Source organism: Triticum aestivum, chromosome 1B, assembly GCF_018294505.1.
Source record: "Triticum aestivum cultivar Chinese Spring chromosome 1B, IWGSC CS RefSeq v2.1, whole genome shotgun sequence".
Lineage (NCBI taxonomy): Eukaryota > Viridiplantae > Streptophyta > Magnoliopsida > Poales > Poaceae > Triticum > Triticum aestivum.
Window position 1 is genome coordinate 660,068,451 of NC_057795.1, and position 72,089 is coordinate 660,140,539.

The 72,089-nt window shown below is 44.9% G+C and overlaps 1 protein-coding gene across 1 annotated transcript; it reads left to right on the top strand.

Moving 5' to 3' along the window:
• Positions 1-43,804: 43,804 nt before the first annotated feature.
• On the top strand, positions 43,805-48,338 carry LOC123099066 (WUSCHEL-related homeobox 12). The gene is made up of 4 exons (XM_044521193.1): positions 43,805-44,171; positions 44,334-45,416; positions 47,694-47,944; positions 48,090-48,338. The coding sequence occupies exons 1-4, from the start codon at positions 44,054-44,056 to the stop codon at positions 48,093-48,095; spliced, it is 1,458 nt and encodes a 485-aa protein (XP_044377128.1). The 5' UTR covers positions 43,805-44,053; the 3' UTR covers positions 48,096-48,338.
• Positions 48,339-72,089: the final 23,751 nt, after the last annotated feature.

Sequence of the window (72,089 nt, forward strand, 5' to 3'; positions counted from 1 at the left end):
GGAATCCGGACATAACTAGTCTTTAACATAGAAGAAGAGTCGCCGTGTTGTTCCTCTACCACAACAACGTGGTGGGTAGCCTGGGGAGAGTTAATTTCTCTCATATTGGTTTTAAGCCCAATCTGATCGTAGTCTGTAGTGACTCCCAGGGCGGCGATGCAATCCAAGAGCTCATTTACGGAGGAGAGCTCCATCGGATCTAGCTGCTCGGCGAATTCCGAGTTGACGTGAAGATCGCTTTTGATGACCTGAGAGGTCATTGTCGGAGCGGTGGCCGAACAGGTGGTCATAAGAAAACCACCTAGCCGGATAGCTTGGCCGGTGGCCAAAGCTCCCTTGGAGACGGCGCCGTCTTTAAAGACGGGAAAAGGCATCCCTCCTGATTGCGACGGCATAGAGGAACTCTCAATGAAAGCACCAATGTCGGTGTCAAAACCGGCGGATCTCGGGTAGGGGGTCCCGAACTGTGCATCTAGGCGGATGGTAACAGGAGACAAGGGACACGATGTTTTACCCAGGTTCGGGCCCTCTTGATGGAGGTAAAACCCTACGTCCTGCTTGATTGATATTGATGATGTGGGTATTACAAGAGTAGATCTACCACGAGATCAAGGAGTCTAAACCCTAGAAGCTAGCCTATGGTATGATTGTTGTTCGTCCTACGGACTAAAACCATCCGGTTTATATAGACACCGGAGACGGCTAGGGTTATACAGAGTCGGTTACAATGGTAGGAGATCTACATATCCGTATCGCAAAGGAAAGTCCCATCCGGACACGGGACGAAGTGTTCAATCTTGTATCTTCATAGTCTTGGAGTCCGGCCGATGATGATAGTTCGGCTATCCGGACACCCCCTAGTCTAGGACTCCCTCAACGCGGTACATGAAGGCTGATCCAAACCACATGGCTGAGGTCGGACCTGTGGGGCCCGATGGGAAGGAGATCCCTGTGAGCCTGATGTACGGCCAAGTAGAGTTGGCCGCGAAATATTCCCAACGGGACTGTAAACTAGATAGCCTGTTAGATGGGATTGAAGAGGAGTACAATCAGTCAGTTTGACGATGTAATTTAAAATGACATGTAAAATGCCTTCTAGCCGGATTGTAGATTGTTTGTCTTTGCGGACCTTTTTGCTTCAACCTCGGGACCCAACAGTCCGGAGTGTGTCCGAATACCCTCACGGTTATACAAAAACCGGGGCATGCATGGAGACCAGGCGTAGGGGTCATACGTGCTTTATCAGACAAGTGCCCAACTAGCTATGTTATATTACATGGTTAGTAAGAAACATCTTCCAGGGAGAATAGTTCCGTTAGGGGTTCCTTTCCCTCGGAGGCATGCCCTAAAGTGCATGTCCGGAGTGCGAAAAGAGCAGAAAAAGCATCTGGGGGCAGATAAATAAATAAGTAATAAATCACCTTTCAAGTCACCGACCGAATATTCCCTTAAGAACGCTAGCCTTCGGCTTCACCCAGTCTGAGGTACACATCCGGCTGACCCGGCAGTAACAATCGCAGAGGAGCTCCCTTTACCTCCTAGCCGAACAATCGGGAACGTAGGGGTAAGCACAGGAGCCAGGCAACCCAGCTTGGCCAAAACTTAAGTTATATCGATGCATATAATGGTGAGTAAAAGGTACATGCGGAAGTATGACACATGTGTTGGGCATGAAGCCCGTATAAATAAGCTTCTGTTAAAGAAGCCCCCAGGTATAACGAGTGCGAGTAGCACATCAAGTGTGTGCGAACAATGCGCAAATCAGCCCTCAAAGGCTTTTACTGAAAGAGGGAGAAAAAAGGAGGGAAACAAAAGACAGCGAAAAAATATGAAAGGTGGACGGAGGAAGGAGACGAACTCTGAGTCCGGCGCTAGGCGTAGAATCTTCGGAGACGGGCTGCGTTCCATGGGTTCGGCTCGAGTCGGTTGTCAGTTGCGTTGCGTAGACGGTATGCACCGCCGGTAAGGACTTGGTCGATGATGAAGGGACCTTCCCATTTGGGCTTAAGTGTGTCCTTTTTCTTGTCCGGCAGGCGTAGAACTAGCTCGCCAACATTGTAAGTTTTGGCCCGTACTTCTCTGCTTTGATATCTTCGAGCCTGCTGCTGATAGAATGCGGAACGGGATTTTGCCACGTCGCGCTCCTCCTCTAAGGCGTCGAAACTGTCCTGCCGATCCAACTCGGCTTCTCTTTCTTCGTACATGCGCACGCGAGGTGAGTCATGAATTATATCGCACGGCAAAACTGCCTCTGCGCCGTATACCATAAAAAATGGTGTGAATCCGGTAGTGCGGTTTGGCGTGGTCCGCAGCCCCAAGAGTACGGAGTCAAGCTCCTCTACCCAATGCGTGTTAGATTCCATAAGGGACCGCACTAATCTGGGTTTAATGCCGCTCATGATTATACCATTTGCTCGTTCGACTTGACCGTTAGTTTGAGGGTGATAGACTGAAGCGTAGTCGAGCTTGATGCCCATGTTTTTGCACCAGAGTTTAACCTCGTCAGCCATGAAATTCTTGCTGTTATTAGTGATGATGCTGTGGGGGACGCCAAAATGGTGTACTACCCCGGATATGAAGTCTATCACAGGTCCGGATTCGGCCATTTTGACCGGCTTGGCCTCTATCCATTTGGTGAATTTGTCCACCATGACCAATAAGTATTTTTGCTTGTGGGTTCCCCCTTTAAGGGGTCCAACCATGTCAAGCCCCTAGACCGCGAACGGCCAAGTGATGGGTATAGTTTTGAGGGTGGTGGGTGGCATGTCCCTTTGATTAGCAAAGAGCTGGCAACCGACGCATCGTTGGACTAAGTCCTGAGCATCTGCCCGGGCTGTCGGCCAATAAAATCCTGTACAGAAGGCCTTGCCTACAAGGGCCCGGGCTGCAGCGTGGTGCCCGTCGAGTCCGGCGTGAATTTCAGCCAGGATATTTCGCCCTTCCTCTTCGGAGATACACCTTCGAAGGACTCCGGTTGTGCTTTTCTTATAAAGTTCTCCCTCATGGACCTTCTAGGCATTAGATCGCCGAACTATGCAGTGGTCCTCATTTTGGTCTTCGGGAAGTTCCTGCCTAATTAAGTAGGCCAGGAATGGTTCCGTCCACGAGGCAATTACTGCCATTATTTCATGGGCTGAGGGTGTTATTTCATTGGCTGAGCCACCGATTGTGTCAGAATGTTCCGTGTTGGGTGGTGCAGTTGGTTCCGGGTTGTTATGTCCGGACTCCTCTTCCCATAATACGGATGGCTTAAAGAGCCGTTCCAGGAAGATGTTTGGAGGGACGGCGTCACGTTATGCACCGATGCGTGCCAACACGTCTGTTGCCTGGTTATTATCCCGGGCTACATGGTGGAATTCGAGTCTTTCGAACCGAGCTGACATTTTTAGGACGGCGTTACGGTAGGCTGCCATTTTCGGATCCTTGGCGTCAAAGTCTCCATTTACTTGGGATATTGTGAGGTTTGAATCCCCGCGCACCTCTAGGCATTGAATACCCATGGAGATTGCCATTCGAAGACCATGTAGAAGGGCCTCGTATTCGGCTGCGTAGTTGGAGTCCGTGTACATTATTTGAAGTACGTATTGGACTATGTCTCCGGTTGGGGACGTCAAGACGACGCGAGCCCCCAAGCCAGCCAACATTTTAGAGCCGTCGAAATGCATGATCCAATTGGAGTATGCGCCGTACTCTTTTGGGAGTTCGGCTTCGGTCCATTCGGCGATGAAGTCAGCCAAAACTTGCGACTTTATAGCTCGCCGTGGTTTGTAGGTTATGTCAAATGGTAAGAGCTCAATGGCCCATTTTGCAATCCTGCCCGTCACGTCGCGGTTGTTTATAATGTCATTGAGAGGTACTTTGGAGGCTACTGTTATGGAACACTCTTGAAAGTAATGTCGCAGCTTCCGGGATGCCATGAACACCATGTACGCTATCTTTTGATAATGTGGGTACCGGGACTTGCATGGAGTTAAGACAGTGGATACGTAGTACACTGGCTTTTGAAGAGGGAATTTGTGCCCTTCTGTTTCTCGTTCAACGACGAGTACCGCGCTGATAACTTGATGTGTTGCTGCGATATATAATAACATCGGTTCGCCCAGGTTGGGCACGGCCAGGACCAGATTTGTTGCCAATATGGCCTTAATTTTTTCGAGTCCGGCTGTGGCAGCATCCGTACATTCGAAGTGTTCGGTGCACCGGAGGAGGCGATAGAGGGGCAGTGCCTTTTCTCCCAAACGGGAGATGAAGTGGCTTAGAGCCGCCACGCATCCAGTTAGTTTTTGTATTTGTTTGAGGTCTTTTGGGATATCCAATTGTGACAGAGCCCGGATCTTGGCTGGGTTTGCTTCAATTACTCTACCGGATACAATCAAGCCCAAGAGCTTTCCGGCTGGTACGCTGAAAACACATTTTTCCGGGTTGAGCTTAATGTCATATGCTCGGAGGTTGTCGAATGTAAGCCTCAAATCGTCTACTAGAGTTTCGACGTGTTTGGTCTTAACGACCACATCGTCTACGTATGCCTCCACTGTTTTGCCTATCTGGGAAGCTAGACATGTCTGAATCATGCGCTGATATGTTGCGCCGGCGTTTTTGAGTCCGAAGGGCATTGTGTTGAAGCAGAATGGTCCGTATCGAGTAATGAATGCCGTTGTGGCATGGTCTGTTTCTGCCATCTTGATTTGATGGTATCCGGAGTATGCGTCGAGGAAGCACAATGAATCGTGCCCTGCGGTAGCATCGATGATTTGGTCGATGCGGGGGAGGGGGAAAGGATCCTTTGGACAGGCCTTGTTAAGGTCTTTGAAATCGACACAAAGGCGCCAGGATTTGTCCTTTTTTGGTACCATTACCAGGTTTGCTAGCCAGTTCGGATGTTTTATATCTCTGATGAATCCGGCTTCTAAGAGTTTGGCTAGCTCCTCTCCCATTGCCTGTCTTTTGGGTTCGGAAAATTGCCGAAGAGCCTGTTTGACTGGCTTGAATCCTTTTAGGATATTTAGGCTGTGCTTTGCCAGCCTGCGTGGGATTCCTGGCATATCTGAAGGGTGCCAGGCAAAAATGTCCCAATTTTCCCGAAGGAATTCTCGTAGTGCGGCTTCTACATCAGGGTTTAATTGTGCCCCCGATGGAGGCCGTCTTTGTGGGGTCCGTTGGATGGACCTGGAATTGACTATTTCGTCTGCTGGTTTAAAAGAGGTGAACTTAGATCTCTTATCGAGTATCACATCGTCCCTATTCACCATGGAGCACAGCGTGGTGAGTTCCTCTGCCGCTAGGGCTTCGGATAGTGCCTCTAGGGCTAGTGTGGCTGTCTTATTTTCAGCGCAGAGTGCTATATCTGGATCACTGACAAGAGTGATGATTCCATTGGGCCCGGGCATTTTAAGCTTCATGTACCCGTAATGGGGTATAGCTTGGAAAATTGTGAATGGCTCTCGCCCTAACAAGGCGTGATATCCGCTGCCAAACGGGGCCACTTGGAACGTGACCTCCTCGGACCTGTAATTGTCCGGTGAGCCGAACACTACATCTAGTGTGATTTTTCCTGTGCAGCGTACTTCCCGACTAGGGATTATTCCTCTAAAGGTTGTGCTGCTTCGCTCAATGCGGCTCCAGTCTATTTCCATTTTTTGGAGGGTTTCCTCTTAGATGAGGTTTAATCCGCTGCCGCCATCCATGAGTGCCTTGGTAAGACGAAAGCCGTCCACTATCGGACTAAGGACCAATGCGGCTGGTGCTCGGGCTATTCGGAATTTAGTTTCATCGCTGGAATTGAAGGTGATAGCCATGTTGCTCCATGGATTTGTTGTTGCTACTTGGTAGACTTCGGCGAGGCTGCGGATTGTTCGTTTCCGCATATTATTTGATGCGAAAGTCTCGAAGACTGTTAATACCGTACTGGTACTGTTGGGCTGGTTACCCGGGGCTAGAAAACCTTCGCCACTTTTGTCCACCTGCTGTAGTATCCAACATGCTCGAAGGCTATGTGTTGGAGTGGCGCCCTCTGTAATATGGATTTTCAGGGTTCGTTGAGCCATCCCTCCAGTACGGTTCCGTGCCCTTTAGGGGGTTTTTGCTTTTTGGTTTTTGACCCAGGTGCTTGAGTATGACACACCCTTTTATTTCGAACTAGGGTTATGTTCAGGGCCGGATTGTCCCAAAACCTGGTTTCGGTTTTCCAGGCACTCTCCATCGCACAGTATTTTTGTACTATGGTCGCCAGGTCGGCGAAGCGTGTAACTTCATGACGACTTATGGCGTTCATAATTCCCTTGTCCGTGCAATTGTTGCAGAAAATTGAGATTGCGCTTTCCTCACGACAGTCCTTTATCCTGTCCATAACCAGGAGGAATCTGGCCCAATAATGATGTACTGTTTCATCGGGCTCTTGCCGTATTTGAGATAGATCGCTTATGTTTGGGTGGGCGGGCGGAATTAAATTCGGAACCCCACCCAATCTGAGGCTCAAAGGCCGAGAAGTTTCTGGATTTGGAAGCTTGGATTGCTGGATGTTATCCAACAAATCTGGTCCGATGCCTGACTTTAGGTTCAGTACTTGATTGACATCCGTCCCTCCGTGGGAAACCGGCATGGAGGGATCGGGAATCCGGACATAACTGTTCTTTAACATAGAAGAAGAGTCGCTGCGTTGTTCCTTTACCACAACAATGTGGTGGGTAGCCTGGGGAGAGTTAATTTCTCTCAGATCGGTTTTAAGCCCAATCTGATCGTAGTCTGTAGCGACTCCCAGGGCGGCGATGCGATCCAAGAGCTCATTTACGGAGGAGAGCTCCATCAGATCTAGCTGCTCAGCGAATTCCGAGTTGATGTGAAGATCGCTTTCGATGACCTGAGAGGTCATTGTCGGAGCGGTGGCCGAACAGGCGGTCATAAGAAAACCACCTAGCCGGATAGTTTGGCCGGTGACCAAAGCTCCCTTGGCGACAGCGCCGTCTTTAAAGACGGGAAAAGGCATCCCTCCTGATTGCGACGACACAGAGGAATTCTCAATGAAAGCACCAATGTCAGTGTCAAAACCGGCGGATCTCGGGTAGGGGGTCCCGAACTGTGCGTCTAGGCGGATGGTAATAGGAGACAAGGGACACGATGTTTTACCCAGGTTTGGGCCCTCTTGATGGAGGTAAAACCATATGTCCTGCTTGATTGATATTGATGATGTGGGTATTACAAGAGTAGATCTACCATGAGATCAAGGAGGCTAAACCCTAGAAGCTTGGCTATGGTATGATTGTTGTTCGTCCTACGGACTAAAACCATCCGATTTATATAGACACCGGAGAGGGCTAGGGTTACACAGAGTCGGTTACAATGGTAGGAGATCTACATATCCGTATCGCCGAGCTTGCCTTCCACGCCAAGGAAAGTCCCATCCGGACACGGGACGAAGTCTTCAATCTTGTATCTTCATAGTCTTGGAGTCCGGCCGATGATGATAGTTCGGCTATCCGGACACCCCCTAGTCCAGGACTCCCTCAGGGGTCCTGGTGGAAACTAAGGGATATTAAGGCCTCCTTTTAATAGAGAACCGGACCAAAGTATTAACACATAGTGAATACATGAACTCCTCAAACTACGGTCATCACCAAGAAGTATCCCGATTATTGTCACTTCGGGGTTGTCGGATCATAACACATAATAGGTGACTGTAGACTTGCAAGATAGGATCAAGAACACACATATATTCATGAAAACATAATAGGTTCAGATCTGAAATCATGGCACTCGGGCCCTAGTGACAAGCATTAAGCATAGCAAAGTCATAGCAACATCAATCTTAGAAGATAGTGGATACTAGGGATCAAACCCTAACAAAACTAACTTGATTACATGGTAAATCTCATCCAACCCATCACCGTCCAGCAAGCCTACAATGGAATTACTCACGCACGGCGGTGTGCATCATGAAATTGGTGATGGAGGATGGTTGATGATGACGACATCGACGAATCCCCCTCTCCGGAGCCCCGAACGGACTCCAGATCAGCCCTCCCGATAGAGATTAGGGTTTGGCGGCAGCTCCGTGTCGTGAAACGCGATGAAACTTTCTCCTTGATTTTCCCCCCCGAGATGGTATATATGGAGTTGGAGTTGAGGTCGGAGGAGGTCCAGGGGGCCCACGAGATAGGAGGGAGCGCCCTGGGGGGCGCCCCCCTGTCTCGTGGACAGCCCGTGGGCCCCCTGGCCTTGATTCTTTCACCAAATATTCTTATTAATTCTGAAAAGTGCCTCCGTGGATTTCCAGGACATTCCGAGAACTTTTCTTTTCTACACATAAAACAACATCATGGCAGTTCTGCTGAAAACAGCGTCAGTCCGGGTTAGTTTCATTCAAATCATGCAAGTTAGAGTCCAAAACAAGGGCAAAAATGTTTGGAAAAGTTGATACGTTCGAGACGTATCAACTCCCCCAAGATTAAACCTTTGCTTGTCCTCAAGCAATTCAGTTGATAAACTGAAAGTGATAAAGAAAAACTTTTACAAACTCTATTTGCTCTTGTTGTTGTAACATGAAAAGCCAGCATTCAAGTTTCAGCAAATATTATGAACTAACCATACTCACAATAATACATAGGTCTCACAATTACTCATATCAATATCATAATCATCTAGCGAGTCATAATAATAAAACTCGGATGACAACACTTTCTCAAAATAATCATAACATGATATAACAAAATGGTATCTCGCTAGCCCTTTCTGAGACCGCAAAACATAAATGCAGAGCATCTTTAAAGATCAAGGACTGACTAAACATTGTAATTCATGGTAAAAGAGATCCAGTCAAGTCATACCCAATATAAACCAGTAATAATGAATGCAAATGACAGTGTGCTCTCCAGCGGGTGCTTTTAATAAGAAGGGTGATGACTTAACATAAAAAGTAAATAGATAGGCCCTTCGCAGAGGGAAGCAGGGTTTTTTAGAGGTGCCAGAGCTCGAATTTAAAATAGAGATTGAATAACATTTTGAGCGGCATACTTTCACTGTCAATGCAACAACTATGAGATGGCTGTATCTTCCATACTACATGCATTATAGGCAGTTCCCAAACAGAATGGTAAAGGTTTATACTCCCCCAACCACCAACAAGCATCAATCCATGGCTTGCTCGAAACAATGAGTGCCTCCAACATACAACAGCCCTGGGGTGGGTTTTGTTTAATTATTTTGATTTGCTTTGATCTTTTTGGATCATGGGACTGGGCATCCCGGCTACCGGCCCTTTCCCGTGACTGAGGATCGGAGTCCACTCCTCGTGAGAATAACCCACCTAGCATGGAAGATATAGGCAGCCCTAGTTTTAACATGAGCTGCTCGAGCATACAAAACAGAATTTCATTTGAAGGTTTGGAGTTTGGCACATACAAATTTACTTGGAACGGCAGGTAGATACCGCATATAGGAAGGTATAGTGAACTCATATGGAACAACTTTGGGGTTTAAGGAGTTTGGATGCACAAGCAGTATTCCCGCTTAGTACAGGTGAAAGCTAGCAAAAGACTGGCAAGCGACCAGCTGAGAGAGCGACAACAGTCGTAAGCATGCATTAAAATTAATTCACACCGGATACAAGCATGAGTAGGATATAATCCACCATGAACATAAATATCATGAAGGCTATGTTGATTTGATTCAACTACATGCGTGAACATGTGCCAAGTTAAGTCACTTAATACATTCAAAGGAGGATACCATCCCATCATACCGCATCATAATCATTCTAATAGCATGTTGGCACACAAGGTAAACCATTATAACTCATAGCTAATCAGGAATGGCACAAGCAACTATAATCTCTAAATGTCATTGCAAATATGTTTACTTCATAATAGCTGACTCAGGAACAATGAATCATCATATTTACAAAAACAAGAGAGGTCGAGTTCATACCAGCTTTTCTCATCCCAATAAGTCCATCATATATCGTCATTATTGCCTTTCACTTGCACGACCGAACAAAGTGTATAATAATAAGAGTGCACGTGCATTGGACTAAGCTGGAATCTGCAAGCATTCAACTCAAGAGAGAAGACAAGTAATATGGGCTCTAAATATAAATAATCAATCATGCATATAAGAGCCACTAAGCATTTTCAATATGGTCTTCTCGACCCCCAAAAGAAAGAAAAGAAAATAAAACTATTTACACGGGAAAGCTCCCAACAAGGAAAAGCAGACCAAGAAATCTTTTTGGGTTTTCATTTTAATTTCTACTACAAGCAAGGAAATTAAACTAACTATTTTTTTGGTTTTTCTTAAGGTTTAACAAACACACAAGAAGAAAGCTAGAAAAAGAAATTTATAACATGGATAATACAATGAAAGAGTATGAGCACCGACGACTAGTGTGTGAACATGAATGCAAAGTCGGTGAGAAATACGTACTCCCCCAAGCTTAGGCTTTTGGCCTAAGTTGGTCTAATACCAAGGACCGCCGCTACTCTCTCCGGTGTAAGGAGAGGTGTAATCAGGATAATACTGGCTGGTCATCTCCGGATCCCACTGGACAGATGATGCACGATAAGGGTCCAGCTCAGGTTCAGGTTCTGGAGTAAAAACTTAGGCTAGACGGTTGTTCACCGCTTCTGGTGTGACGAGAAATTTTTTTGCAAGTAAATCAAACAACAGAGGCGCAGGCAAAATAATAATCTCAACGTGTTTCTTGTTAAATCTAAGTTTATACAAAAGCATCTTTTCTTCGTTGTCAACGATAAACTTGTGTGCTACCATGCTCTTGTAATCTAAAATGTGAGGAGGTAATTTTGTCTCCTCCTCCTCAAGGTGCCTAATGGGTATCTGAAAATGTTCAGCAAGACATGCAACATAGATACCTCCAAATATGGGGCCTTTTGTACGATTCAGGGCTAGCTGTTTAGCAATGACGGCACCCATACTAAAAGTATTGTCTCCCAGCAAAGCATGTTGAAGAATAATAATATCAGGAATGCTCAAATTTCCACTATTCCCATGACCAATCAAGCATCTACTAGCAAATATGGCAAAGTAGCGTAAAACAGGAAAGTGTATGCTAGAGACTTTTGCCTCAGAGCCCTTCTTTGGCTCTTCTACAACAATAGTTTTAACAAAGCCATCCACATCTTCACAATGGGGTTCCTCTAATTCTCCCTCATAAGGTATCCTACATACCGCGCAAAAATGATGTAAAGACATTTCTTTGAATTCATCATATAAATGAAATGATACTGCAGGCGGTGACTTCTTAGGATAATAATAAAAATTTTGCACGAAAGTATTGGTAAGTAAGAGATACTGATCGATTCGGTCGTTCATGAAACCGGTGAGGCCTGCAGTCTCGATTAAAGCATAAAAGACTTCATGAATTCTGGCTCCGTCAAGAAATCCTGACGTGGCCATTCACTTGACTGTACTTCCGCTAAGCGAGGAAGATTATACTTGGGGTTTTCCTTCTCTTTGTCTTGTTTTTCCTTAGAGCTTTGGCTAGAAGAGCCATTAAAGAACCTCCTTAACTTTCCTGAAAAATTCTGAAATTTTTAGTAACTTTAAATAAAAGTGGATAAAACTAAACAAGATTGATAGCAACTACTCCTACAAGTGCCTAGAGCCTATATCATGCATTGGAATTGCTTGGGACCTCAAAAATTTAACATGCAAGCTCAAGAACATGGTCACCTATACAGCAAAAGTTTGCAATGAATAAAGCACTAGAACAAAAACTAATTGGACCAACAGAGGAGTCACATACCAAGCAAAAATCTCCCAAAGCAGTTTTGCAAATGGAGCTTTGAGCTAAGAGATCAAAAATCGCAGCAAAACGAGCTAGAACTCGGGCTTGAGCTGGATGGGGATTTTTTTGGGTAGAAGATGAAGTTTGTGGGTGCTGGCATAAGTGGAGGGGAGCCACCAGGGGCCCACGAGACAGGGGGGCGCCCTACAGGGGGGGCACACCCTCCTCTCTCGTGGCCTGGTGCTTGGCCCTCCTGTAGTGTTTTCAGTGCCTAAAATCCTCTAATAATCCAGAAAAAATCATACTAAATTTGCAGGGCATTTGGAGCACTTTTATTTTCGGACTATTTTTAAATGCACGGATAATTCAGAAAACAGACGGATAATACTATTTTTTTATTTATTTATAAATAACAGAAAGTAAACAGAGCGTACAGAAGGTTGTGCCTTCTAGTTTCATCCATCTCGTGATCATCAAAAATGAATCCACTAACAAGGTTGATCAAGTCTTGTTAACAAGCTCATTCCGAATAACACGGAACCGCAGAAATTTCGAATAACACTAAGTTACCTCAACGGGCATATGAAAATCCCCAACAATAAGAATATCATACTTTTTCTTGACAGTAGGGAGAGGAAATTCAAAACCTCCAAAAATGATAGTTGGAACTTTTTCAATAGAATTGATGCTATGAAGTTGAAAATTGTTTCCTCGGAAAGTGTACCGTATGCTCATTACCATTAACATGAAAAGTGAGATTGCCTTTGTTGCAATCAATAACAGCCCCTGCAGTATTAAGAAAAGGTCTACCAAGGATGATAGACATACTATCATCCACGGGAATATCAAGAATAACAAAGTCCGTTAAGATAGTGACATTTGCAACCACAACAGGCACATCCTCACAAATACCGACAGGTATAGCAGTTGATTTATCAGCCATTTGCAAAGATATTTCAGTAGGTGTCAACTTATTCAATTCAAGTCTACGATATAAAGAGAGAGGCATAACACTAACACCGGCTCCAAGATCACATAAAGCAGTTCTAACATAATTTCTTTTAATGGAGCATGGTATAGTTGGAACACCCGGATCTCCAAGTTTCTTTGGTATTCCACCCTTAAAAGTATAATTAGCAAGCATGGTGGAAATTTCAGCTTCCGGTATCTTTCTTTTATTTGTGATGATATCCTTCATATACTTAGCATAAGGATTTACTTTAAGCATATCAGTTAAGCGCATACGTAAGAAAATATGTCTAATCATTTCAGCAAAGCGCTCAAAATCCTCATCATCCTTTGACTTGGATGGTTTAGGAGGAAAGGGCATGGGTTTCTGAACCCATGGTTCTCTTTCTTTACCGTGCTTCCTAGCAAAAAAATCTCTCTTATCATAATGTTGATTCTTTGATTGTGAGTTATCAAGATCAACAGCAGGTTCAATCTCTACATCATTATCTTTGCTAGGTTGAGCATCAACATGAACATTATCATTAACATTATCACTAGGTTCATGTTCATCACCTGATTGTGTTTCAGCATCAGAAATAGAAATATCATTTGGATTCTCAGGTGTGTCTACAGTAGGTTCACTAGAAGCATGCAAAGTTCTATCGTTTTTCTTTCTCTTCTTCTTAGAAGAACTAGGTGCCTCTAAATTATTTCTCTCAGAATCTTGCTTGATTCTCTTAGGGTGGCCTTCAGGATACAAAGGTTCCTGAGTCATTCTACCAGTTCTAGTAGCCACTCTAACCGCAAAGTCATTTTTGTTATTCAATTCATCAAGCAAATCATGTTGAGCTTTGAGTACTTGCTCAGCTTGAGTAGCAACCATAGAAGCATATTTGCTAACACGGTGAAGTTCATCTTTAACTCTAGCCAGATTATCACCTACGTGTCCTATCTCGGAAGCATTATTCTTTAACTCTCTACCAACATAAGCATTAAAACTTTCTTGTCTAGCCATAAAGTCATCAAATTCATCTAAGCATGGGCTATGAAATTTAGTAGAGGGTATTTCAACTTTATCGTATCTATAGAGAGAATTTACCTTTACTACATGTGTCGGGTTATCAAGACAATGTGGTTCTTCAGGCGGTATATTAAAACCATGTATTTCTTTAATAGGTGGTAAATTCTTAACATCTTCAGCTTTAATACCTTTTTCTTTCATTGATTTCTTTGCCTCTTGCATATCTTCAGGACTGAGAAATAAAACACCTCTCTTCTTCGGAGTGGGTTTAGGAATAGGCTCAGAAATTGGCTCAATTGGTTCAGGAATTACTTCAGGAACTGGCTCAGGAAGAGTCCAATTATTTTCATTAGTCAACATATTATTCAATAATATTTCAGCTTCGTCGACTATTCTTTCCCTGAAAACACAACCAGCACAACTATCCAAGTGGTCCTTGGAAGCATCGGTTAGTCCATTATAAAAGATATCAAGTATTTCATTTTTCTTAAGAGGATGATCAGGCAAAGCATTAAGTAACCGGAGAAGCCTCCTCCAAGCTTGTGGGAGACTCTCTTCTTTGATTTGCACAAAATTATATATTTCCTGCAAGGCAGCTTGTTTCTTATGAGCAGGGAAATATTTAGCAGAGAAGTAATAAATCATATCCTGGGGACTACGCGCACAACCAGGAGCAAGAGAATTATACCAAGTCTTAGCATCACCCTTTAATGAGAACAGAAATATCTTAAGGATATATAAATAGCAAGACTTCTCATCATGAGTAAATAGGGTGGCTATATCATTCAACTTGGTAAGATGTGCCACAACAGTTTCAGATTCAAGGCCATAAAAAGGATCAGATTCAACTAAAGTAATAATATCAGGATCAACAGAGAATTCATAATCCTTATCAGTAACACAGATAGGTGAAGTAGCAAAAGCAGGATCGGGTTTCATTCTAGCATTAAGAGACTGCTGCTTCCATTTAGCTAATAATTTCTTAAGATCATTTCTATCATTGCAAGCAAGAATTTCCATAGCAGCTTTTTCATTCATAACATAACCCTTAGGAACAACAGGTAAAACATAATCATTGGGGGAACCTTCATCATCACTATCATCAGTAATAGGTTCTTCAATATTTTCATTCCCCCTAACTCTAGCAAGTTGTTCATCAAGAAATTCACCTAATGGCAAAGTAGTATCACGCACAGAAGTAGTTTCATCATGCATAGCAGAAGTGGCATCATCAATAACATGCGACATATCAGAATTCATAGCAGTAGTACGTTTAGGTGTTGCAAGCTTATTAATAACGGAAGGAGAATCTAGTGCAGAGCTAGATGGCAATTCCTTACCTCCCCTCGTAGTTGAGGGATAGATCTTGGTCTTAGCGTCTTTCAAGTTCTTCATAGTGATCAACAGATATAAATCCCAAGTGACTCAGAGAATAGAGCTATGCTCCCCGGCAACGGCGCCAGAAATTAGTCTTGATAACCCACAAGTGTAGGGGATCGCAACAGCTTTCGAGGGTGAAGTACAACCCAAATTTATTGATTCGACACAAGGGGAGCCAAAGAATATTCTTGAGTATTAGCAGTTGAGTTGTCAATTCAACCACACCTGGATAACTTAGTATCTGCAGCAAAGTATTTAGTAGCAAAAGTGGTATGATAGTAATGGTAACAGTAGCAACAGAAAAGGTAAATATTTTTGGGTTTTTGTAGTAGTTGTAACAGTAGCAATGGAAAAGTAAATAAGCGAAGAACAATATGTGAAAAGCTCGTAGGCAATGGATCAGTGATGGATAATTACGCCGGATGCGATTCCTCATGCAATAGTTATAACATAGGGTGATATAGAAGTAGCTCCAATTCATCAATGTAATGTAGGCATGTATTGCGTAAATAGTCATACGTGCTTATGGAAAAGAACTTGCATGACATCTTTTGTCCTACCCTCCTGTGGCAGCGGGGTCCTGGTGGAAACTAAGGGATATTAAGGCCTCCTTTTAATAGAGAACCGGACCAAAGCATTAACACATATGAATACATGAACTCCTCAAACTACGGTTATCAATGAGAAGTATCCCGATTATTGTCACTTCGGGGTTGTCGGATCATAACACATAATAGGTGACTATAGACTTGCAAGATAGGATCAAGTACACACATATATTCATGAAAACATAATAGGTTCAGATCTGAAATCATGGCACTCGGGCCCTAGTGACAAGCATTAAGCATAGCAAAGTCATAGCAACATGAATCTCAGAACATAGTGGATACTAGGGATCAAACCCTAATTAAACTAACTTGATTACATGGTAAATCTCATCCAACCCATCACCGTCCAGCAAGCCTACGATGGAATTACTCACCCACGGCGGTGAGCATCATGAAATTGGTGATGGAGGATGGTTGATGATGACGACGGTGATGAATCCCCCTCTCCGGAGCCCCGAACAGACTCCAGATCAGCCCTCCCGAGAGAGATTAGGGTTTGGCGGCAGCTCCATGTCGTGAAACGCGATGAACCTTTCTCCTTGATTTTTTTCTCCCCGAGACGGTATGTATGGAGTTGGAGTTGAGGTCGGAGGAGGTCTAGGGGCCCACGAGATAGGAGGGCGCGCCCTAGGGGGGGGGGGCGGCCCCCTGTCTCGTGGACAGCCCATGGGCCCCCTGGCCTTGATTCTTTCGCCAAAAATTCTTATTAATTCTGAAAAGTGCCTCCGTGGATTTCCAGGACATTCCGAGAACTTCTCTTTTCTACACATAAAACAACATCATGACAGTTCTGCTGAAAACAGCGTCAGTCCGGGTTAGTTTCATTCAAATCATGCAAGTTAGAGTCCAAAACAAGGGCAAAAGTGTTTGGAAAAGTAGATACGTTGGAGACGTATCACCGGATACCCCCTAATCCAGGACTCCCTCACCCACTTAGTTTCTTTTGTTGAGCTTTCATACATTTATAGCTCTAGTGCATCCGTTGCATGGCAATCCCTACTCCTCATGTTGACAACAATTGATGGGCATCTCCATAGCCCGTTGATTAGCCTCGTCAACATGAGACTTTCTCCTTTTTTGTCTTCTCCACACAACCTCCATCATCATATTCTATTCCACCCATAGTGCTATATCCATGGCTCACGCTCATGTATTGCGTGAAAGTTGAAAAAGTTTGAAAAGGCTAAAACATGAAACAATTGCTTCGCTGAAACCGGGTTTGTGCATGATTTGGATATTTTGTGTGACGAAGATGGAGCATAGCCAAACTATATGATTTTGTAGGGATGAACTTTCTTTGGCCATGTTATTTTGAGAAGACATGATTACTTGTTAGTATGCTTGAAGTATTACTATTCTTATATCAATATGAACTTTTATCTTGAATCATTTGGATCTGAACATTCATGCCACAATAAATAAAATTACATTGAGAAATATGCTAGGTAGCATTCCACATCAAAAATTCTGTTTTTATCATTTACCTACTCGAGGATGAGCAGGAATTAAGCTTGGGGATGCTTGATATGTCTCCAACGTATCTATAATTTTTTATTATTCCATGCTATTATATTACCTGTTTTGGATGTTTATGGGCTTTATTATACACTTTTTTATTATTATTGGGACTAACCTATATATTAACCGGAGGCCCAGTCCAAATTTCTATTTTTTGCTTATTTCAGTGTTTCACAGAAAAGGAATATCAAACAGAGTCCAAACGGAATGAAACCTTTGGGAGAGTTATTTTTGGAACGGAAGCAATCCAGGAGACTTGGAGTAGACGAAGATGGAGCATAGCCAAACTATATGATTTGGTAGGGATGAACTTTCTTTGGCCATGTTATTTTGAGAAGACATGATTACTTGTTAGTATGCTTGAAGTATTACTATTCTTATATCAGTATGAACTTTTATCTTGAATCATTTGGATCTGAACATTCATGCCACAATAAAGAAAATTACATTGAGAAATATGCTAGGTAGCATTCCACATCAAAAATTCTGTTTTTATCATTTACCTACTCGAGGATGAGCAGGAATTAAGCTTGGGGATGCTTGATACTTCTCCAACGTATCTATAATTTTTTATTATTCCATGCTATTATATTACCTGTTTTGGATGTTTATGGGCTTTATTATACACTTTTATATTATTTTTGGGACTAACCTATATATTAACCGGAGGCCCAGTCCAAATTGCTATTTTTTGCTTATTTCAGTGTTTCGCAGAAAAGGAATATCAAACGGAGTCCAAACGGAATGAAACCTTTGCGAGAGTTATTTTTGGAACGGAAGCAATCCAGGAGACTTGGAGTAGACGTCAGGGAAGCAATGAGGAAGCCACAAGGCAGGGAGGCGCGCCCTACCCCCTGGGCGCGCCCCCCACCCTCGTGGGCCCCTCGTGGCTCCCTTGACCGACTTCTTTCGCCTATATATATCCATATACCCTGAAAACTTCCAGGAGCTCCATAGATCAGGAGTTCCACCGCCGCAAGCCTCTTTAGCCACCAAAAACCAATCGGGACCCTGTTTCGGCACCCTGTCGGAGGGGGTATCCCTCACCGGTGGCCATCTTCATCATCACGGCGCTCTCCATGATGAGGAGGGAGTAGTTCACCATCGGGGCTGAGGGTATGTACCAGTAGCTATGTGTTTGATCTCTCTCTCTCTCGTGTTCTTGAGGTGATACAATATTGATGTATCGCGAGCTTTGCTATTATAGTTGGATCTTATGATGCTTCTCCCTGTCTACTCTCTTGTGATGAATTGAGTTTTCCCCCTTGAAGTTATCTTGTCGGATTGAGTCTTTAAGGATTTGAGAACACTTGATGTATGTCTTGTCGTGGTTATCTGTGGTGACAATGGGATATTCACGTGATCTACTTGATGTTTGTTTTGGTGAACAACTTGCGGGTTCAATGAACTTATGCATAGGGGTTGGCACACGTTTTCGTCTTGACTCTCTGGTAGAAACTTTGGGGCACTCTTTAAAGTTCTTTGTGTTGGTTGAATAGATGAATCTGAGATTATGTGATGCATATCGTATAATCATACCCACGGATACTTGAGGTGACATTGGAGTATCTAGGTGACATCAGGATTTTGGTTGATTTGTGTCTTAAGGTGTTATTCTAGTATAGACTCTATGATAGATCGAACGGAAAGAATAGCTTCGTGTTATTTTACTACGGACTTTTGAATAGATCGATCAGAAAGGATAACTTTTAGGTGGTTTCGTACCCTACCATAATCTCTTCATTTGTTCTCCGCTATTAGTGACTTTGGAGTGACTCTTTGTTGCATGTTGAGGGATAGTTATATGATCCAGTTATGTTATTATTGTTGAGAGAACTTGCACTAGTGAAAGTATGAACCCTAGGCCTTGTTTCGAAGCATTGCAATACCGTTTGTGCTCAATTTTATCATTAGTTACCTTGCTGTTTTTATATTTTCAGATTACAAAAACCTGTATCTACCATCCATATTGCACTTGTATCACCATCTCTTCATCGAACTAGTGCACCTATACAATTTACCATTGTATTAGGTGTGTTGGGGACACAAGAAACTCTTTGTTATTTGGTTGCAGGGTTGTTTGAGAGAGACCATCTTCATCCTACGCCTCCCATGGATTGATAAACCTTAGGTCATCCACTTGAGGGAAATTTGCTACTGTCCTACAAACCTCTGCACTTGGAGGCCTAACAACGTCTACAAGAAGAAGGTTGCGTAGTAGAAATAAACTCACCTTGGGTGCACATGTACGAAGAGAGAGAGGCCGATCTTGATCGGCGGGACAATTTAGATGCCCTAGAATAGGAGCGCGACGTCGCAAAATACTGTTCCGCATTCTAATAACAGGCCTAACAACAGGCTCGCAGGTATCAAAGCAGAGAAGTACGGGCCATGACTTATAATATTGGCGAACTCGTTCTATGACTACCAGAGAAGAAAAAGGACAAACTCAAGCCCAGGTGGGAGGGTCCCTACATCATTGACAAAGTTCTCACCAGAGGAGCGTACCGATTGCGTGATGCATCCGACAATCGCCTCGAGCCAAACCCATGGAATGTGGCCAGACTCCGAAGATTCTACGCCTAGCACCGAACTCCCTGTTCGTCTCCTTCCTTCCCTTGCTTTTTATTTACTTTTCAGCTCTCTTCTTGCCTTTTCTTTTGAACAGCTCTAAAGCTTTCGTGTGGCTAGACTACACACCTGTGACGCACTAATCTTCAAGTATGTGCGCTTATTATACCTGGGAGCTTCTTATACAGAAGCTTAATATAATTATCTTCCGGGCATCAGGCCCACTGCTTATCCGTCCTTTTTCCATATGCACCTTTTCTTCGCCATTATATGAATCGATATGACTTAAATTTTGGCCAAGCTGGGTTGCCTGGCTCCTACGCTTATGCCCTACGTTCCCATTAGTTCGGCTAGGGCATAAAGGGAGCACCTCTGCGATTGTTACTGCCGGGTACTCTGGACGTGTACCTCAGACTGGGTGAAGCCGAAAGCTAGCGTTCTTAAGGGAATATTCGGTCGGTGGACTAAAGATTATTTTTACCTATCACAATACAAACCCCCTGATGTTACATATCCTACACGTTAATGCATGCTTACCCAGGGAAAGGAACCCTTAACGGAATTATTCTCTCTGGAAGATGTTTCTTACTAACCATGTAATATAACATAGCTAGTTGGGTACTTGTCTGTTCAAGCAATTATGACCCCTACGCCTGGTTTCCATGCGTACCCCAGTTTATATTTCGGAGCGGGTACTCGGAAACACTCCGGACTGTCGGGTCCAGAGGCTGAAGCGAAAAGGTCCGCCATGACAAATGTTTTACAATCCGGCTAGGGACAAATATGTCAATTGAAATACATAGTCATTTAGACTCAAATGCTTCTTCTTCTATGCCATCCAACATGTTGTCTAGCCTACAATCCTGTTGGGAATATTTTGTGGCTAATCCTACCTGGTCATATACCAGACTAACGGGAATTTATTTCCCATCTGACCCTACAGGTCCGACCCGGGCCATATGATTCGGATCAAGCTTGGTATACCGTGTTTTCACCATGGCCCAAGCCTCTCTCGCCCCTTCTCGACAGGCAGATATCTTCCATAGTCGAAAATGTCGCCGCACTCCCTTGAAAAGCTGAGCAAGCCCCCCCCCCATACTTCCTGGTAGGGAGGCGGATGGCCATAAGGCCTTGGCGACACTCCGCATGACCTGCCGAACTTGTTCGTGCAGTTGCGAAAGCTCTTGTAGCAGATCGCCTGAGGATCCGGGCATCTCCTTTTCGGGACGGCCAATCAGTATACCTACAGACATAACTCTGTTAGTTCCTATCTTTGCCGAACTATATAAATGTTCGTTTGAGAACATACTAAAAATGCCGCGCTGAAGCCTCTTATTTTCCTTCACGGAGTCAGCCAGCTAGGCCTGAACATCTTTTAATTCTTCACCAGCTGGGTATTAGCATCTTGGAGCTTGTTTTTCTTCTGTATGACCTGTGTAAGTACACGCTCGCTAGCAGCTACTTGCCTTTGTGCTTCTTGTTCACCCTCTGGTGGGATTCCCGGACTCTATTCCGGATTATCTGAGGATTTCGGTCATCAGATATTGTTAGCGTTACTGGTTTATACACACAATATTGTTTTACCTCAATTCGGGAATACATACCAGTCAATGCCTCTTTGGATCTTGACAGCTTGGCCATAGCAGCCGTTAGCTAGGTTGTTCTTCTCCGAGAGAACATATTAGTACAATGATCCTTAAATCAGTTGTACCAACTGCTTCAAGTCTCAGGGTCTACTGATATACATAATTATCAGATTTTTATACTTACCCGGATATCTTTCAAATACTGGTCCGTGGCTCTAGCAATCCCATCCTGAGCGGCTCGGATGTGCGCATCACCCGAGTTGAAGGCATTAAAAGCCTCTTCTGAAAAACTAGTGTAGCGGAGTGCGGCCCGCCGGCGCCGATGATTCATAGCGCTCTCCACTTCAGAACTTGTAACAGACATTCTATCTGAATCCTCTTTATGAGGATAGTCCGGTGTCACTTCCGTGTTGGCCTCCATCCTCGAGACCGGGTCTGGAATCTGGCTAGTAGAGGTACGGTTGGCAGGATCCCCAGACATAGTCCGGCGGATGTTCTTTCTGCTAAAACACAACGGATAGTGTCATACTTTAAGATGACAACTACGGGGCGTGTTTAAAGCCATACCTCCTTGACGACGGCTCTGCCATGTTTTTGTTCGCCTTTCTCTTTGAAGGTCTACCCGGCACGGGCGCCCCTTGTTGGCGAGTCGCCTCGGGTTCGGCTTGGCGCGCCGATCGTCTTCTCTTTAGAGCATAAGAATTGTGCGGTGGGTAAGACGGAAGGAGTGAATCTTTCCTGGAAGATAAGTGTAGGACATTGAAGTATGTCTAGAGGGGGGGTGATTAGACTACTTGACCAATTAAAAACTTAACATTTTCCCAATTTTAGAGTTTGGCAGATTTTAGCAATCTATGGACAAGTCAAGCAATCATCACACAAATCAAGCAAGCATGCAAAGAGTATATAGGCAGCAGAAATTAAAGAATGCAACTTGCAAGAAAGTAAAGGGAAGGGTTTGGAGGATTCAAACGCAGTTGGAGACACGGATGTTTTTGGCGTGGTTCCGATAGGTGGTGCTATCGTACATCCACGTTGATGGAGACTTCAACCCACGAAGGGTAATGGTTGCGCGAGTCCACGGAGGGCTCCACCCAAGAAGGGTCCATGAAGAAGCAACCTTGTCTATCCCACCATGGCCGTCGCCCACGAAGGACTTGCCTCACTAGCGGTAGATCTTCACGAAGTAGGCGATCTCCTTGCCCTTACAAACTCCTTGGTTCAACTCCACAATCTTGTCGGAGGCTCCCAAGTGACACCTAGCCAATCTAGGAGACACCACTCTCCAAGAAATAACAAATGGTGCGTTGATGATGAACTCCTTGCTCTTGTGCTTCAAATGATAGTCTCCCCAACACTCAACTCTCTCTCATAGGATTTGGATCTGGTGGAAAGAAGATTTGAGTGGAAAGCAACTTGGGGAAGGCTAGAGATCAAGATTCATATGGTAGGAATGGAATATCTTGGCCTCAACACATGAGTAGGTGGTTCTCTCTCAGAACTGGTAAGTTGGAAGTGTAGGTTTGTTCTGATGGCTCTCTCCACGAATGAAGAGGAGGTGGAGGGGTATATATAGCGTCCACACAAAATCTAACTGTTACACACAATTTACCAATCTCAGTGGGACCGAATCAACAAACTCGGTCAGACCGATTTAGTAAACCTAGTGACCGTTAGGATTTTCGGTGGGACCGACATGCAACTCGGTAGGACCGATATGGTTAGGGTTAGGGCATAACGTAATTTCGGTGAGACCGATTACACAAACTCGGTGAGACCGGTTTTGGTAATTAGCTAACCAGAGAGTTGGTCAGGTAAACTCGGTGGGACCGATTTGCTCTTTCGGTGAGACCGAAATGTTACAAAAGGGAAACATAGAGTTTACATTGCAATCTCGGTGGGACCAATCGCTCACTCCGGTTAGACCGAAACGTTACGAAGGGAAACAGAGATATTACAATCCCATCTCGGTGAGACCGAGATCCCTATCGGTGAGACCGATTTGCCTAGGGTTTGTGGCAGTGTCTATGACATTTGAACTCGGTGGCGCCGGATAGAAAGAATCAGTGTGACCGATTTTGGCTTTAGGTTTAGGTCAAATGAGGATGTGAGAAAGTAGTTGAGGGTATTTGGAGCATATCACGAAGCACATGAAGCAAGAGGCTCATTAAGCAACACCTCATCCCTCCTTGATAGTATTGGCTTTTCCTATAGACTCAATGTGATCTTGGATCACTGAAATATAAAATGTAGAGTCTTGAGCTTTTGAGCTTGAGCCAATCCTTTGTCCTTGATATTTTTAGGGATCCACTTTCATCATCCATGCCATGCCATTCATTGAGCTTCCTGAAATAATAGTCTTGGAATTGCATTAGCTCAATGAGCTATATGTTGTTATGAATTATCAAAACCACCTAGGGATAGTTGCACTTTCAATCTCCCCCTTTTTGGTAATTGATGACAACATATAGATCAAAGCTTCGACAAATGATAATAATATTAAAAAAACATCGTCGCTTTGAGAAGTATTTGATAAGCAAGAGCTCTCCCTAAATTTGTGCATAGTTTAAGATTTGCTTTGGACTGAAAATGCACAAGAAATTAGGCTCATGGGTTACTCTTCCATGTCACATACATCTTGGTGGAGCACTCAAAATAATAAATATTGAATACATGCACTCATCACAAAGAAAAGTGAATGATCATATAAGGATGGGTAAGATAATATCATCAAACATGCATAAGTGTAGCTTATGATCAAACACATGATCATCAATGTCTCACAGGTAATTGCATAGTATCTCAAGCAATCAAAAAGCAAACAAATTTAACCAAGAAGACAAGAGAGAACAAAAAACAGCAAATCTCTCTCTCGAAGCCTATGATCTATACATTTTCTCCCCCTTTGGCAACAAGTTACCAAAAAGTTCATAGAAAATGCATAGTGCTAGATCGTCTCTCAGGCTTGGTCTTCAGGTGGTGGTGGTGTACGGATAACTCCAAGAATGAAGGCTTCTGTCAATGTAGATGGAGCTAGAGGAGTTGGTGCTGGAGCTGGTTGCACTAGAGCTGTAGGAGCTGTAGCTGGTGCAGATGATGTGGCTCTTGTGTCTGTCACAGGCACTGCAACTGACCTCTGAGCTATAGGCACTCTAGCAAATGCATCAGTGGTTGTCTTGCCCTTCCTCTCCTGCATGTCATCCTGAAGCTGTTCCACAACAGACTGAATCTCAGTTAATTTGACGTCAAGATCATAGAATTTGTGTTCCATGATCCTTTCCAGGCTCTCCTGGTTTGAGTTAGGGTGGCCAACTGAAGGAAATATGCCCTAGAGGCAATAATAAAGTTATTATTTATTTCCTTATTTCATGATAAATGTTTATTATTCATGCTAGAATTGTATTAACCGGAAACATAATACATGTGTGAATACATAGACAAACACAGTGTCACTTGTATGGCTCTACTTGACTAGCTCGTGAATCAAAGATGGTTAAGTTTCCTAGCCATGGACAAAAGAGTTGTCATTTGATTAATGGGATCACATCATTAGGAGAATGATGTGATTGACTTGACCCATTCTGTTAGCTTAGCACACGATCGTTTAGTATGTTGCTACTGCTTTCTTCATGACTTATACATGTTCCTGTGACTATGAGATTATGCAACTCCCGTTTACCAGAGGAACACTTTGTGTGCTACCAAAGGTCACAACGTAACTGGGTGATTATAAAGGTGCTCTACAGGTGTCTCCGAAGGTACATGTTGGGTTGGCATATTTCGAGATTAGGTTTTGTCACTCTGATTGTCGGAGAGGTATCTCTGGGCCCTCTCGGTAATACACATCACTTAAGCCTTGCAAGCATTGCAACTAATGAGTTAGTTGTGGGATGATTTATTATGGAATGAGTAAAGAGACTTGCCGGTAACGAGATTTAACTAGGTATTGGATACCGACGATCGAATCTCGGGCAAGTAACATACCGATGACAAAGGGAACAACGTATGTTGTTGTGCGGTTTGACCGATAAAGATCTTCGTAGAATATGTAGGAGCCAATATGAACATCCAGGTTCCACTATTGGTTATTGACTGGAAACAGTTCTAGGTCATGTCTACATAGTTCTCGAACCCGTAGGGTCCGCACGCTTAAGGTTTCGATGACAGTTATATTATGAGTTTATGAGTTTTGATGTACCAAAGGAGTTCGGAGTCCCGGATGAGATCGGGAACATGACGAGGAGTCTCGAAATGGTCGAGACATAAAGATCGATATATTGGACGACTATATTCGGAGTTCGGAAAGGTTCCGAGTGATTCGGGTATTTTTCGGAGTACCGGAGAGTTACGGGAATTCGCCGGGGAGTATATGGGCCTTATTGGGCCATACGGGAATAGAGGAGAGAGGCCGAAAGGAAGGAGGCGCGCAGCCCCCCTCTGGTCTGAATTGGACAAGGGGTGCGGCCCCTTTTTCCTTCCTCCTCTCCCCCTCTTTCCCCCTTCTCCTACTCCAACAAGGAAGGAGGGAGTCCTACTCCCGGTGGGAGTAGGACTCCCCTTGGCGCACCCCTCCTAGGCCGGCCGCCCCCTCCCCCTTGCTCCTTTATATACGGGGGCAGGGGGCACCTCTAGACACAACAACAATTGATCCCTTGGATCTCTTAGCCGTGTGCGGTGCCCCCCTCCACCATAATCCACCTCGATAATATCGTAGCGGTGCTTAGGCGAAGCCCTGCGTCGGTAGTACATCAAGATCGTCACCACGCCGTCGTGCTGACGGAACTCTCCCTCGACACTCGGCTGGATCGAAGTTCGAGGGACGTCATCAAGCTGAACGTGTGCTAGAACTCGTAGGTGCCGTAGTTTCGGTGCTTGATCGGTCGGGTCGTGAAGACGTACGACTACATCAACCGCGTTGTTCTAACGCTTCCGCTTTCGGTCTACGAGGGTACGTGGACACCACTCTCCCCTCTCGTTGCTATGCATCACCATGATCCTGCGTGTGCGTAGGAAATTTTTGAAATTACTACGTTCCCCAACAGTGGCATCCGAGCCTAGGTTTTATGCGTTGATGTTATATGCATGAGTAGAACACAAGTGAGTTGTGGGAGATACAAGTCATACTGCTTACCAGCATGTCATACTTTGGTTCGGCGGTATTGTTGGATGAAGCGGCCCGGACCGACATTACGCGTACGCTTACGCGAGACTGGTTTTACCGCCGTGCTTTGCACACAGGTGACTAGCGGGTGTCAGTTTCTCCAACTTTAGTTGAACCGAGTGTGGCTACGCCCGGTCCTTGAGAAGGTTAAAACAGCACCAACTTGACGAACTATCGTTGTGGTTTTGATGCGTAGGTAAGAACGGTTCTTGCTCAGCCCATAGCAGCCACGTAAAACTTGCAACAACAAAGTAGAGGACGTCTAACTTGTTTTTGCAGGGCATGTTGTGATGTGATATGGTCAAGACGTGATGAGATATAAGTTGTTGTATGAGATGATCATGTTTTGTTGAAGTTATCGACAACTGGCAAAAGCTCTATGGTTGTCTCTTTGTTGCATAAGATGCAAGTGCCAAATAATTGCTTTACTTTATCGCTATGCGATAGCAATAGTTGCAAGAGCAATAGTTGGCGAGACGACCATGTGACGACACATTGATATAGATCAAGATGATGAAGATCATGGTGTCGTGCCGGTGACGATAGAGATCATGATAGTACTTTGGAGATGGAGATCAAAGGCGCAAGATGATCATGGCCATATCATGTCACATATTTTGATTGCATATGATGTTTATCTGTTATACATCTTATTCTGTTTTGTTTGACGGTAGCATTATAAGATGATCTCTCACTAATTATCAAGAAGTGTTCTCCCTGAGTATGCACCGTTGCCAAAGTTCGTCGTGCCCAGACACCACGTGATGATCGGGTGTGATAAGCTCTACGTCCATCTACAACGGGTGCAGGCCAGTTTTGCACATGCGGAATACTCAGGTTAAACTTGACGAGCCTAGCATATGCAGATATGGCCTCGGAACCCGGAGACCGAAAGGTCGAGCGTGAATCATATAGTAGATATGATCAACATAGTGATGTTCACCATCGAAAACTACTCCATCTCACGTGATGATCGGTTATGGTTTAGTTGATTTGGATCACGCGATCACTTAGAAGATTAGAAGGATGTCTTTCTAAGTGGGAGGTCTTAAGTAATATGATTAATTGAACTTTAATTTATCATGAACTTAGTCCTGGTGGTATTTTGCAAATTATGTTGTAGATCAATAGCTCGCGTTGTTGCTTTCATATGTTTATTTTTATATGTGTTCCTAGAGAAAACTATGTTGAAAGATGTTAGTAGCAATGATGCGGATTGGATCTGTGATCAGAGGTTTATCCTCATTGCTGCAGAGAAGAATTATGTTCTTGATGCACCGCTAGGTGACAGACCTATTGCAGGAGCAGATGCAGACGTTATGAACGTTTGGCTAGCTCAATATGATGACTACTTGATAGTTTAGTGCACCATGCTTAATGGCTTAGAATCGGGACTTCAAAGACGTTTTGAATGTCATGGACCATATGAGATGTTCCAGGAGTTGAAGTTAATATTTCAAGCAAATACCCGAGTTGAGAGATATGAAGTCTCCAACAAGTTCTATAGCTAAAAGATGGAGGAGAATCGCTCAACTAGTGAGCATGTGCTCAGATTGTCTGGGTACTACAATCGCTTGAATCAAGTGGGAGTTAATCTTCCAGATAAAATAGTGATTGACAGAATTCTCTAGTCACCATCACCAAGTTAGTAGAACTTCATGATGAACTATAATATGCAAGGGATGACGAAAGTGATTCCCAAGCTCTTCGTGATGTTGAAATCGACGAAGGTAGAAATCAAGAAAGAGCATCAAGTGTTGATGATTGACAAGATCACTAGTTTCAAGAAAAGGGCAAAGGGAAAGAAAGGGAAACTTCAAGTAGAATGGAAAACAAGTTGTCACTCCCGTGAAGAAGCCCAAAGCTGGACCTAAGCCTGAAACTCAGTGCTTCTACTGCAAAGGAAATGGTCACTGGAAGTGGAACTACTCCAAATATTGGGTGGATAAGAAGGATGGCAAAGTGAACAAGGATATATTTGATATACAGGTTATTGATGTGTGCCTTACTAGTGTTTATAGTAGCCCCTGAGTATTTGATACTTGTTCGGTTGCTAAGATTAGTAACTCGAAATAGGAGTTACAGAATAAACAGAGACTAGTTGAGGGTGAAGTGATGATGTGTGTTAGAAGTGGTTCCAAGATTGATATTATCATCATCGCACACTCCCTATACTTTCGGCATTAGTGTTAAACCTAAATAAATGTTATTTGGCGTTTGCGTTGAGCATGAATATGATTTGATCATGTTTATTGCAATACGGTTATTCATTTAAAGTCAGAGAATAATTGTTGTTCTGTTTACATGAATAAAACCTTGAATGGTCATACACCCAATGAAAATAGTTTGTTGGATCTCGATCGTAGTGATACACATATTCATAATGTTGAAGCCAAAAGATGCAAAGTTAATAATGATAGTGCAGCTTATTTGTGGCACTGTCGTTTGGGTCATATCGGTGTAAAGAGCATGAAGAAACTCCATAAAGATGGATTTTCGGAATCACTTGGTTATGAATCATTTGATGCTTGTGAACCATGCCTTTTGGGCAAGATGACTAAAACTCCGTTCTCTGGAACAATGGAACGAGCTACTGACTTATTGGAAACAATACATACCGATGTATGTGGTCCAATGAGTGTTGATGCTCATGGCGGGTATCGTTATTTTCTGACCTTCACAAGATGAATTGAGCAGATATGAGTATATCTACTTGATGAAACATAAGTCTAAAATAATTGAAAGGTTCAAAGAATTTCAGAGTGAAGTGGAAAAATCATCGTAACAAGAAAATAAAGTTTCTACGATCTGATCGCGGAGACGAATATTTGAGTTACGAGTTTGGTCTTCAATTAAAACAATGTGGAATAGTTTCACAGCTCACGCCACCTGGAACACCACAACGTTATGGTGTGTCCGAACGTTGTAACTGCACTTTATAGGATATGGTGCGATCTATGATGTCTCTTATCGGTTTTACCACTATCGTTTTGGGGTTGTGCATTAGAGACAACTGCATTCACGCTTAAAAGGGCACCATCTAAATCCGTTGAGACGACACCGTATGAACTATGGTTTAGCAGTAAACCTAAGCTGTCGTTTCTTAAAGTTTGGAGTTGCGATGCTTATATGAAAAAGGTTTTCAACCTGATAAGCTCGAACCCAAATCGGAGAAGTGCGTCTTCATAGAAAACCCAAAGGAAACTGTTGGGTACTCCTTCTATCACAGATCCAAAGGCAAAACATTTGTTGCTAAGAATGGATCCTTTCAAGATAAGGAGTTTCTCTCGAAAGAAGTGAGTGGGAGGAAAGTAGAACTTGATGTGGTAACTATATCTACTCCCTTGTTGGAAAGTAGTTTATCACAGAAATCAGTTCCAGTGATTCCTACACCAATTAGTGAGGAAGTTAATGATGATGATCATGAAACTTCAGATCAAGTTACTACCAAACCTCGTAGGTCTTCCAGAGTAAGATCCGCACCAGAGTGGTACGGTAATCCTGTTCTGGAAGTTATGTTACTAGACCATGATGAACCTACGAACTATGACGAAGCGATGGTGAGCCCAGATTCTGCAAAATGGCTTGAGGCCATGAGATCTGAGATAAGATCCATGTATGAAAACAAAGTATGGACTTTGATTGACTTGCCCAATGATCGGCGAGACATTGAGATTAAATGGATCTTCAAGAGGAAGACGGACGCTGATAGTGTTACTATCTACAAAGCTAGAATTGTTGCAAAAGGTTTTCGACAAGTTCAAGGTGTTGACTACGATGAGAGTTTTTCACTCGTATCTATGCTTGAGTCTGTCTGAATCATGTCAGCAATTGCCACATTTTATGAAATCTGGCAAATGGATGTCAAAACTGCATTCCTTAATGGATTTTTTAAAGAAGAGTTGTATATGATGCAACCAGAAGGTTTTGTCGATCCGAAAGGTGCTAACAAAATGTGCAAGCTCCAGCGATCCATCAATGGACTGGTGCAAGCATCTCGGAGTTGGAATATACGCTTTCATAAGTTGATCAAAGCATATAGTTTTAATACAGACTTGCGATGAAGCCTGTATTTACAAGAAAGTGAGTGGGAGCACTACAGCATTTCTGATAAGTATATGTGAATGACATATTGTTGATCGGAAATAATGTAGATTTTTTCTGGAAAGCATAAAGGAGTGTTTGAAAGGAGTTTTTCAAAGAAAGACCTTGGTGAAGCTGCTTACACATTGAGCATCAAGATCTATAGAGATAGATCAAGACGCTTGATAAGATTTTTCAATGAGTACATACCTTGACAATATTTTGAAGTAGTTCAAAATGGAACAGTCAAAGAAAGAGTTCTTGCCTGTGTTGCCAGGTGTGAAGTTGAGTAAGACTCAAAACCCGACCATGGCAGAAAATAGAAAAGAATGAACAGTCATTCCCTATGCCTCAGTCATAGGTTCTATAAAAGTATGCTATGCTGTATACTAGACCTATTGTATACCTTGCTCTGAGTTTGGCAAAGGAATACAATTTTGATCTAAAAGTAGATCACTAGAACAGCGGTCAAGAATATCCTTAGTGAGGACTAAGGAGATGTTTCTCGATTATGGAGGTGATAAAAGAGCCAGTCGTAAAAAGTTACAACGATGCAAGCTTTTACACCAATCCAGATGACTCTAAGTCTCAATCTGGATACATATTGAAAGTGGGAGCAATTAGCTAGAGTAGCTCTGTGCAGAGCATTGTGGACATAGAATATTTGCAAAATACATACGGCTCTGAATGTGACAGACCCGTTGACTAAACTTCTCTCATGAGCAAAACATGATCATACCTTAGTACTCTTTGGGTGTTAATCACATAGCCATGTGAACTAGATTATTGACTCTAGTAAACCCTTTGGGCGTTGATCACATGACGATGTGAACTATGGGTATTAATCACATACAAATGTGAATATTGGTGTTAAATCACATGGTGATGTGAACTAGATTATTGACTCTAGTGCAAGTGGGAGACTAAAGGAAATATGCCCTAGAGGCAATAATAAAGTTATTATTTATTTCCTTATTTCATGATAAATGTTTATTATTCATGCTAGAATTGTATTAACCAGAAACATAATACATAGACAAACATAGTGTCACTAGTATGCCTCTACTTGACTAGCTCGTGAATCAAAGATGGTTAAGTTTCCTAGCCATGGACAAAAGAGTTGTCATTTGATTAACGGGATCACATCATTAGGAGAATGATGTGATTGACTTGACCCATTCTGTTAGCTTAGCACACGATCGTTTAGTATGTTGCTACTACTTTCTTCATGACTTATACATGTTCCTGTGACTATGAGATTATGCAACTCCCGTTTACCAGAGGAACACTTTGTATGATACCAAACGTCACAACATAACTGGGTGATTATAAAGGTGCTCTACAGGTGTCTCCGAAGGTACATGTTGGGTTGGCGTATTTCGAGATTAGGTTTTGTCACTCCGATTGTCGGAGAGGTATCTCTGGGCCCTCTCGGTAATACACATCACTTAAGCCTTGCAAGCATTGCAACTAATGAGTTAGTTGTTGGATGATGTATTACGGAACGAGTAAAGAGACTTGCCGGTAATGAGATTGAACTAGGTATTGGATACCGACGATCGAATCTTGGGCAAGTAACATACCGATGACAAAGGGAACAACATATGTTGTTGTGCGGTTTGACCGATAAAGATCTTCGTAGAATATGTAGGAGCCAATATGAACATCCAGGTTCCACTATTGGTTATTGACCGGAAACAGTTCTAGGTCATGTCTACATAGTTCTCGAACTCGTAGGGTCCGCACGCTTAAGGTTTCGATGACAGTTATATTATGAGTTTATGAGTTTTGATGTACCGAAGGAGTTTGGAGTCCTGGATGATATCGGGAACATGACGAGGAGTCTCGAAATGGTCGAGACGTAAAGATGGATATATTGGACGACTATATTCGGAGTTCGGAAAGGTTCCGAGTGATTCGGGTATTTTTCGGAGTACCGGAGAGTTACGGAAATTCGCCGGGGAGTATATGGGTCTTATTGGGCCATAAGGGAATAGAGGAGAGAGGCCAAAAGGAAGGAGGCGCGCAGCCCCCCTCTGGTCCGAATTGGACAAGGGGTGCGGCCCCTTTTTCCTTCCTCCTCTCCCCCTCTTTCCCCCTTCTCCTACTCCAACAAGGAAGGAGGGAGTCCTACTCCCAGTGGGAGTAGGACTCCCCTTGGCGCGCCCCTCCTAGGCCGGCCGCCCCCTCCCCCCTTGCTCCTTTATATATGGGGGCAGGGGCACCTCTAGACACAACAACAATTGATCCCTTGGATCTCTTAGCCGTGTGCGGTGCCCCCCTCCACCATAATCCACCTCGATAATATCGTAGCGGTGCTTAGGCGAAGCCCTGCGTCGGTAGTACATCAAGATCGTCACCATGCCGCCTGACGGAACTCTCCCTCGACACTCGGCTGGATCGGAGTTCGAGGGACGTCATCGAGCTGAACGTGTGCTAGAACTCGGAGGTGCCATAGTTTCAGTGCTTGATCGGTCGGGTTGTGAAGACGTACGACTACATCAACCGCGTTGTTCTAACGCTTCCGCTTTCGGTCTACGAGGGTACGTGTACAACACTCTCCCCTCTTGTTGGTATGCATCACCATGATCTTGCGTGTGCGTAGGAAATTTTTGAAATTACTACATTCCCCAACACCAACCCCTTCTCAATCCTCAGTATTGATGCTATCAAGTAACCAAGCTGCTCCTGCTTGTTCTTCAAGAAATACTCAGATGCCTCCTCTTGAGTTGGCATCTTGGCAACCTTCTCTTTCCTTGCTTTCTCCTTCTTCGCTTGAGCTTGCACTGATGATGGTTCATCCTCATTCATGACAACTTGATTGTCCTCAAAGTCTAGATAGAGAGCAAAATGTTCTTTATCCAACTGATATTTTCCTATGCCCATCTTTGAGTTAATCAACTCCTGAATCTGTGGGGCATATCCACAACTTCTCTTCTGGTGTGCTGCAGTCCTCTTGATAGTTTCAACCATAAGGCTCATGACCTTGAATTTCTGGGGCACATCAAATACATGTAGCGGGTTTATTGCATGCCCTCGAATCATGTTGTGATCACCTGATTTGGGCAAAAGAGTGTGCCTTAGGATCTGGTTAATCGTAGGCAGCCCTGACAGAAGAAAATGAACTGATCCAAACTTGAAAATCTCAAGTGCTTCATCAGGGATCTCCTTGTACATATGTGACATTGAGTTATGATCCATTTTCTTCTTGGCATAAATATCCAAGTCATCTTCACTCTCCTTTGGGGCATTGATTAGACTTTCCCATTCCTCAGTGGTTGACTGGTATCTCGTTCCTTTAGACATCCAAACTATCCTGCCATCTGGATAGAAGTGTGCTGTGGAGTAGAATTGCATCATGAGTTCATCATTCCAGTTGGTGAGCTTCTGCCCAACAAAATCTGCAACTCCACAAGCAATGAAACTGTCTTGCACTCCAGGATAATGTTCCTCATTTTCCTTCATGTAGGTCCAATCGACCCACCTCATATCACACACTATGGGCTTCTTGTCCAACAAGATTGTCTCATAGAAGTCCTGTTGCTCCTTGGTGTGGAACCTGTAATCTACAGCAGTCCTTCTCCTGGTGGCATATGGATCTGACTCTCTCCATAGCCTCAATCCTAAGTCTCTCCTGATCTTCATGTTCTCAGCCAAAGGATGAGCATCATTGTGGTCTGGGATCTTGGGTTTGAGCTTCCTTAAGATCTTCCCTTCTTCATCTTCCTCAGAAGCAACCTCAGGCATTGGGGCCTTGTTCTTCTCAGCTGCTGGTATACTCCTGGTATTTCTCTTTGGTGCAATCTTGGGCTTGGAGGCAGCTTTGGGTGCTTCTTTGGGCTTTGATGTTGCAGCACCTGACTTTATAGCATCACCCATCAGCTTTTGTGCCTTGGGTGCTGGTTCAGCAACCTCTTCTTCCTCTTCCATCATGGAAGGTTGCCCAACAACTCTGGCCATGGTCTTCTTGACCCTTTCCTTCCTTTTCTTTCCTTCTGTAGCTGGCTCTTTGGGATCAGGATTTTCAGGTACTTGAGTTGATCCTCTGGCTTTGGACATTGCCTGTCTTCCTGCTGGCCTTTTGATCTTCATGTCTGGCTTTACTTCAGTTGAACTGAGCGCCTTCTTCAGCACTACCTTCTTGGAAGTAGCCTCATCTTCAACAACAACATAATCCTCATCCTCAGAGTCTGAGGTTCTCTTCCTTCTAGCTCTTGTGGCTGCTTTGGGCAAATTGCTTGGAGTGCTTCTGCTCCCTTCATCTGAGCTGCTAGAGGGACTAGTGCCCTCACTCATGTGAATCTGCTTTGCTGACTTGTTCTGACTATCACTTTGGTCTGACATGTTGTAAATCACTGACTGCTGACCCTGTGAATAGTTATAGATGAGATAGAGTGGATGAGCATCACAAAATGCAGAGATTTTTGCAAAAGAATGATTCAAAAAACTTAGTTTTAGTTTCCACAGGAAGCATTTCAGATCTACCGATTTTCAAACTTGGTGATACCGAAGCAGTTTTGGAACCTAAACTAGTGAACTCGGTCAGACCGAGTCACAGTTCGGTGGCACCGAGACTGCTAGGGTTTCACAAAGTTCTAAAATCGGTCACACCGATTTGTAATTCTCGGTCAGACCGAGACTTACTAGTGCAATGGCGTTAGCCAAATCGGTGGGACCGAGTTTTTCAACTCGGTGGGTCCGAGATGGTTTCGGCGGAAACCTAACCCTAAATTTTCGAATCCCATCTATTCTAAGGATCACATTGACTGGATAGGAGTATCTCAATCGTGGCAAGATGCATTACGAACACAATGTGCTGAGAATTAGATGAGGATAGCACTGTGATCGAGTTCATACTTTAGTTCGGTGGTGAACTCGCTACGGCGGCAACGGCGGAGAAGAAATCCGTTGACGGCGGCGGAGACCAGCGACAGGAGGCGGCTGGCGACGAAGTCGACGATCCGTAGACCTAGTAGGCAGAGCGAGCTATGCGCGGGCGAGGAGTTTCGGAGAAAGTTTTCCAAATTTTGCCCGTGAGTATATATAGCCCGACACTGTCGGTGTGACCGAGTGGAACAACTCGGTGGCACCAAGATGCATAACTGTTAACAGTTACAGCAACTCGGTGTGACCGAAAAGTTCAAATCGGTTGCACCAAGATTGAAAACCTAGATCGACTTAGTGGTCTTGGTAGGATCGAAATGGAGGAATCGGTCAGACCGAAAATCACAAAGAAGTTTTGGAAGTTTAAGTCTATGACGAATCGGGGACTCCAAGTGCTCCTCACACAGAGTGGTTCGAATCTGACTTGATCAAATTTTGTGATGTAGCATGAATAGAGTTTGAGATGAGAAAGGCATAGATAGCTAGAGAAGGTTCTTAGGCATTCTTGTCCATCCACTTGGCCAAAGAAAAAGAAGCCAATCAATCAAAACAACAAGTGGATGCCCTTGAATGAGTAAAATATGCAACCAACATGCTCACACAATAAAATGACAAATGAAATATGTGGCAAAGCATGCACAACCAATTCTAGCATCTATCAAACAATTGGCGATGACTAGGTCATCTATATATGAGTATATTGACTTAGGAGTCAAATGAGAACATTTGATCATAGGTCATACTCATCGTTTAAGCTCAAGTGGGGTTACCACTTTTACATAATGCATTGATGTGTTCACATCATTAGAGTTGCTTTGACTCAATTCTTTAGAGTTAAGCTCCCCCTAGATGTGAGATCCCCCTTAGAGGGATGAACTAACCTTGGGTTTTGTCGATGATGACTTCATGTAGGTGTTGAAGAAGTGGATTCTCAATGTTGATGTAGATCTTTTGGAGCAATCCTTTGGAGTGAGTTGCACTTTCAATACCTACACGGGTTAGTCCCACAAGGAACAAACAAGAATATCCATAGACATAGAGTGATGCACACATAATATGATGTCCATGAAAACATTAGGTTACCTTGTCCCTTGCCTTACCAAGATGAGGGTTTGTGACTCCTTGAACTAGTGCAAGATGTGGAAGTTGATTGCACTTGTCCTTGCCATAATGGTACGAGTGATGAATGTTGGAGGAGTCACCCTTAAGAACTCTCTAGTTCTTCTTCTTCGGGATCCACATCATCTTGATGGGAATCCTTGGTGTAGTAGTTGTGCTTGATGAAGTAGAACATGACGTAGTCTTGGGAACCCACTTGACCAAGGCCTTAGGTGCTTCTTCAAATGTATCAATCTCCTCTTGAAGCTTGTCCTTACCTTTGTTCTTGTGGTCTTGTGGTGGAAGATCATCTTGTGCTTGTGTCCCCTTGAAGGAAGTAGGATCATACTTCTCTTGTTGAGGAACAAACTTCGTCTTGGGGTATTGATCTTCTTCCCACTCAACTCCATTGGCATTGAACTTTCGTTCAAAACCAACACCTTGATTCTTCCGGTGCCTTCCTTGCTTGCGTACAATTTCCTCGAATTGCTTACTCCCGGCAAGGCTCTTGTATACACTTTTCTCTATAATTCCCTTCAATAAGCTATTTTCTTGCTCAAGTGTAACTTGGCTAAGAGTATCATTAGTGGAATCAAGAGAATTACTAGAAGCAACAATATTGGATTTAGCATAATCATTGTTACTACTAGAGGAAGAATCTTTCTTGTTCTTGTTACTAGACTTGACTTGAGGCATGTAAGTAGATAAGAGTAAACGCTTGGCAATATAAGAAGAACTTTTCTTGCGAAGATCATCATTGATTGCCTTTAAGAACTCATGCTCTTGCTCAAGATTGAGCTTTTCAAAGCGTAACTTCTCATGAGCCCTTAAAAGTTCTCGATGATTTTCGAAGATAGTTTCATGAGCTAACTTAAGAGTGTTTAGTTCTTTAGTTAGAAGCTCAATCTTCTCCTTATCATTGTCATTCGTTTTATCTTGTTTAGCATGATTAATTGACGTTTCATCATAGTATACATCACTAGAGTTGTCAACAAGTAAATCATCATCACCTAGCAAGTCATCTTCATCACTATTGAAATCAACATACTCGGGATGAGTTACCTTAGGGCCTTTAGCCATGAAGCATCTTCCAATTCCTTCATTTGGTGAGTCAAATATGTCATAGGAGTTGGTTGACACAAGTGCTAGACCGGCAACACCTTCATCTTGAGTATGTTCAGAGTCGGAGTGATAGCTTCTCTCGGAGTGATGTTCAGAGTCGGAACCGGATACCCATTCACCAACATGAGCTTGATGTCTTTGTTTTGTGTAGCTCTTTCATGACTTGTCCTTCCTTTCCGAATCATTGCTTCTCCGTGAGGGTCTTCATTCATAATGATCATCTCTACTCCTTCTCTCTCTTGGCGGTGATTCTTCTCTTCTACTTCTTCTCTTTGGAGAATCTTCTCTTCTTTTGTAGGGTGTCGTACACTCATTGGAATAGTGTCCGGGTCTCCCACAATTGTAGCAATTGCGCTCTCGACTGGAAGATCTCTTGTCATTGTAGGACCTTGACTTAGAGCTTCTTTCTTTGCTTCTACTCTTGTAGAATTTGTTGAAATTCTTCACCATTAAGCTCAATTCTTCATTGAAGGTTTGTTTCTCACTTGATGATGTGGGGGCTTCACATGAGGCTTTGTAAGCACCACTTGACTTGTTGTGAAGTTCCTCCTTATCCTTGAGTGACATCTCATGAGCAACAATTCTACCAATGACCTCCGTTGGCTTGAGATTCTTGTAATTGGGCATCATTTGAATTAATGTGCACACGGTATCATATTTTCCATACAATGCTCTTAGGATCTTCTTGATGATGAATCTGTCGGTCATCTCTTCACTCCCTAAGCCGGCAATCTCATTTGTGATAAGAGCAACCCTAGAGTACATTTCAGTGACACCTTCACCATCCTTCATTTTGAACTTGTCAAGCTGACTTTGGAGCACATCCAACTTGGATTCCTTGATGGAGTCGGTACCTTCATGCATATCAACCAAAGTGTCCCAAATTTCCTTTGCATTCTCAAGACGGTTGATTTTGTTGAATTCTTCGGGGCACAATCCGTTGAAGATGATATCACAAGCTTGAGCGTTCTATTGCAGCATCTTCAATTCTTCCGCATTAGCTTCACGGTTCGGCTCTCTCCCATCAAAGAATTCACCTTGCAAACCAATACAAATAATACCCCAAACGGCGGGGTTATGTCCAAGAATTGGTTCCATCAAAGTAAGGACCTCTACGGTGATAATTTCCCTCGCTAGACGCCATTCTCTCCTAGGTTGTGAAACCAAGGCTATGACCACCAAAAGCTATGAAAATCAAAGCAAATGGAGACCAAAGCTCTGATACCACTTGTAGGACCTTGAAGTATGTCTAGAGGGGGTGATTAGACTACTTGACCAATTAAAAACTTAACCTTTTCCCAATTTTAGAGTTTGGCAGATTTTAGCAATCTTTGGACAAGTCAAGCAATCATCACACAAATCAAGCAAGCATGCAAAGAGTATATAGGCAGCGGAAATTAAAGCATGCAACTTGCAAGAAAGTAAAGGGGAGGGTTTAGAGTATTCAAACGCAGTTGGAGACACTGATGTTTTTGGCGTGGTTCCGATAAGTGGTGGTATCGTACATCCACGTTGATGGAGACTTCAACCCACGAAGGGTAACGGTTGCGCGAGTCCACGGAGGGCTCCACCCAAGAAGGGTCCACGAAGAAGCAACCTTGTCTATCCCACCATGGCCGTCGCCCACGAAGGACTTGCCTCACTAGCGGTAGATCTTCAGGAAGTAGGCGATCTCCTTGCCCTTACAAACTCCTTGGTTCAACTCCACAATTTTATCGGAGGCTCCCAAGTGACACCTAGCCAATCTAGGAGACACCACTCTCCAAGAAGTAACAAATGGTGCGTTGATGATGAACTCCTTGCTCTTGTGCTTCAAATGATAGTCTCCCCAACACTCAACTCTCTCTCATAGGATTTGGATCTGGTGGAAAGAAGATTTGAGTGGAAAGCAACTTGGGGAAGGCTAAAGATCAAGATTCATATGGTAGGAATGGAATATCTTGGCCTCAACACATGAGTAGGTGGTTCTCTCTCAGAACTGGTAAGTTGGAAGTGTAGGTTTGTTCTGATGGCTCTCTCCACGAAAGAAGAGGAGGTGGAGGGGTATATATATAGACTCCACACAAAATCTAACCGTTACACACAATTTACCAATCTCGGTGGGCCCGAATCAACAAACTCGGTCAGATTGATTTAGTAAACCTAGCGACCGTTAGGATTTTTGGTGGGACCGACATGCAACTCGGTAGGACCGATATAGTTAGGGTTAGGGCATAACGTAATCTCGGTGAGACCGATTACACAAACTCGGTGAGACCGATTTTGGTAATTAGCTAACCAGAGAGTTGGTCAGGTAAACTCGGTGGGACCGATTTGCTCTTTTCGGTGAGACCGAAATGTTACAGAAGGGAAACAGAGAGTTTACATTGCAATCTCGATGGGACCGATCGCTCACTCTGGTTAGACCGAAACGTTACGAAGGGAAACAGAGAGATTACAATCCCATCTCGGTGAGACCGAGATCCCTATCGGTAAGACCGATTTGCCTAGGGTTTGTGGCAGTGGCTGTGACATTTGAACTCGGTGGCGCCGGATAGAAAGAATCGGTGTGACCGATTTTGGCTTTAGGTTTAGGTCAAATGAGGATGTGAGAAACTAGTTGAGGGTATTTGGAGCATATCACGAAGCACATGAAGCAAGAGGCTCATTAAGCAACACCTCATCCCTCCTTGATAGTATTGGCTTTTCCTATAGACTCAATGTGATCTTGGATCACTGAAATATAAAATGTAGAGTCTTGAGCTTTTGAGCTTGAGCCAATCCTTTGTCCTTGATATTTTGAGGGATCCACTTTCATCATCCATGCTATGCCATTCATTGAGCTTCCTGAAATAATAGTCTTGGAATAGCATTAGCTCAATGAGCTATATGTTGTTATGAATTATCAAAACCACCTAGGGATAGTTGCACTTTAAATAAGTCTCTTGTTTACTTGCGTGCGATACAAGGAGGAGGCCGGGATAGTCAGCAGTGATGGCCACCTCTGTGTCGTCACAGCTCGCCTGGTGAAACACCCCTTCCACGAGCTCCACGAATATATCCGGATCCTCTTCGAATCCGGGGTCAAGGGCCCGGTTACGGTCCTCCGGCTGTGGAGCCAGGCTATGGAACTCCCTGGTTATTTTCTGCCATTCCTGTCATAAGTAGACGGAGTAAATATTTATGAAAACAAAGGCTCAGGGAATGAATAGAGTAGAGTAATGGATGGCAGCTCACCTAGCTGGGAGGGTTGTACATGGAAAATCCATCCCGCGGCTTAATGTGGACGAACTCCTCTGTTTCCCCTTGTATAAATTGGACAATATTTCCACCAGAGTGGTGGTGGAGTCCGGACCCTTTCGACCGCAGGGGGTGGCGTCGTCTTCTCCATTGAAGTGCCACATGGGAGGCCCTCGATATTGGAGTGGCTGAACCCGCTGCATTATGGATATCGCCATAACCTCAACTATTGATAATCCAGAATGAGCGAGTATTCTTATCTTGGTCATCAATTGAAGGACCTCCCTGCTATCTTCCTCTCCGAGGCTCCGGGGACGCCAGTTAAGGCGTTTTCTCAGTGGAGCGTTTGTAAACTCAGGAAGACCCATTCGGATTGGGTCGGGAAGGAAGACATCCTCAATATAAAACCACTCGGAGGGCCACTCTTCGGGTGCCTTCTTCAGTGTGCCGGATAGGTATCCAGTCCCAGCGATGCACCATATCTCGGCTCCGTCCACTTGGAATATTGATCCCCTTTATTACGGGGGACGAGGCAGAACAGCTTCTTCCATAGCTCAAAATGGGCCTCGCATCCCAGAAATAGCTCGCAAAGAGCGACGTAACCTGCGATGTGCGGGATGGAGGTAGGTGTGAAGTTGTGCAGTTGGAGGCCGTAGAACTCCAGAAGCCCATGGAGGAACGGATGGATTGGAAATCCGAGGCCCCTCAGTAAATAGGAAACAAGGCATACTCGCTCCCACCTGGATGGGTTGGGAAAGTTCTCCGCTTGCTCCCCACCATCGAAGGAAGCCAATCCGGTTCGAACGGGGACTAAATATGCAGGAGGTAGAAACTCTTGGGTCTGCAACTTCACTAATTGGCCGAGGGATACAGTACACTTCTCCCAATCGCCCGACTTGGTGTTGCGAGAGCGGGAGGAAGAGTTGCGAGCGCCGACCATGTTGGAGTGGTTTTTTCGGGCACGCTCTGATGATTCCTCGCTTGGGGGAGATGGTGTAAATTGGATCTGAAGATCCCCGTCTCTTTAATAGACAATTTATTTACATGGTCAGGGTGGGAAATGTAAAAATGCCCTGACTTCTGCATTCGCTCGACACATGGAGGTTGAAACTGTTAAGGTACAAAAGCCGATGAGCATAACATTAAATGGGGAACTGGGCATTGCTATTTACAACAGGTACCTTGAAGAGTTCAGAGAAGGAACCCGCCTTGCAATACCGAAGACAATCTGCGCGCCGGACTCATCGTCATTGAAGCCTGGTTCAGGGGCTACTGAGGGAGTCCTGGATTAAGGGGTCCTCGGATAGCCGGACTATATGCGTATGTCGGACTGTTGGGCTATGAAGATACAAGATAGAAGACTTCATCCAGTGTCCGGATGGGACTCTCCTTTGCATGGAAGGCAAGCTTGGCGATTCGGATGAGAAGATTCCTTTCTCTGTAACCGACTCTGTGTAACCCTAGCTCCTTCCGGTGTCTATATAAACCGGAGGGTTTAGTCTGTAGGACAAGAACAATCACAACCATAGGCTAGCTTCTAGGGTTTAGCCTCTATGATCTCGTGGTAGATCAACTCTTGTAATACTCATATCATCAAGATTAATCAAACAGGAAGTAGGGTATTACCTCTATCGAGAGGGCCCGAACCTGGGTAAACATTGTGTCCCCCGCCTCCTGTTACCATTAGCCTTAGACGCACAGTTCGGGACCCCCTACCCGAGATCCGCCGGTTTTGACACCGACAGTCATCACCAAGAACCATTTGATCTAGGCATAAGGGATTCATGCATGTGCAAAATGACGAGAATATCTTGCTCGGGCGACTGGCGATAATTGAACGAGGAATAACTAATACTTTTAAAACTAACTAATCCATAGTCACTCTATTTTCACGGCATGCATGTTTGGAATGTATTAATAGTAAAATGCAGGAATGCGATCACAAAATAAAAGGTTGAAAGCACAAGAATTCTGTCAACTTGGGTCTTCGGTTCATAGGGCTAGGAAAACATAGGGTCTTACTAAACACAGTCAAATCATAGTTAAATTACTTGAAAAAGTATAATTAACATGTTATAAGATTATGCCTCCGTGGACTCTAGGATCTTACCTTATGAGTAGGAATTGTAAAATTCCTGCCTTTCAACATTGAAAGTGAGATCATATACCTTATTTTCCGTCTCTACTTTTTCACTGCTCTATTCCTTTGAACCAAACGAACAAATCTCGTTAGAGAAAATTTTCCCAGTTCTATACCTTTCCTATGAACCAAACAAGCCCTAACTTATATGGTTTGACCATGTGTTACTTTATCATCACTACTAATCAGTATGCCCACATCATACTCTCCGGTGCAAAAGTACTACTACTGCTAATACAAGGCCATGCAGAAAGGCAGTACTTTTGCATGCCATGCATGCATTCCTTGCTAGGCAATCTAGAAAGAATCAAATCATCAGTGAGTGCACCTTCTACCATTTCAATACCTCAACAGTGTGCGGTCAATCTCAAGCAAGCAAAGCATCCATCCATGAGTAATGAACAGTAGGACTACTAGTACTACCTCCGTCCCGGTGTATAAGTCATTTGCGTAGTTTTAGATCGACAATTTAACTATCTAAATATGTATTATATGTGACAAAAAAATATATTTAGAAACTACATCTGTGTAGAAATCTAGTGATATACTTTTCATGATATATAACACATATTTAATTCCTCAAATCGATGACCTAGAACTACGCGAATGACTTATACACCGAGACGGAGGTAGTACCAGTCTACCACCCTTTAATATTCCTCCCCTCCCTATGCAACTGTGCTATACTAGCCTACTGCTACATCCACATCCCATTCACACACACACATGGATCCATGCCCAAGTCCAAGGGAGCAAAACAAAAGGAAGGATGACATGGGTGGTGACATTAACTACTGCTCACAGACTGGGGTAGGTAGCTGAGGCGAGGCCGCAAGGGCGCCACGCCATTATAAGCAGCAGCCGAGGATGAGGAGGGGAGAGCCATAGCCAGATCCATAGGGTTCTTCTTCTTCTTCCCCGGCCCACCGTTCCTCTACAGATCGAAGTAGGTCGCAGCTACCTCGATCTTCTCACCCATGGCGTCCTCGAACAAGCACTGGCCGAGCATGTTCAGGTCCAACCCTGCTGCCTGCGACTTCCACCACCAGCCTGACATGAGCAACACCCACACCAGGTCCTCCTTGATCTCCTCAGGTATATGTCGCCGCCGTCGCCGTCCGTCGTCTTCGCATGATTTGCAATTTTGCATCGGGATATCATGTTTTTTATTAGCTTGTTGCATGATCTGTGTGCGTGTAGATGAGCTAGGGTTTGTTGGGGAGTTGATCTGGTCAGTTTGTGGATGCTAAATGGCAGGGCTTGACCAGGAGACGACAAGGAGCCCAGGGGAGACGAAACCGCGGTGGAACCCCCGGCCGGAGCAGATCTGGATCCTGGAGGGGATCTTCAACTCCGGCGTCGTCAACCCTCCCCGCGACGAGATCCGCCGCATCCGCCTCCGCCTGCAGGAGTACGGCCACGTCGCCGACGCCAACGTCTTCTACTGGTTCCAGAACCGCAAGTCCCGCACCAAGAACAAGCTTCGCGCCGCCGCGGCCGCAGCCGCTGCCCAGGGCCAACAGCCTACCGGCGGTCGCGCCGCCGTGATGCGCGCGTCCCTAGCGGTGAGGATGCCTGCGCCGGCTCCGGTGACGCCGCCGAGGCGTTTCCTCGCGCCGTCCGGCACGCTCCAGGCGCCGACGTCCTCGTCATCGTCCTCCTCCGACCGCTCCTCCGGATCCAGCAGGTCGGTGACCATGAAAACGACGGCCATGGCGTCTGCGGCGGCAGCCTCCCTGTCCCAGCCGATGCTGCCGCTGTCGACCGCCGCCATCGACCTGTTCGCCCCGGCTCCACCACTGACACCGTCGCCTGGGCTGTCCGCGTGCCAGCTCTACTACCAGCTGCAGAACAATCCCATGTCGTCGATGCCGACGCCGACGCCGGTGCGCGAGCTGGTAACCTCCATCCCTGAGCAGCCGCCGCTCCACCTGCAGTGGCCGCCGCAGAGCCAGAGCCAGTACCTGCCAGCCACCGAGCTTGGCGGCTTCCTCGGCTCGCATGCCCACACGCATCCGACGGCGGTCTCCCCTGGCGCGCTCCTCCTTCCTGGCCTCTGCACCGACTCGGCGTTAGGGCAGCATGAGATCGTGGACGACATGAGCTCCTCCAAGCTGGGTCTCGGCGTCGGCGGCCAGTTCAACTTCAACGTGGCGGCGGATCCACCCTCCGACGCGGTGAGCGCCGTGATTAAGGACGACGAGAAGGCAAGGCTGGGGTTTCTGCACCACTACGGCCTCGGCGCCACCGCCGGCGCGGACGTCAGTGCGGCCGTCCTCCCATGCACTCCGCCTACCGGCAACGCCGCCGCAAGCTCTGCATTCACCGATCAGCTGCAAGGTACTACGCTCAACTGTTCATGAGCCAGTAATTTGAATGTACTCCTACGTAGCACGTTTTCATCATTCCATCCATAATCCACCATGCATTGCTACCTGCTCACACACGTACGGTACACCATGATAATTTGTCAGAGCTTAGCATGTGCATGCATTGCTGCGCCTGCCCTGTCACTGTCTCGATCTACCTGCTGCATGCATGCAAAGCTTGGCTCTAGCGGAGCTTGACACCAATGGAGAAAGGTGAGTACTTGCCACTTCCATCACAGAGTACAACACGGCACGTAGATCGATAGATTAGCACGGACGATGACATGTCTTTCCCGCTGCATAGCACTAGAGTAGCTTGCATTTCATTGCATGCATGGTACGTACGCACACACATACGCAGTACATAGCTCCAATCGATCGATCGGATGCATGCATGCGTGGTGCGTACCAAAGACCCAGCATGCTGCAGGCAAGGAGACAAGGTTAGGCCATGTACAAGAGAGACCTATCCTGTCATGGCTTTGTGAGTATGTGCATGCTGTTGTTGACGCCTGCACAGGGACACTTCCATGTCAAGGATAGGGGAACCTGTCAGCTCTCCCAACTGTAGGAACTTGAATGTGCCAAAATATTGTGAGCTGGTGCCCGTAGGGACGCGGACATGACATGGTTGTTGTGAGCCAAGCGACGTGTCGATCCATGCGTGTACTTCATTTTCTTTTCTGTTTTTGAAATTGTGTACTTCATTTTCTAGCTTGATGGGAAAGCATCAAATCATCCATATATAGTGGAAATTGTTACTATTATTATAGCTACATATATTTACTTGGCAAGAAGTTTAGGCGAAAATCTGCTAGTACTAGTAGTTCAAGCATGTTCATGCAAAAGAAGAAAAAGATGGGACTACTATATGACAAATTAAGCTCTGCCTTGCAGGATTCTAAAAACGTAGGCCTAGACGGATAGCACAAGAACATGATAGGAATTAATGCGCGAGCACAATATATGATAGTTGCAAGAAATATATAAATTTCACGGAACTAACATTGGTTCCCGATAATAGGAAAAACACATGAATCCTATAAAGTGTAGTGAAATCAACGTAAGAACATATGCAAAAGTAAGATTAATTAGTATGAAATCTATGGCCTTTGCTTTGTTTTTTCTCAATAGGAATGCAAAACAAAAAAAAAATACTCCCTCCGTTTTTATTTACTTCACATATTAGTTTTGTCTCGAGTCAAACTTTGCAAACTTTGATCAACTTTAAACAAAAAACTATGAGCATCGCCAATACCAAATCAATACCGTTAGAATCATCATTCAATATATTTGCATACAATATATATTGGTTATTATGAAAGTATAGATTGTTTTCGCGAAACTTGGTCAAGCTTTATAAAGTTTGACTTAGGCCAAAGCTAAATATGCAGAGTACATAAAACGGGGGAGTATATGTTTGGGCAGATAGTATATTTTCTTTTTTACTTTTCTTTCAAAACTCAAACAAAGGAAGATTCTTTCTATTTATTTGCCCCAAGTTCCAATTATTTGAATCAAATGAAAGAATAGGGACACTACGTTTGTTCTCCACTTCTCCTATGAATTGAGGGCAATGTTTTTGTTTCATCATCCTGCATGAACCTAGGAAAGACAGCGTTTCTATTTTCCTTCTGCTTTTCCCTCTCATAGATCCTAGACATTGTTTGCATCCATCATTGTGCGCGATTCTTTCCAGCACGAAAGCTGGCACTGGCTTGGGATCCCAGGGAACGCGCGCAGGCAGGCAGGCAGGCGGGTATCTTCAGAGAACAGTTACTGATCGATCTGCCTGTATAGTCATGTCACGGCAGAGCTTCTTCCCAAGCCGTGCGAAACGTCTGATGGATGCACCGATCGATCGGGAGGGTTTAATTAGCGCGCGTACGTTGTCAAGAGGATTGAAGCGACGGCGGTCAAAAAACTGCTACTCCGATTCCGATAGATAGCCCGGTCTTCAAGCAAGCAAGCAGGGCACTTGAATGCTAGCTGTAGCTTCGTTCTTGAATCCTTCTCGCATCACAATGGTGGCGTCGCTTCCGAGATTGGACGTGTGCATGGCACCTCCGGGTCAGAAGAAGATGCCTCTGCCTGCCTGCTTGGATCTCCTCCTGCACTGCATACACACATATGCATCCATAGGGTTCGGTTCTCGATCGTATACGCAGGTCATAAATCGTGGCAGCTTTTTGTTGCAGTGGTTTCACGTTAGATTAATTTTTGGTACTTCTGTTTTGCGGTGGAGCAGGGCTCCTGGACGCCGGGCTGCTGGCCGGAGGAGGCGCGCCGACGCCAATGGCGACGGTAGTGACCGTGGCCGCCGGGCGGCCGGGCGCCCCCGTGCAATGCTACAGCGTGCCGGCGATGGTGTGCATGGACGTGAAGGCGCTGTTCGGCCCGGCGGCCGTGATGCTCGGGCAGACCGGCGAGGCAATCCCCGTCGACGGGGCCGGGGTCACCGCCGAGCCCCTCCAGAACGGCGCCTGCTACTACGTCCTGGTACGTGCCACTCATTCTCTCTGTCTACGTGCCCTCGCCTTCACTAGCCAAATTAATTGACCAACCACTAATTAATTGTACCATTACCGCTTACATTTTAATTGATCTCTACACCTGCTGTTTTTACACTTTTTTTCGTGTGCAGATGTGAGACTCGCTGAAGATCGATCGCCGATGCCTGTGTACGTCTTGGGTCAAGGGCGCCGCGCGGGAGAATTTGGGCAAGGCGAATTATAGTTATCTCTACCTAGTTGCTACAAGGAAAAAAAGTCCTTATATATAGCTAGCTGCTAGTATATTTTGCTTTGGTCAGTATGTGGATCTACTATAGCTTCTAATCGAGCGTCTTGTGTTACTCTTATTTTAGTGAGGATATCTTCTAACATGGACAATAGTGTTGGCTTAATTTCCTGTTGCAATAAGCTGCCCCATGTTGCTAGTACTATTCAGTGGTGGTATTAAGATTTAAGCATCCTCTTATATTTTTTAAAAAATATTTAAGGTTGGCTAACATGCATGTATGAGATGAGATGAACTTTGATGAGAGGCATGAGAAATTATTAAGTGTATGTTTGGTTGGTGTACTTAAGGTTGCCACTGTTTGTCATAGTGTTTGGTGTTTAGCTAGTCATTTTTTGTCTCATGAAATAATTAACATTGATGAGAGCACATTCATTTTTTGTCTCTCTCCTCCATATAGGAAAAAATGACATGTAAGCATGCATATATCCTTTGTTATACTTTCCCCAACATAGCCCCCTTCTCATGTATAGCAATGTAGCGCGAAGAGGGTTGATGCCCCCTCCCTCTCATAGAAGCAACTCATCGACGATTTCTTGTTGGGCGTGAGATAGTTCATTGAGGTGGTCATGCTGCTCACGCACACGTGCAACCCGGTCCCCATCGATCGGCTCTGAATCACTGTTGAGTCGCTCTAGAACAATATCCATTTCTCATTTCATTTAACTTAAATTCCAGATCGTCCTAATATATGTTCACATACTCAGTTCTTTTTTTCTGTTATGTGTGTACAAGTGAGTGACCCATTGATGATCGATCAACAATGTTGCATAGACGTTGAGTGAAGGGTGATGCGTGAGAAAATTAGGCATTTCCATGAAATTTGGTCAAATAAATCCATGAGGATCTCTTCTAACATGAACATTAGTGTTGGCTTGATTTCCTGTTGCAATAAGTCGCCCCAGGTTACTACTACTCAGTGGTGGTATTAAGATTTAAGCATCCTCTTATTGTTAAAAGAAGATTTAAAGTTGGCTAACATGCATGTATGAGATGAGATGAACTTTGATGAGAGGCATGAGAAATTATTAAGTGTATGTTTGGCTCGTGTACTTAAGGTTGCCACTATTTGTCAGAGTGTTTAGTTTTTAGCTAGAAATGCCTGAGAGGTTAGGTGATCATCATAGAATTAAAAGGCTCTTTTATTTGGTGTAAGGTAGGATGAATGCATGCCTACACTATAAGAAGCGCGAAGTACTAGCAAGTAAGGGCATCTCCAACACGGACCCTCAAACCGCCCGCATACATCTGAACCGGCGGTCTGGACGTGTTTTGCCATCCAACGCGGTCCTATATCAGTCCGTTCGGCAGCCCAGCCGCACTTTGTCCCGCAAACCCAGGACAAACGGGGGAGGGGGGGGTGCTTTGCGGGCGTCCGGACGCTGCCACGCCCGCTCCTGAATGCCCTGGCCCATCCAAAACCCTTCTCTCTCACCTGCGTGCGTACCCACCTGGCGGCAGCTGCCCGCATTCATACCGCTGTAGAGAGGCTGCTCTGCAAGACGCACACCCAGAGCGGACGTGACCTCTCATTGGCGCTGGCATGAAGAGTCGCGCCGGTCGAGAGAGTTGCCTGCGCCACGTCCCCGGTGTCCGGGACTGTTCAATGTCGGAGTGACGTTTGTTGTACGGGACGGGACAAATATCTACCACGCCCATTCAATGCATGTCCGTCCGTATGCCTCCATTAAGTAGGCTTGTTGGCCGACGAACCAACTCTGGCGCTTGATACATGCATTTTGCATCATGTTTTCTACTATTATTTCTATTGTTTTAAACTTATATTTCACTGTTTAATGCCATTATAATGCCTTTTCTCTCTTAAATTGCAAGTTACATCACAAGAGGGAGATTGCCGGCGGCTAGAATTTTGAAACTTAAAAGAGGTACAATAGAGATAACTATTCTCCAGAGCTCCAAATAACCTGAAAATGTGAAGTCATTTGCCCCTGGGGCGCACCATATGAGCTTGTGGGGCCCACAGAGGTCCACCGATGTCCATCTTCCGCCATATGAAGTCATTTCCTCTAGAAAAAAAATTCAAGAGAAGACTTTCAGGACGGAGCGCCGCCATCTTGAGGCGGGACCAGGACAAGAGCATTTTTGCTCTCTGACAGAGCAATTTCGTCGGGGATACTTCCCTCCAGGAGGGGGAAATCGAAGCTATCGTCATCACTAACGTTCCTCTCATCATGGGAGAACTCATCTCCATCAACATCTCACCAGCACCATCTCCTCTCCAAACCTAGTTCATCTCTTGTATCCAACCGTTGTCTCAAACCTGAAATTGGTACCTGTGGGTTACTAGTAGTGTTGATTATATCTTGTAGTTGATGCTAGTTGATTTACTTGGAGGAATATTATATGTTCAGATTGTTAATTATATATTATTCTCCTCTGATCATGAACATGAATATGATTTGTGAGTAGTTCCATTAGTTCTTGAGGACATGGAGAAATCTTGTTATAAGTAATCAAGTGAAGTCGTTGGTTTTTGTTCAATGTTTTGATGATGTGTTGTGTTGTTCTTCCTTTAGTGTTGTCGTGTGAACCTCGACTACAGGACACATTGCCATGTTTGTGTTGGAAAAGTTGCATGGAAAACAAAAAAAAATCTATGCACACGCAATGATCTATCCACGGAGATGCATAGAAACGAGAGGAAGAGTGTGTCTACGTACCCTCGTAGACCGTAAGCGGAAGCGTTTTACAACGCGGTTGATGTAGTCGAACTTCTTCACGCTTCAACCAATCAAGTACCGAACGGACGACACCTCCGCGTTCTGCACAAGTTCAGCTCGGTCACGTCCCTCGCCTTCTTGATCCAGCAAGACGTGAGTTCTGTCAGCACGATGGCGTGGTGACGGTGATGGTGAAGTGATATCCGCAGGGCTTTGCCTAAGCAGTACGAAAATATGACCTGGGGTGTAAATGGTGGAAGGGGGCACTGCACACGGCTAGGCAATTATCTGTTGTGTGCTGGGTGCCCCCCTCCCACATATATATAGGTGGGAGGGAGGGAGGAGCAGCCAAAGGAGGCCCCAAGTAGGAGGAATCCTACTGGGGGTCCCTCCCAAGCCGTGCCCCCCTTCCTTATTTGTAGTGCGGGGAAAGGCATGGGAGGGTGGCGCTCCCCCCTTTCCTTTCTCCCATGAGAGGGAAAGGCAGGAGGGGCTGCTACGTCTTGAGCTTGCGTTGGTTTTCCTCGAAGAGGAGAGGGTGATGCAGCATAGTAGCGTAAGTATTTCCCTCAGTTTTTGAGAACCAAGGTATCAATCCAGTAGGACGCTCCTCAACAAGTCCCACAAACCTACACAAACAAACAAAGAACTCGCAACCAACGCGATAAAGGGGTTGTCAATCCCTTCACGGCCACTTGCGGAAGTGAGATCTGATAGAGATAATATGATAAGATAAATATATATTTGGTATTTTATAATATAGATGCAGAAAATAAAGATGCAAATAAAAGTAGACTGGAAACAAATATGATAAGAGATAGACTCGGGGGCCATAGGTTTCACTAGAGGCTTCTCTCGAGAGCATAAGTTTTACGGTGGGTGAACAAATTACTGTCAAGCAATTGATAGAAAAGCGAATAATTATGACGTTATCTAGGCATGATCATGTATATAGGCATCACATCCGCAACAAGTAGACCGACTCCTGCCTGCATCTACTACTATTACTCCACACATCGACTGCTATCCAGCATGCATCTAGAGTATTAAGTTCATAAGAACATAGTAACGCATTAAGCAAGATGACATGATGTAGAGGGATAAACTCAAGCAATATGATATAAACCCCATCTTGTTATCCTCGATGGCAACAATACAATAGGTGTCTTGCAACCCTTTCTGTCACTGGGTAAGAACACCGCAAGATTGAACGCAAAGCTAAGCACTTCTCCCATGGCAAGAAAGATCAATCTAGTAGGCCAAACCAAACAGATAATTCGAAGAGACTTGCAAAGATAACTCAATCATATAAAAAAATTCAGAGAAGATTCAATTAATATCCATAGATAAATCTGATCATAAACCCACAATTCATCGGATCTTGACAAACACACCGCAAAAAGAGATTACATCGAATAGTTCTTCACAAGAGAGGGGAAGAACATTGTATTGAGATCCAAAAAGAGAGAAGAAGCCATCTAGCTAATAACTATGGACCCATAGGTCTGATGTAAACTACTCACAACTCATTGGAGGGGCAAGGATGTTGATGTAGAAGCCCTCCGTGGTGGATCCCCCCTCCGGCAGAACGCCGTCGACGACTCCAAGATGGGATCTCGCGGATACAGAAGGTTACGGTGGCGGAAATATTTCTTCAGGTGGCTCCTGGATGTTTTCGGGGTACGTAGACTTATATAGGAGGAAGAAGTACGTCGGTGGACGCTTGAGGGGCCCACGAGATAGGGGGGCGCACCCTAGAAGGGGGGCCCCCTCCTATCTCGTGGAGGCTCCGGTTGTTTCTTGACTTGCACTCCACATCCTCTGGGTCACGTTCGTTCCAAAAATCACGCTCCCGAAGGTTTCATTCCGTTTGGACTCCATTTGATATTCCTTTTCTTCGAAATACTGAAATAGGCAAAAAAACAGCAATACGGGCTGGGCCTCCGGTTAGTAGGTTAGTCCCAAAAATGATAATAATGTATAAAATAAAGCCCATAAACATCCAAAACAGGTAATATAATAGCATGGAACAATCAAAAATTATAGATACGTTGGAGACGTATCAAGCATCCCCAAGCTTAATTCCTGCTCGTCCTCGAGTAGGTAAATGATAAAAAAAGAAATTTTTGATGTGGAATGCTACCTAGCATAATTCTCAATGTAATTTTCTTTATTGTGGCATGAATGTTCAGATCCAAAAGATTCAAGATAAAAGTTCATATTGACATAAGAAATAGTAATACTTCAAGCATACTAAGCAAAGTAATCATGTCTTCTCAAAATAACATGGCCAAAGAAACTTATCCCTACAAAATCATATAGTCTGGCTATTGCTCTATCTCCATCACACAAAGTATTTAATCATGCACAACCTCGATGACAAGCCAAGCAATTGTTTCATACTTTAATAATCTCAAACTCTTTCAACTTTCCTGCAATACATGAGCGTGAGCCATGGACATAACACTATATGTGGAATAGAATGGTGGTTGTGGAGAAGACAAAAACGGAGAAGATAGTCTCACATCAACTAGGCATATCAATGGGCTATGGAGATGCCCATTAATAGATATGAATGCGAGTGAGTAGGGATTGCCATGCAACAGATGCACTAGAGCTATAAATATATGGAAGCTCAACAAAAGAAAACTAGTGGGTGTGCATGGCATTTTGAGGAAGCCCATCATTGGAATATACAAGCCAAGTTCTATAATGAAAAATTCCCACTAGTATATGAAAGTCACAACATATGGGACTCTCTATCATGAAGATAATGGTGCTATTTTGAAGCACAAGTGTGGAAAAAGAGATAGTAGCATTGTCCCTTCTCTCTTTTTCTCTCATTTTTTTTTCTTTTTTTCTTTTTTTTCTTTGGCCTTCCCTTTCTTTCTTTCTTTCTTTTTGGCCTTTCTTTTTTTCTTCTTTTTTTTCTTTTTGTAAAGTCCGAAGTCTCATCCCGACTTGTGGGGGAATCATAGTCTTCATCATCCTTTCCTCACTAGGACAATGCTCTAATAATGAAGATCATCACACTTTTATGGATTTACAACTCAAAGCTAGAACAAGGTATGACTCTATATGAATGCCTCCGACGGTGTACCGGGATATGCAATGAATCAAGAGTGACATGTATGAAAATTATGAAGGTGGCCTTGCCACAAATACAATGTCAACTACATGATCATGCAAAGAGCAATATGACAAAAGTAATGCGTGTCATATGAACGGAACGGTGGAAAGTTGCATGGCAATATATCTCGGAATGGCTATGGAAATGCCACAATAGGTAGGTATGGTGGCTGTTTTGAGGAAGGTATATGGTGGGTGTATGGTACCGGCGAAAGTTGCAGGGTACAAGAGAGGCTAGCAATAATGGAAGGGTGAAAAGGGTGCGTATAATCCATGGACTCAACATTAGTCAAAAGAACTCATATACTTGTTGCAAAAATTTAGAAGTCATCAAAAACCAAAGCACTATGCGCATGCTCCTAGGGGGATAGATTGGTAGGAAAAGACCATCGCTCGTCCCCGACCGCCACTCATAAGGAAGACACTCAATAAATAAAATTGTGCTCCAACTTCATCACAAAGCAGTTCACCATACGTGCATGCTACGGGAATCACAAACTTCAACACAAGTATTCTTTTAAATTCATAATCACCCAACTAGCATGACTTTAATATCACTACCTCAATATCTCAAAACAATTATCAAGCATCAAATTGATCATAGCATCCAATTCACTTTCTATGATAGTTTTTATTATACCCAACTTGGATGCTCATCATTCTAGGACCAATTTATAACCATAGAAAATACCATTCTGTTCTAAGAGACTCTCAAAATAATATAAGTGAAGCATGAGAGACTAGCAATTTGTTCAAAATTAATCCACCACCGTGCTCTAAAAGATATAAGTGAAGCACTAGAGCAAAAACTATCAAGCTCAAAAGATATAAGTGAAGCACATAGAGTATTCTATCAAATCCTAAGCAAATAGGCTTCTCCCAAAAGGTGTGTTACAAAAAGGATGATTGTGGTAAACTAACAAGCAAAGACCAATATAATATACGACGCTCCAAGAAAAACACATATCATGTGGTAAATAAAAATATAGCTCCAAGTAAAGTTACCAATGAACGAAGACGAAAGAGGGGATGCCTTCCCGGGGCGTCCCCAAGCTTAGGCTTTTGGATATCCTTGCATATATTGGGGTGCCTTGGGCATCCCCAAGATTAGGCTCTTGCCACTCTTTATTCCATAGTCCATAAAAGCTTTACCCAAAACTTGGAAACTTCACAACACAAAACTCAACAGGAAATCTTATAAGCTCCGTTAGTGAAAGAAAACAAAATCACCACATAAGGTACTGTAATGAACTCATTCATTATTTATATTGGTGTTAAACCTACTGTATTCGAAGTTCTCTATGGTTCATAAACTATTTTACTAGCCATAGATACATCAAAATAAGCAAACAACACATGATAAACAGAATCTGTCAAAAACAGAACAGTCTGTAGCAATCTGTAACTAACGCAAACTTCTGGAACCTCAAAAATCCTACCAAAATACGACGTCCTAAAAAATTTGTTTATTGAACAGCAGAAAAAAGAATCAATGCAAAATCTCGCTCCTGTGATTTATTGAATGTTTTCTCGTGAGCGCAAAGTTTCTGTTTTTCAGCAGAATCAAATCAACTCATATCATAGGTTATCCTATAGGTTCTACTTGGCACAAACACTAATTAAAAGCTAAAAACACATCTAAACAGAAAGTAGAAACAAAATTTAACACTAAACAGGAACAAAAACAAAAAATATAAAGAAAATTGGGTTGCCTCCCAACTAGCGCTATTGTTTAACGCCCCTAGCTAAGCATAAAAGCGAAGATAGATCTAACGAGTGCCATCTTTGGCACTTGACTCATAAGTAGCTCGCATGATAGATTCATAAGGTAATTTGACTTTCTTTCTTGGAAAGTGCTCCATGCCTTTTTAATTGGAAATCGGAATCTAATATTCCCTTCCTTCATATCAATAGCGCCAATCGTTCTAAGGAAAGGTCTACAAAGAATAATAGGGCAAGAAAGATTGCAATCTATATCAAGAACGATAAAATCAACGGGCACCAAATTTCTATTTGCAACAATAAGGACATCATTGATCCTTCCCATTGGCTTTTTAATGGTGGAATCCGCAAGGTGCAAATTTAAAGAGCAATCATCAAGATCATGGAAACCTAGAATATCACATAAAGTTTTCGGAATCGTGGAAACACTAGCACCCAAATCACACAAAGCAAAACACTCATAATCTTTAATTTTAATCTTTATAGTAGGTTCCTGTTGGGTAACGTAGTAATTTCAAAAAAAATTCTACGCACACACAAGATCATGGTGATGCATAGCAACGAGAGGGGAGAGTGTAATCTACATACCCTTGTAGACCGAAAGCGGAAGTGTTAGAACAACGCGGATGATGTAGTCGTACGTCTTCACGGCCCGACCGATCAAGCACCGAAACTACGGCACCTCCGAGTTCTAGCACACGTTCAGCTTGATGACGTCCCTCGATCTCTGATCCAGCCGAGTGTCGAGGGAGAGTTTCGTCAGCACGACGGCGTGGTGACGATCTTGATGTTCTACCCTCGCAGGGCTTCGCCTAAGCACCGCTACAATATTATCGAGGAGGACTATGGTGGAGGGGGGCACCACACACGGCTAATAGATCTCAAGGATCAATTGTTGTTGTGTCTTTGGGGTGCCCCCCTGCCCCTATATATATAGGAGCAAGGGGGGAGGCGGCCGGCCTATGGAGGAGGCGCACCAAGGGGGGAGTCCTACTCCCACCGGGAGTAGGACTCCTCCTTCCTTGTTGGAGAAGAAAAGAGAAGGAGAGGGAGAAGGAAAAGGGGGCTGCCCCCCTTGTCCAATTCGGACCAGAGGGGGGGCGCAGGCCTCCTTCCTTTTGGACTCTTTCCTCTATTCCCGTATGGCCCAATAAGGCCCATATACTCCCCGGCGAATTCCCGTAACTCTCCGGTACTCCGAAAAATACCCGAATCACTCGGAACCTTTCCGAAGTCCGAATATAGTCGTCAAATATATCGATCTTTACGTCTCGACCATTTCAAGACTCCTCGTCATGTCCCCGATCTCATCCGGGACTCCGAACTCCTTCGGTACATCAAAACTCATAAACTCATAATATAACTGTCATCGAAACCTTAAGCGTGCGGACCCTACGGGTTCGAGAACAATGTAGACATGACCTAGAACTATTCTCGGTCAATAACCAATAGCGGAACCTGGATGCTCATATTGGCTCCTACATATTCTGCGAAGATCTTTATCGGTCAAACCGCATAACAACATACGTTGTTCCCTTTGTCATCGGTATGTTACTTGCCCGAGATTCGATCGTCGGTATCCAATACCTAGTTCAATCTCGTTACTGGCAAGTCTCTTTACTCGTTACGTAATGCATCATTCCGTAACTAACTCATTAGCTACATTGCTTGCAAGGCTTATAGTGATGTGCATTACCGAGAGGGCCGAGAGATACCTCTCCGACAATCGGAGTGACAAAACCTAATCTCGAAATACGCCAACCCAACATGTACCTTTGGAGACACCTGTAGTACTCCTTTATAATCAACCAGTTACGTTGTGACGTTTGGTAGCACCCAAAGTGTTCCTCCGGTAAACGGGAGTTGCATAATCTCATAGTTACAGGAACATGTATAAGTCATGAAGAAAGCAACAGCAACATACTAAATGATCAAGTGCTAAGCTAACGGAATGGGTCAAGTCAATCACATTATTCTCCTAATGATGTGATACCGCTAATCAAATGACAACTCTTTTGTCCATGGTTAGGAAACATAACCATCTTTGATAAATGAGCTAGTCAAGTAGAGGCATACTAGTGACACTATGTTTGTCTATGTATTCACACATGTATTATGTTTCCGGTTAATACAATTGTAGCATGAATAATAAACATTTATCATGATATAAGGAAATAAATAATAACTTCATTATTGCCTCTAGGGCATATTTCCTTCAGTCTCCCACTTGCACTAGAGTCAATAATCTAGTTCACATCATCATGTGATTTAACACCAATATTCACATTTGTATGTGATTAATACCCATAGTTCACATCGTCATGTGATCAACACCCAAAGGGTTTACTAGAGTCAATAATCTAGTTCACATCGCTATGTGATTAACACCCAAAGAGTACTAAGGTATGATCATGTTTTGCTCGTGAGAGAAGTTTAGTCTACGGGTCTGTCACATTCAGAGCCGTATGTATTTTGCAAATATTCTATGTCTACAATGCTCTGCATGGAGCTACTCTAGCTAATTGCTCCCACTTTCAATATGTATCCAGATTGAGACTTAGAGTCATCTGGATCGGTGTAAAAGCTTGCACCGATGTAACTTTTTACGACAGGCTCTTTTATCACCTCCATAATCGAGAAGTATTTCCTTGGTCCTCACTAAGGATATTCTTGACCGCTGTCCAGTGATCTACTATTAGATCAAAACTGTATTCCTTTGCCAAACACAGAGCAAGGTATACAATAGGTCTGGTTCACAGCATAGCATACTTTTATAGAACCTATGACTGATGCATAGGGAATGACTTTCATTCTCTTTCTATTTTCTGCCGTGGTCGGGTCTTGAGTCTTACTCAATTTTACACCTTTGTAACACAGGCAAGAACTCTTTCTTTGACTGTTCCATTTTGAACTATTTCAAAATCTTGACAAGGTATGTACTTATTGAAAAACTTATCAAGCGTCTTGATCTATCTCAATAGATCTTGATGCTCAATATGTAAGAAGCTTCACGGAGGTCTTTCATTGAAAAACCTTTTATTCAAGTATCCTTTTATGCTATCCAGAAATTCTATATCATTTCCAATCAACAATATGTCTTGCACATATAATATCAGAAATGCTACAGAGCTCCCACTCACTTTCTTGTAAATACAGGCCTTTCCAAAAGTCTGTATAAAACCATATGCTTTGATCAACTCATCAAAGCGTATATTCCAACTCCGAGATGCTTGCACCAGTCCATTGATGGATCGTTGGAGCTTGCACATTTTGTTAGTACCTTTAGGATTAACAAAACCTTCTGCTTGCATCATATACAACTCTTCTTTAATAAATCCATTAAAGAATGTAGTTTTTGACATCCATTTGCCAGATTCCATAACATGTGACAATTGCTAACATGATTCGGACAGACTTAAGCATCGCTACAGTTGAGAAAATCTCATTGTAGTCAACACCTTGAACTTGTTGAAAACCTTTTTGTGACAAGTCGAGCTTTGTAGATAGTAACACCACTATCAGTGTCCGTCTTCCTCTTGAAGATCCATTTATTTAACATGGCTTGCTGATCATCGAGAAAGTCAATCAAAGTCCATACTTTGTTCTCATACATGGATCCTATCTCAGATTTCATGGCCTCAAGCCATTTCGTGGAATCTGGGCTCATCATCGCTTCCTCATAGTTCGTAGGTTCACCATGGTCTAGTAACATGACTTCTAGAACGGGATTACCGTACCACTTTGGTGCGGATCTTATTCTGGAAGACCTACGAGGTTCAGTAGAAACTTGATCTGAAGTTTCATGATCAATATCATTAACTTCCTCACTAATTGGTGTAGGAATCACTGGAACTGATTTCTGTGATGAACTACTTTCCAATAAGGGAGAAGGTACAATTACCTCATCAAGTTCTACTTTCCTCCCACTCACTTCTTTCGAGAGAAACTTCTTCTCTAGAAAGGATCCATCTTAGCAATGAATAACTTGCCTCCGGATCTGTGATAGAAGGTGTACCCAATAGTTACCTTTGGGTATTCTATGAAGACGCACTTCTCTGATTTGGGTTCGAGCTTATCAGGTTGAAACTTTTTCACATAATCATCACAACCCCAAACTTTAAGAAATGACAACTTTGGTTTCTTGCCAAACCACAGTTCATAAGGCGTCGTCTCAATGGATTTCGATGGTGCCCTATTTAAAGTGAATGCAACTGTCTCTAATGCATAATCCCAAAACGATAGTGGTAAACCGATAAGAGATATCATAGATTGCACTATATCCAATAAAGCACGGTTATGACTTCGGACACACTATTAAGCTGTGGTGTTCCCGGTGGCATGAGTTTGTGAAACTATTCCACATTGTTTTAATTGAAGACCAAACTCGTAACTCAAATATTCTCCTCCACGATCAGATCGTAGAAACTTTATTTTCTTGTTACGATGATTCTCCACTTCACTCTGAAATTCTTTGAACTTTTCAAATGTTTCAGACTTGTGTTTCATTAAGAATATATACTCATATCTGCTCAAATCATCTCGTGAAGGTTAGAAAATAACGATACCCGCCACGAGCATCAATACTCATTGGACCGCATACATCAGTATGTATTATTTCCAATAAGTCACTAGCTCGTTCCATTGTTCCGGAGAACCGAGTTTTAGTCATCTTGCCCATAAGGCACGGTTTGCAAGCATCAAATGATTCATAACCAAGTGATTCCAAAAATCCATCTTTATGGAGTTTCTTCATGCGCTTTACACCGATATGACCCAAACGGCAGTGCCACAAATAAGTTGCACTATCATTATCAACTTTGCATCTTTTGGCATCAATATTATGATTATGTGTATCACTACGATCGAGATCCAACAAACTATTTTCATTGGGTGTATGACCATTGAAGGGTTTATTCATGTAAACAGAATAACAATTATTTTTTGACTTTAAATGAATAACCGTATTGCAATAAACATGATCAAATCATATTCTTGCTCAACGCAAATGCCAAATAACATTTATTTAGGTTTAACACTAATCCTGAAAGTATAGGGAGTGTGCGATGATGATCATATCAATCTTGGAACCACTTCCAACACACATCGTCACTTCACCCTCAACTAGTCTCTGTTTATTCTGTAACTCCTGTTTCGAGTTACTAATATTTAGCAACCGAACAATTATCAAATACTCAGGGGTTACTATAAACACTAGTAAGGTACACATCAATAACCTGTATATCAAATATACCCTTGTTCACGTTGCCATCCTTCTTATCCACCAAATATTCAGGGCATTTCCACTTCTAGTGACCATTTCCTTTGCAGTATAATCATTCAGTTTCAGGCTTTGGTCCAGCTTTGGGCTTCTTCGCGGGAGTGAGAACTTGCTTGTCATTCTACTTGAAGTTCCCCTTTCTTTCCCTTTGCCCTTTTCTTGAAACTAGTGATCTTGTCAACCATCAACACTTGATGCTCTTTCTTGATTTCTACCTTCGTCGATTTCAACATCACGAAGAGCTCGGGAATCGTTTTCGTCATCCCTTTCATACTGTAGTTCATCACAAAGTTCTACTAACTTGGTGATGGTGACTAGAGAACTCTGTCAATCACTATCTTATCTGGAAGATTAACTCCCACTTGATTCAAGCGATTGTAGTACCCAGACAATCTGAGCACATGCTCACTAGTTGAGCGATTCTCCTCCATCTTTTAGCCATAGAACTTGTTGGAGACTTCATATCTCTCAACTCGGGTATTTGCTTGAAATATTAACTTCAACTCCTGGAACATCTCATATGGTCCATGACGTTCAAAACGTCTTTGAAGTCCCGATTCTAAGCCGTTAAGCATGGTGCACTAAACTATCAAGTAGTCATCTATTGAGCTAGCCAAACGTTCATAACATCAGCATCTGCTCTTGCAATAGGTCTGTCACCTAGTGGTGCATTAAGGACATAATTCTTCTGTGCAGCAATGAGGATAAACCTCAGATCACCGATCCAATCCACATCATTGCTACCAACATCTTTCAACACAATTTTCTCTAGGAACATATCAAGATAAACATATGAAAGCAACAATGCAAGCTATTGATCTACAACATAATTTGCAAAATACTACCAGGACTAAGTTCATGATAAATTTAAGTTCAATTAATCATATTACTTAAGAACTCCCACTTAGATAGACATCCCTCTAATCCTCTAAGTGATTATGTGATCCATATCAACTACACCATGTCCGATCGTCACGTGAGATGGAGTAGTTTCAACAGTGAACATCAATATGTTGATCATATCTACTATATGATTCATGCTCGACCTTTCGGTCTCCGTGTTCCGAGGCCATATCTGTTATATGCTAGGCTCGTCAAGTTTAAGCTGAGTATTCCGCGTGTGCAACTGTTTTGCACCCGTTGTATTTGAACGTAGAGCCTATCACACCCGATCATCACGTGGTGTCTCAGCACGAAGAACTTTCGCAACGGTGCATACTCAGGGAGAACACTTCTAGATAATTTAGTGAGAGATCATCTTAAAATGCTACCGTCAAACTAAGGAAAATAAGATGTATAAAAGATAAACATCACATGCAATCAATATAAGTGATATGATATGGCCATCATCATCTTGTGCTTGTGATCTCCATCTCCAAAGTACTGTCATGATCTCTATCGTTACCAGGCACGACACCATGATCTTCATCATCTTGATCTATATCAATGTGTCGTCACATGGTCGTCTCGCCAACTATTGCTCTTGCAACTATTGCTATTGTATAGCGATAAAGTAAAGCAATTATTTGGCACTTGCATCTTATGCAACAAAGAGACAACCATAGGGCTTCTGCCAGTTGTCGATAACTTCAATAAAACATGATCATCTCATACAACAACTTATATCTCATCACGTCTTGACCATATCACATCACAACATGCCCTGCAAAAACAAGTTAGATGTCCTCTACTTTGTTGTTGCAAATTTTACGTGGCTGCTACGGGCTGAGCAAGAACCGTTCTTACCTACGCATCAAAACCACAACGATAGTTCGTCAAGTTAGTGCTGTTTTAACCTTCTCAAGGACCGGGTGTAGCCACACTCGGTTCAACTAAAGTTGGAGAAACAGACACCCGCTAGTCACATGTGTGCGAAGCACGGCGGTAAAACCAGTCTCGCGTAAGTGTACGCGTAATGTCGGTCCGGGCCGCTTCATCCAACAATACCGCTGAACCAAAGTATGACATGCTGGTAAGCAGTATGACTGGTATCGCCCACAACTCACTTGTGTTCTACTCGTGCAAATAACATCAACGCATAAAACCTAGGCTCGGATGCCACTGTTGGGTATCGTAGTAATTTCAAAAAAAAAAATCCTACGCACACGCAAGATCATGGTGATGCATAGCAACGAGAGGGGAGAGTGTAATCTACATACCCTTGTAGACCGAAAGCGGAAGCGTTAGAACAACGCGGTTGATGTAGTCGTACGTCTTCATGGCCCGACCGATCAAGCACCGAAACTACGGCACCTCCGAGTTCTAGCACACGTTCAGCTCAATGACGTCCCTCGAACTCCGATCCAGCCGAGTGTCGAGGGAGAGTTCCGTCAGCACGATGGCGTGGTGACAATCTTGATGTTCTACCGTCGCAGGGCTTCGCCTAAGCACCGATACAATATTATCGAGGAGGACTATGGTGGAGGGGGGCACCGCACACGGCTAATAGATCTCAAGGATCAATTGTTGTTGTGTCTTTGGGGTGCCCCTACCCCCATATATATAGGAGCAAGGGGGGAGGCGGCCGGCCTATGGAGGAGGCGCACCAAGGGGGGAGTCCTACTCCCACCGGGAGTAGGACTCCTCCTTCCTTGTTGGAGAAGAAAAGAGGAGGAGAGGGAGAAGGAAAAGGGGGCTGCCCCCCTTGTCCAATTCGGACCAGAGGGGGGGGGGGCGCAGGCCTCTTCCTTTTGGCCTCTTTCCTCTATTCCCGTATGGCCCAATGAGGGAGTCCTGGACTAGGGGGTGTCCGGATAGCCGAACTATCATCATCGGCCGGACTCCAAGACTATGAAGATACAAGATTGAAGACTTCGTCCCGTGTCCGGATGGGACTTTCCTTGGCGTGGAAGGCGAGCTTGGCAATACGGATATGTAGATCTCCTACCATTGTAACCGACTCTGTGTAACCCTAGCCCTCTCCGGTGTCTATATAAACCGGATGGCTTTAGTCCGTAGGACGAACAACAATCATACCATAGGCTAGCTCCTAGGGTTTAGCCTCCTTGATCTCGTGGTAGATCTACTCTTGTAACACACATCATCAATATTAATCACGCAGGACGTAGGGTTTTACTTCCATCAAGAGGGCCCGAACCTGGGTAAAATATCGTGTCCCATGTCTCCTGTTACCATCCGCCTAGACGCACAGTTCGGGACCCCAAACCCGAGATCCGCCGGTTTTGACACCGACATTGGTGCTTTCATTGAGAGTTCCTCTGTGTCGTCGCCGATAGGCTCGATGGCTTCTTCGATCATCAACAACGATGCAGTCCAGGGTGAGACCTTCCTCCCCGGATAGATCTTCATATTCGACGGCTTTGCACTGCGGGTCAATTCACTTGGCCATATGGAGCAGATCGAAAGCTACGCCCCTGGCCTTCAGGTCAGATTTGGAAGTTTGAACTTCACGGCTGACATCCGCGGGGACTTGATCTTCGATGGATTCGAGCCAGAGCCAAGCGCGCCGCACTGTCATGACGTGCATGATTTAGCTCTGCAGCCGGACAGAACCGTGGAGGCCGCACTTGAGCCCGCTCCGATCTTCAATTCGGAGCCGGCTGCGCAGATCAAGGACGGATGGCTAGACACCGCCTCGGGGGCTGCAACCTCTACGGCGATAGAGCCGAACACTAACCTTGTCCCTCATGAAGCTTGTGACTCCGAGGTGCCGGACTCCTTGCCGGACTCTGAACCTCCCGCGCCCCCTTCAATCGAATCCGGTTGGGCGCCGGTCATGGATTTCACCGCGGCGGATATCTTTCAACACTCACCTTTCGGCGACATCTTGAGTTCGCTAAAGTATCTCTCGCTATCAGGAGAGCCCTGGCCGGACTGCGGTCAGGACGGTTGGGATGCGGACGACGAAGAAATTCAAAGCCCACCCACCCCCGCACTTAGTAGCCACTGTCGACGATCTAACTGACATGCTAGACTTCGACTCCGAAGACATCGACAGTATGGATGACGATGTCGGAGACGACCAAGAACCAGCGCCTATCGGGCACTGGAAAGCCACCCCAACTCACAATGTATACATGGTGGATACACCAAAATTAAGCGACAATGAGGAACAACGGGACATGGCGAAGGACAACTCCACCACAAACAACCAAAACGGCGACGTAAGCGCCGCCCAAAGTCCCGCCTCGATAAAAACGTCACCCATACAAACCCGGCCCTAGAGCAGGGCGAAGAAGTGGACGGCGAGCATGCAACCAAGCAATCATCCAAACACGGTGAACTAGACAAGCAACCCATCCCCGGCGAAAACAAGAGCCTAGACGATCTCATGCCGAACACATCACCAGAGCATAAGAACCTTCATAAAAGGCTCGTCGCTACTACAAGAAGTTTGAAGAAGCAAAAGCGGAAGCTCAAAATAGCAGAGGACACACTCAGAATGAGATGGAGCAAAGTACTCAATGTCGCAGATAAATATGACGCTAGTCGCCAAGCAAAAAGTTACCCGAAGTGCAAGTTGTTGCCCGAATTCGACGAGGAGGCCTTAGAGCCCCCGCAGTCAAAAAAGAAAGAGGCCGCCTGGCCGGATAGACGAGCAGATGACAGGCTAAGAACACCAAGGGGCTCTGCACACAAGCTGGCACATGATCCTCAGAAAAAGGATGACCCGGTCAGGTCCATCTATGGGCCAAAAAAGAAGACTCCAAGAAGCAACAGAACCCGCCGAGCATTTGAAGACAACGGCACACCTAAATACAGGGGCGCCGCACACCCACTATGTTTCACCGACGATGTACTGGACCATGAATTTCCAGCGGGATTCAAACCCGTAAACATAGAGGCATATGACGGAACAACAGACCCCGGAGTCTGGATTGAGGATTATATCCTACACATACATATGGCTAGAGGAGACGATCGCCATGCCATAAAATACCTACCCCTCAAGCTCAAAGGGCCAGCTCGGCATTGGCTCAAAAGCCTCCCAGAAAATACCATTGGAAGTTGGGAAGAGCTCGAGGATGCGTTTCAAGCAAATTTTCAAGGGACCTATGTCCGCCCTCCGGATGCAGACGATTTAAGTCACATAACTCAATAGCCCGGAGAGTCAGCACGCAAATTCTGGAACAGGTTCCTCACCAAAAAGAACCAAATAGTTGACTGTCCGGACGCCGAAGCCTTAGCAGCCTTTAAGCACAACGTCCGAGAGGAATGGCTCGCCAGACACCTCGGCCAGGAAAAACCAAGAACAATGGCCGCACTAACAAGCCTCATGACCCGCTTTTGCACAGGAGAGGACAGCTGGCTGGCTAGATGTAGCACTAGCGACCCGAGTACATCCGAAGTCAAGGATGGAAATGGAAAATCACGACGCAGAAAAGATCAGCGCCGGAATAAGGAAACTGGCCCAAACAACACGGCGGTCAACGCCGGATTTAAAAGCTCTCGACTGAATAACAAAACACTACCCCCAAAGGACAACAGTGACGACCTATCCAACCTAAACAAAATTCTGGATAGGCTATGTCAAATACATAGCACCTCCGGGAGGCCTGCAAACCATACCCACAGAGACTGTTGGGTCTTCAAACAGTCCGGCCGACTTAACGCCGAACGCAAGGGGCTTGACACGCCAATCGAAGACGACGACGAACCCCACAAGCAGAACGTCGGAAAACAGAAGACTTTCCCACTAGAAGTCAAAACAGTGAACTCACTTCATGTGATAACACGAAAACATAGTGCGGCACCTGCCATACCAGGACACCATCCGCAGAATGACGATAGACCCTACCAAAATTCGTTGTAGCAGCACTTTATTTAAAGGTGTGACGCCAGGCCTTTAGGCCGATGGAACAAGCTCTGCACCACTAGAGGCTGTGTCTGGTTCATCCGACAACCTCCGTCGCGAAAATCTCACTCTCCATACCGCCCCATTTCACAGTGGCCCTCAAGCACTAGTGGGACGCGAAGCCTTCGCCCGCTTTAACGCAATAACGCATTACGCGTCTCTTACGCTTAAAATGCCCGGTCCACGCGGCATAATCTTATTAAGAGTAACTCCGAGTGTTCCTCAACCACGGAGGACGTGAGGCCGCCTTGACAGCCACACACTAATCCGACCTTGCAGGTCAAAGCCCGTAGAAACAGGTCATTCAGACCTCGGACACGGTTAGGCGAGTCCGGCGTAAATAAACAAGGGGCTTCCCAGCCGCATACCCCTTTACAAGGGGCTGCGCGTTTAAACGATGAGAGCCAATAAAACTCAACTTTATTCATCTTCCAAATTATACTTTATTTTAAATACAACCTTTGCATGATATTTTTTCCAAACTAAGTCCTTCTCTTTTACAGATGAAGCACGTGCTACACCCGTCCAGGATACAGCACAACAGAGACATAGGCACAGACGTGCAGCAGGGACCCGTTGCAAGGATTCTTTTTAGATTAAGACCTTGCGTAAACCTTTCTTACTGTCTCTTGTTGATACACATCCCCCAGTTTTCTACCATAACCGAGGCGGAGGCTGGCGTTTTGGCATCGGCCGCGTCAGAAGTTCCCGCTTGTACTTGGACACTAGGGGCTTAGGGCATTGTTCTGCCCGGTATCATAAAGACCGAACACCTCAGGGAGTGTTCGGCGTCTCGAGTTAGGCCTTATATGCATCAGCTCCGAATCATGTCTTTGGTCAAATGTTGGGTTTGCCCGGCTCCTGTGTTTTGCTGCCTTACGTTCCGCTCCATCGGCTAACGCAGCACCAGGAGAACTACTGCGATTGTGCCCCGGTTCGGCCGGGCGAGCACCTCAGTAGAGAAAGCCGAAAACTGACTGTCATGATATAGCGAGAGACTGGTCAACCACTCGATTGACTATTGGAATGTTTAGAATTCCTCCGCTTTGACGAAGGACCGCTTCCCGGTCAGGCACATACGCGCCCCAAGTTCGGAGAGCGCGGTGCCTCTAGGGGCTATATAGTAGCCCCACCATCGAGCTCCTATGGCTAAGTGAAAGTGATAAAGCACTATAGTCCGGTTGCCTAGTTTGCTATGCTATCACCTCCTTCAAAGGACCAAGACGTTGGATTAAGTGTGAAAAAGCGCTTTTCTTTTTTTTGCAAACACCCCTGCACCATGTGCATGGGGGCTAAAGCCAAAGACTGCAACTTTCAGGTTATTTATACATATACGGCCACACAGGAGATAGTTCAATACTTGAACGCACAAGTATAAAAAGCTATTACATTATAAACATAATCTCACAAATCATACACGTCATTTGAACATGACATCTTTCGAGCACTGCGACTCTATTAAACGAGCGCCCTGCAGGACTTCCTCAAAATAGTGCTCGACGGGTAATCGACTCTTGTCCGAACCCCGAGATGCAACAGCGGTGGCATTCATGTACGCCCAGTATGTCTTCACACGGGCGAGACCCATCCGTGCACCTTCGATGCATGCCGACCGCTTCATCGCCTTGATATGCGGCACCGCCCCAAGGAATTGCTGCAACAAGCCAAAATAACTCTTCGGCTTGGGCCTTTCTGGCCACAGATGAGTGACCACATCCGTCATGGCAAGTCCGGACAATCTATTCAGCTCAGCCCACTCAGGCAGACGATCAGTCAACGGAAGTGGACGCTCCGGACTATGGAATTGAGACCAGTAAAGCTCTTCCATTTCGTGATCCTTCTGGCTTCGGAAGTGCACGACTACGTCCGCCGCACTCGCCGCCAAATCAAGATAAGGATTCTCCGCACCACACAACTGGCCCAGTTGAGCATACTTCGGATCCGTGAACTTCCTACGCAGAAGAAAGGGCTTCCCAGCCGCAATGTCTCTGGCTTGACGCAGTTCCTCCTTCATAGCCCGCATCTCACTCCTGGCATCCTTGACTTTGGCGTCGGCCTTCTTCAGGCCCTCTTGCTCCACTCGGCGTTCTTCTTCAAGAACCTCACAACGGTCGGTAGCACCTTTTAATTTCAAGGCCATTCCGGCCAACTCTTCCCTGCTTCGGCAGTGAGCAGCCTTTTCGGCTTTCAGCTCTTCTGCTGCCTTCAAGGCAGCCGCGTCACTTATCCTGGCTTGCTCCTTAGCTCGAGCAAGCTCTGCTCGAAGATCTTCCACAGCAGTGGCGCCATCTTCATCAAGCATACATATTGTAAGGAACAGGCAACAGCTCCCTTACTAGGCAACCGCGGAGCAACCACCTACCTTGCGACTCGTTAAGTCGTTTATTGACCAGCGCGATGTCCTCATCCGCAACGTCAAGTTGCCTCTTCAGTTCGGCAACTCCACCAGTCCGGCTGGCCACCGAACGTTCCGCCAGCTGCATAGGAAAGGCGACATTCCATAACTGAGATTATGATCCTTGGCACACTATCGCTTTCGACAGCATACCAAGTCTCAGGGGCTACTATCTATACAGGGCGCACTTCATGTGCAAAACTGTCAAAAGGTATGTCATTTTTTGCGTACCTCAAACCCCGTCAGCAAGATTCCGACGGCCTCATACAACCCGCTCTCGGCGGATGAGATCCTTTCAATCACCGTACTCATTAATGTGCGGTGATCTTCCGAGATAGACGCCCTCTCGAGCATATCCTGCAGCTCCACCGGCCGTACCCCAATGGGTGCCGGACTCTCCGGCCCCACCGGACTCGGGGAGACCCTCCGTGACGACACCTCAGGGTTGTCTGCCCCGCCCGACGGGGCGACAGATGGAGGCGTCTCGCTTTCCATCATCTCCGGACGAAGGTCCCCCGAAGTTGAGCTCTGCTAAGATGGGCTGAGATCCGAACTAGAAGGTGAAAACTTCGGTTACCTTTGGAAATAATATAGGGGCGTTCCCCATTACAAAATTTCCCCTTTTTTACTTACGACTCGTTGGAGGGCTGATTCCTATGGGGATACTGTGCGGCTGGGGCCCTTCCCGGCACAGGACCTTCCAATGCAGATTTCTTTCCCTGCTTTGGGGCCTTGGCCTCCGGGTCTTCGGAAGCAGTCCTCTTCTCCCCCTGGAAGGAGGGACTCTCGGTTCCCCCCTTACTGAAAGCCTCCTTGGCGGAGGTGGTAGTTTCCCTGTGCCCCCCTTCGCCCTCCTCCGAAGGCGCAAACTCCAACATTTTGACTAACACGGGATCCGGCGTGGTCTCAGGGAGGGGGGCCGGACACCGTATCAGTTTTGCTTGCGCTATCCACTCCTATCCAAAGGATAGCTGGTTAAAAGGCAAACCCATGATAAATAAATGGACAATGTGTCCGAACACGGGGCTACTTACTTGAGTATCCAGGCGATTGTAGCTTAGGCCGGTGTCCTCGGTCAAGTCCGGACGCATCTCTTGCGATCCGAAGAACAGTTTGTACATCTCCGCGGGTGTCAAACCCATGAAGTGTTGGAGAGCTCGTGGCCCCTCCGGATTAAATTCCCACAGGCGGAGGGGGCGACGTTTGCATGGCAGAAGGCGCCGAATCAGCATTACTTGCGCCACCACCACCAGATTAATCTCCCTTTCTTGGAGGTCTCAAATCCGGTCCCGCAACAGGGCTACGTCTTTGGATGGCCCCCAGCTAAGCCCCTTGTTGACCCATGACGTCGGCCGTTGTGGAGGGCCCAAGCGGAAGACGGGCGGCAGCTTCTGCCTACTGCCCCTTGGAGCGGTGATATAGCACCACTCCTGTTGCCACAAGCCGAGCTCCTCCTGAAAAGAGCCCTTGGGCCATGGAGCATCGGCCCTCTTGCTTATGACCGCCCCGCCGCACTATGGCTGACGCCCCTCAATCATCTTCAGCTCCACATTGAAGGTTTTGAGCCACAAGCCGAAGTGGGGGGTAGTGCGGAGGAAGGCTTCGCAAACGACAATGAATGATGAGATGTGGAGGATGGACTCCGGAGCCAAGTCATGGAATTCCAGCCCATAGTAAAACATGAGCCCCCTCACGAAGGGATCCATCGAGAAGCCTAAACCCCGACGGAGGTGAGACACGAACACAACGCTCTCGCTGGGCTCGGGAGTAGGAATAACTTGTCCTCGGGCAGGCAACCTATGCGAAATCTTGTAGGTCAAGTACCTGGCGTCTCTCAGCTTTAGCACGACTTCTTCCGTGACGGAAGAGGGCATCCACCGGCCCCGTAGGTCGGAGCCGGACATTGTCGAAGGTCGAAGGTACTCGAATCTGGAACCCTGGGTGTTGGAACTCGGGGGCGAGGGGCGGATTCAATGGAGGATTGAAGAAAAAGAACTGGCCTTGGTCTCATTATAAAGAGGAAGAATACCAAGAGCTGTCCCCGTGACCGTTTGGAACCCGCCTTCGATGGAGAAGGCGTGGCAACGGGCGCGGTTGGTTTACCCATGTCCGTATTAATGAGAATCCTGGAATAAGGGGAACACGATCTTTGCTTCGACAAGACGTGCCAAGGAAACCGCTTCGCTAAACGCGCTGAGGTGGTACAATAAAAACAATTCGAGTAAAGGCTTGGTAGCAGTGTGACGGCACGCCACCAAATACGTCAGCAGATTAAACTTGTGTAAATATTATTCTCTCTACGGTGGTATGTGGAAATTATTTTGCAGAGCCGGACACTATCCTGGTGTTCACAATCTTCTATAAATTATTCGGAGGAGGAACCCGCCTTGCAATGCCGAAGACAATATGCGCGCCGGACTCGTCGTCATTGAAGTCTGGTTCAGGGGCTACTGAGGGAGTCCTGGACTAGGGGGTGTCCGGATAGCCGAACTATCATCATCGGCCGGACTCCAAGACTATGAAGATACAAGATTGAAGGCTTCGTCCCGTGTCCGGATGGGACTTTCCTTGGCGTGGAAGGCGAGCTTGGCGATACGGATATGTAGATCTCCTACCATTGTAACCGACTCTGTGTAACCTTAGCCCTCTCCGGTGTCTATATAAACCAGATGGCTTTAGTCCGTAGGACGAACAACAATCATACCATAGGCTAGCTTCTAGGGTTTAGCCTCCTTGATCTCGTGGTAGATCTACTCTTGTAACACACATCATCAATATTAATCAAGCAGGACATAGGGTTTTACCTCCATCAAGAGGGCCCGAAC

What these genes read in the sequence shown, in the direction of transcription:
- LOC123099066 (XM_044521193.1), top strand. Translation starts at nt 44,054, where the DNA reads ATGGCGTCCTCGAACAAGCACTGGCCGAGCATGTTCAGGTCCAACCCT. An exon ending in GTCCTCCTTGATCTCCTCAG is followed by an intron (nt 44,172 to 44,333) that starts GTATATGTCGCC and finishes GCTAAATGGCAG; the next exon opens with GGCTTGACCAGGAGACGACA. An exon ending in ATTCACCGATCAGCTGCAAG is followed by an intron (nt 45,417 to 47,693) that starts GTACTACGCTCA and finishes GCGGTGGAGCAG; the next exon opens with GGCTCCTGGACGCCGGGCTG.